Source organism: Trachemys scripta, chromosome 5 (assembly GCF_013100865.1).
Source record: "Trachemys scripta elegans isolate TJP31775 chromosome 5, CAS_Tse_1.0, whole genome shotgun sequence".
Taxonomy (NCBI): Eukaryota; Metazoa; Chordata; order Testudines; family Emydidae; genus Trachemys; species Trachemys scripta.
The window spans coordinates 59,779,304-59,851,392 of record NC_048302.1 but is presented as its reverse complement, the minus strand read 5'-3'; the positions used below and the strand labels follow the sequence as shown (position 1 = coordinate 59,851,392).

At 40.0% G+C, this 72,089-nt stretch overlaps 1 protein-coding gene across 2 annotated transcripts; it reads left to right on the top strand.

The window, feature by feature from the left end:
• Positions 1-43,413: 43,413 nt before the first annotated feature.
• Positions 43,414-69,360, top strand: MAP9 (microtubule associated protein 9). 2 transcript variants are annotated; one of them, XM_034772043.1, is made up of 14 exons: positions 43,414-43,530; positions 43,760-43,925; positions 45,760-45,844; positions 47,892-48,200; positions 50,529-50,761; positions 52,440-52,551; positions 55,735-55,994; positions 56,933-56,991; positions 58,760-58,925; positions 60,360-60,449; positions 61,329-61,496; positions 61,967-62,112; positions 63,247-63,379; positions 68,426-69,360. In XM_034772043.1, exons 1-14 carry the CDS (start codon positions 43,424-43,426, stop codon positions 68,546-68,548), a joined length of 2,157 nt encoding a protein of 718 aa, XP_034627934.1. In that variant the 5' UTR covers positions 43,414-43,423; the 3' UTR covers positions 68,549-69,360. The 2 variants fall into 2 exon arrangements, with proteins under 2 accessions (XP_034627934.1, XP_034627933.1); XM_034772042.1 differs by having other exon boundaries at positions 47,817-48,200.
• The last annotated feature ends 2,729 nt before the right edge of the window (positions 69,361-72,089 follow it).

Here is a 72,089-nt window from a genome sequence, read left to right as displayed (position 1 = left end):
ACACTGACCTTTATAAGGAGCTTAGAGCTGTGAGGAATAGTCTGACTCATTTTGTCTGTCATAAATCTAGAAGCATCCAAGAGAAAAGTCAAAAAGCCAGGGGATTCTGCTTCCATTCAAACTAAGCTAAAGCAAAGGAAAATAAAACATGCTCTTCTTGTGCAGAGAAATAAGGAAGGGGTGAATGTATATTATGCTAGCAAAGTAAAGAGCCTGGGCTGGTGTGAAGTGCCATAGCTCGACTGAAGTCAATATAGTAGAGACTCTCCTCAGATTAGCCAATAGCCTTGTGGTTAGGGCATTCACCCAGGATGCAGAAGACCCAGGGGAATCTTCTGACCACCTGGCTACAGGGGATTCTCATGTTTTTCATAAAAAAATGTCAAAAGGTCTCGTTTTCATTCCACATCAGAATGCAAATACATTTCAAAACCTTGACACTTTTTGCAAAACAGAAATGTTGTTTTCCAGTCAGGCCTAGTCACCAGGCTTGTCACTAGCAGCAAAGGTGAGGTGTTCACATACCACAAGTAAATTTTCACACTCATTAGCCGGTCACTACTTCAAAAAAATGTTATCTAAAAAAATTAAACAGAAAAGCCAGAAACACAAAGGGATAAACAGAATAGAAATAAATATGTTGTTGTTCCAGCATTATTGAAAATAGTGCCATTGCCCCATCTCCTTTCTTTGTGGGTAGTCTTCACCATGTTTTTCCAAGTGATTATGAATGGCAATCAGCAAGTGAGAAGAAAAGAGGAACAGTTCTTTGTTTTCAGTCACATTACTTGAGGTACATACAATCTCATGCAACTTTAAAAAAAAAATTGTCTTGCAAATAGTTGAAGAGTGTATTCTATTTAGATTTAGAAAAACAATCTAAGTCAAACATATTGCACCTAAGTTTTTTGTTTTGTTTTTAAGAACAGGGCACTCATTCAGGAAAGCAAACCTATTCAGGAAAGGCACTTGAAGTAAACCAGATTTAAGCAAATACTTAAAGTTAAATATGTGCTTAAACACCCTTCCTGAATGCAGATAGATTTAAGCACATATGTAATTGCTTTCTTGAATCAGAGCCCAGGACATAATGATATGTTTAGTGGCAGTATATTATTCATTTACTAGCTGTGTGCTATAAAAAGTCCCAGACAGGAGCTGGTGCCTAGCAAAAAGAAGACAGACAAAGCTGGAACTCAAGTTGTGTGGAAGCCTGATTGTTTATAGCTGTAGCTATTCTCTTTACTAAATGCCTTCTCTTTAAGACAGACTATGATTCCATATAGCATAACAGAAGGCAACAACAAGAAACCTTCAAAAAAACTAGAATTCCACTACGGAACTTAAAACTAGAACAGGGCAAAATTTTCATCCAAATTTTTTTCTGGTAAAAATGCAAATTTGGCAACACTGAACCATTTTGCGAATGCACGTCAGCTGTTCATGTCATGTGACTAAATTGTTTGTTGGGGGAATCAGAAAACAAAACAAAACATTTTGTTTCATTTTTTTAAAAAGTGAGATGTTTCAATTTTTTGTTCAAAAAAATTTTGTTTTGAAATTTCCTTCAATTTTATTTAAAAATTTCAGAACTTTAAAAAATACTCAAAACCAAAATGAAACTGTTAGTCTGACCTATTTTTTTCTACTTTTCCATTCACTGATTTTTTTTAATTGTATGCAGTTTGACACATTTTTTTTCCAATTTTTCATAATTGCCAATGAACCAACAAATCCATTATCCACCCAGCTGTATTTAGAACACTGCTGTCAAACCATCAGACTGATAAAGCTATATTATTACACTGTGCACAGTTAATAACCCAGCACTGAAATTCAGTCCACTTATTTTTAGGTTTACACAATGCAAAAGGAATCTGTTAAAAGGAAAACTATATATGGACTACAATTTGTCTTCTGTTGTAAGATTTACTCAGAAATGTTTTGTTGTAGTTCCGAGGTGTGCATTCTTAACCCATAAATCAATACTAAGCACCAAAGGGGATATTATTTGGAATGATAGTTTAAAGAAAAACTCTTGTTTTAATTTAAACTCTTCCTCCAAGTTAGTAATGTAAGCTGCATGTTTGGGTGATGGGGAGAACAAGCAAGCATGCACAAAGCAGTATGATGGGAGTGGTAGCACTCCCCTCATAGGGTCATCCTCTTTTCCCATCAAGAGTGTTCTAGCAAATCTTCCAGCACCATGCTGAGAGTTTTAACAAGAAAAGAAATCTATTATTTATCTTCAGAATCATTATGCTCCTTTCAGCGAGAAAGTGGAGAACCATCATTTTACATTAAACTTCCTAAAATAGCCCTGCTGGAAATACTTTTTCCTAATAATTTTTCACATAGCCAAGGGAGATTTTCAGATCTTGGTGCCAAGGGAGATGGGCTGCTGATTAAAATTGTTTGATCAACACTAACAGCCAGAAGACCTCCCACTACCTCCTTTTACTGTTTCCTCTCTCTTTCTGAAATGTCTTTTTATTTTGACTTCATCTGTGTCTTCATTTAATCAAAATGAAGTAATTTGTCTGGTATGTATTCTTATCATCATTATGATACCACTCCTGTTTTTACAAGCTGATTTTTAATGTGAAACTTTTATTGAATGTTGTCAGATCTCAAATCCAAAAGGCTATCCTCAGATAATTATGATGAGGTGCTCATACTATTATAGCTAGGATTGAAATCAAGTTCCTATTAGAAGGTCAGTTTTCAATATGTATTTAATTGCAGCTGATATTGCAGCAACGGTCTTTGGAAAAAATAACACAGCATATGTATTTGGTTGGCACTTTGGTAAAACCATACAGAATATCTGCCTGAAAGAAAAAGGGCAGAGAGAATTTATGTCAGAATAATTAACAATATGTGTCGTCATTCATTAGGATCAACACAAGACTCTATGGCTGCTGGCAACAGCAGTGTCATGCAAGAGTCAGCTAGTGGCAAAGACATGTCACTCCCTGAAATCACAGAAGGGGAAAAGGGATCTCTTTGCAGATCATAAAGTACTTTCCCAGTTTACATTGAGTACTCATGTTGATTAGAAGAGTTTCCACTTTAATCTTTCCTAATCAGATAGAATGAATTTGTAGCATGTACATCAGGCAATATCTGTATTTCATGACAAACTGCTATTAAACTGAATCAGCACAGACTACATTCCTTCCTTTTTTCTGCATGAGAAGAAAATGTGTGTAGCTGTATTGATACATAAGAAAAAAGCAGACAAGAAAAATAATGTGAACATGTTTTCATTAGATGACCAGACAGGTTGTTATAATTGGCTTTGAAGTACAAAAAGTCCCTTTCCACAGGAGTAAAATATAAATAGGAACAGAAAGGTCATAGGTGAAGTATGTGCAAGAGAGTATGGCCTATATTTTCAGAATCACATGTGCTAAAATGCATACACGTAATCACATTCACAATTCAGGGGAATACACAACCAGCTAAAAATCTAAATGATTATTTGTTCTCATAGTAACCATGATTGCATGGTTACAATAGTCACAGTTGTGGTGAATTCAAATTATGCACACACATTTTGTGCACGCTGTTCTGAAAATATGGGCACTGGTTTCCTGCTACAGAGGACTGAGACACTGTGACTCAGACATGGGACACTGGGACTGAGACTTGGTAACAATGAACCTTTCTAGCAAAACGAGGGGGAACAGTGGTGAAGACAATTGAAAGTTTATTAAAAAACATAGAGGCTCTTCAAGAAACAGTGATCATTGAAGCTCTTAAAGTAGTTAAAAGTGTACAACACACTGCACTTGATGAGGAGATCTTCTGGGTTCACCTGCAGAGCGCTCTGGAGATTCTAAAGCGAATTGCTTCTGCAATCACTGTATGTGAATCAGACAAAGCACTTTTTCAGATATTTCTCAACTTATAGCTAAGTCTGCGAGTCTGTCAAAAAGAGGTCATGGAAGTCATGGATTCCTGGACTTTCTGAGACCTCCGTGACTTCTGCAGCTGCAGCTGCCTGTGCGGCTGACCCCAGGTTCGGTTGGGCCAGTCCTGGGGCTAGTCGCACTGGCAACTGCTGTGGCAGTGGCCAGATACTGAGACAGCTACTGGGGTGGTGGACCCTGGTGCCAGCTGCACTGACTGCTGCTGGAGTGGCTCCAGGCAGTTGGCCCTGGGTCTGCCTGAACAGGAGGGCTGCCGGAGCAGCAGTGGTCCCGTAACAGGAGCAGCCCCAGGGGCTGCCCTGGAGGCCTTCGGAGCAGCTGTCCTTGGAGCAGCTGGTGGCTCGGGGCAATCAGCCCCTGCTGCCAGTGCAGGGGCTAGCCGTTGGCCCCCAGGACACCCCAAGGCAGCAGTGTCTCAGGCCTCAGGAGCTGCTAAGTTTTAGTCAGATGTATTTAGAGTAAAAATCACAGACAGGTTGTGGACCCGAATTTTGTTTATTGTCCGTGACATGTCCATGACTTTAACTAAAAATAACCATGACGAAATATTAGCTTTATTTATGGCCAAGAGAAAGGCAACTGTTTTTGAGAATCTAAGTGAATCTCTATTCACAAGTCAGGAAGAAGTAAAAGTGAAGGACTTTACTCCTACATGGGATGAATTTTCCTGCGCAAGGCATGTTACTGCAAACCTCTTAGATCCAAGATTCAAAGGTAGTAATGTTAGTGATGATAGCACTGTTACAGCATTTGACTGGATTACTAAACAAAAGCAACACATTTAGGACTAGATGTTGGAAAAGTACTTTCAAATTATGCAGAACCTCTTCAGAAATTTGGGCCAGGTGTGTAATCTCGGAATCTACCAAGCATATTGCTCTTGCAACATGGTGGGAAGGTCTTTTACAACACAGCCTCTGAATCCTCTTGCTTCTCCTCTGCTTCAGATTCTTCTGTCTTCTGCAGCATGTGAAAGAAACTGGTCAATATTTGTAAATATACCCACAAAATCAAGAAACAGGCTCACATGTGTAAGAATTGACAAGCTTGTTTCAATTCGTGTAAATCTTCAGTTTAATGGAGTACATGAGATCATCGTTGAAAGTTCAGAATCTAAAACTGTAGATCTTTCAGACACATTTTCTGATTAGAGATATCACAAAGAAAATCTTGAGCTATGCTAGCATTTCCAAGATTATATTGGTAACTAAACCTTTTAACTTCTATTATATGTGTTTATAGGATGGTTAGTTTTTCTACCATTATGACATCTACTCTACAAATGAGACAATGCATTTTTAAAATGTTTTGATTTATACCCAAATTTACTGCTGTGCTGCGTTAATTATATTATAATGAATATGTATAGGGAAGTTCATTTTCTGAGCATTTTTTTTTAGAAATATAAGTCTCTTCTGTATCTGTATTACAATATCAGGTCTCTATTTACATTTTATTTCTGAACCCTACAGATATAACTTTCCTTTCTCTTTACAAATCAACCTCTGAAAGTAAAGGATCATAAGTAACCTTACTTGCAAAATTGTCATACAAATTTTTATCCTGAGGAACATAATCCACTGTCTCACATTTATCATGATAATGAAAACAAACAAATAAAAATGTGCGAGAATAGAATTTTTGCAAGGCTGAAATTAATACTTCATGTTGTAGTATACATAAAAATAAAAATCCCTATATAATGAACTCTCTAGTCTGGAAAAATGGTTCAAATAAAGACATCCACTTATGACAGGTATATTTTATTTTAATTTTCTTTTGTTAAAACTGAAGTATCCTAGAAGAATAATTGCTTTCCCACCAACCCCGTATGGTATGGTAACTGTAGTTAGTAATGAAAACACAAAATAAATAAAGCTATTTATTTTGTGGTATATACATTAAAAATCTATTACTTTTTGGAATATCTTTCAGACAATAGATACTATATGTCTCATTAATACTTTTAATGGAGTGGACCAGTAATGGCTAAATTTGCATATTTTAAAGTAATAACAAAATACACATGCTTTTTCATATAGGCTACCATTCACCAGGATAATTGGATTTGTGGGTCAGGACCTGACTAGTTCTGTGCTTATGAGTTAACTCACACTATAAAAGTACAGGTAAACCTTGATCTGAACCTCATTAATGTGAAACTGTGTTGTCTAAAAGCCTTGGGAGTCCCCACCAGACACAACATTATCCACCACAGTCTCATTGAAGCAGTCACTAAATTGTGCCTTTGATCAGCTAGCAATACTGCTCCATTCAGTTTCTGCTCCACTGTACTCCCTGTCCTTCAGCTGCCTGACTCTGCCTCCTGATGAAATGATCTGTTGCCCAGCATCATGCTAATAGGTGCCACTCCTTGTGATGCAATGATTCACCACCTGATTTAACCTCTGATTTTACACAGATTTTGGATATCCACTGACTATCTCAGTCAAGGGGATGCGGCTATCGAAGGACCTTCCAGAGGACATTGGATAAATCTGGAGTCTATCCATCATTAGGAAATGCTGCAAAACTTTGTGTTCTGACAAAGTTCCTCCTCCATAACAAAAATAGTACTGTACTCACAACACTGACAGCCCCTTCAACATACTGCTTTCCCTCCCACTTAAAAACAAACAAACAAACAAAAACATAACCCAAACCCAAGCAGAAGTTTATATTACCCATAAAGAGACTCCATGAAGCTCACCAGGGACTTTGCTATTGTTAATTGATTTCACATTGAAGGTGCTCACATACAAAGGGGATGGGTTCACACTGATCCACTGAAACTTGGTAATACTCGGGATTACCTGTACTTGAGATCATACTTGATTTGCGTTTGATCTGTGTATCTATGTGAAGCAGCAGTGAAACAGCTTACAGATAGAAAAAATGTCCTATCATAGCTTTTGGTGAATATTTTGAGTAGATTTTCATCAGCTATAAAATCAGCCTACTGAATTCATCCTTCTGCATACTCATGCAAACAGATTCTGTCACAAAAAATTAACAAGCCTGTTTTGAACTTAAACAGCTCGAGGCCCATCTTTGAAAGTTCTGACAATCAAAAGTACATGCTCCACATTTTCCTTCCTGCCTCATGCATACACTTCATTTTGTCTTTCTTGTTAAGCATTATGCCTGACAGAGCTGGATGTTTTTGTTTCCTTTCAAAATTCTTCCTAATACCTCTGTGAAGGGCAAACTGTTTTTACCTGTTAGCTTTGTTATTTTTTTTTAATTGACAGATGTTACTTTATGATCCTTAATGCCCATATAATAATTCTGAAATCTTCGTTATGCATATTATTTTTAAATAATATATATTAAAATCCCTTAAACTGGGGTTCTTTTCAGCTCTTCACACATGAAACATTACCTGCATATATCCCCTCCCACCCCACCCAGCGAGTAAGCCCCTTTATTTTCTCTTGTGCTCCACACGATCTCCTTAGCTATGTTTCCTATAATGAAAATGACATCACAGGGTGGCTGTCTGCTTGCTTTCCACATTACTTTCAAATGAATTAATATCCTTAGTAGTTTAGAATGTTTGGAAGGATTTTAGATTTCAGCTGGTAATTGTAATTACATACATCATTTGTATCTTTTTCTCAGGGCCTATGTTTTTAGATCAGTGACCTTTTGAATATGTGATTCATGCTGTTTTAATTTTTCCAGCTGGTACATTTTCACGTAAGCAGACAGAAATACAATGAAACCAACACTTTTGCAATGAAACTAGTCCATTACACACCTGTGTGCTCAAAATTTTCAGATGGAAATAAAGACACTCTTTCTCTCTCTTTTTTTTCTCTCTCCAGAATGTCCGTAATTTCTTACCAGCTACAAAAATATTATCAATAAAAAAGCCTAGGCACCTGCCCATTCCTGCCTCCTGTCATATACCAAAAGCTTTTGCAAATCAAATAATTTAATTCAGCCCCTTGCTGTTGATAAAAACTATTTATTGTAGAAACATTAAAAAGCACACCTATTTGTTAAATGTATCAACTACATAGATGAAATATTTTATAAGGCCCTGATCATGCAATGAGCTCTGCAGAAATGGGGCTCAAATTGGAGCTGCTGCTATTGAAATCATACAAGTTTAAGGCTTTAACCCCACCCTCTTGGATATGGGCAGTTGGTGAATTAAACTACACTGAATTAAAGCCAATTTAATTCTGAATAAGAGACCCCACACAAGGGTTTAAAGTGGTTTAACTAATCCACTTTAAATTCAAACCTTTAGTTAATTCTGATTAATTTTCTTCAGTGTCCCGTGTAAATAAACCCTTAACATATGAAGAAGAGCTGACATTTTTTGCAGGATTTGTGAAACAACGCCTAACAGTTTCACAAATGCTTGAACAAGAGCTGGTTGTATAACACAAAAGTAATTAAGGGATATTCTGCATATAAAAGTAATGTGTTCAGATTGGCATTATTTGTTAGGGATTTATTATTCATTGTCCATTAGTATTTAGACAGGCTGGGTACTTGTGAACATGTTAATGAATCACAAAGGTTTCCTGGATTTTAGCACACTAATTTGTCATTTGAAAATGTATACTAGAAGCATGTTGTTTACTAGTCAACATCTGTTTTTAGCTATATCCTATTTAAGAAGTTTTAGTCATCCAATCAGGGACTAGAAACACCATGTCACATGCCATAAATAGAGAACAGGTGATGTGCATAGGGTGAAATTTGTCTGTATAAATTATTCAGCAAGTACTTATGAATAACAAATGTGTGTATAGAAACCAGAATTAGTCTCCATTTGTATACAGGAAAAAAGGGCTAAATTTTCAACAGTTTTTGGGCCAGATTCTGTCATCTGTATTCATGCTGAGTATAACCTTACTCCATGAATAGTTCTGCTGAAATCAGTTAGATTATGTTTTGAATAAGATACCAAGAGTAATGGTGGGAGAAACTTGCCATTATTTTTAATGAGTAATTCAGCCAGCTCTAGTGAACAGTGATTGATGCGTTAAGATGCCCTGTAACAGGGTGGCTTGCCCAGGGGCTGGAGAGCCTGGGTCTAAGCCATCCCTGATTACAAGATGAGCCACATCTGGGTTGAATCAAGTGATCCCAGGGTAAAAGGTAGCCAAAAGTTAGAGGGAAGGGTTCCTGCAATAAGGTTATTGCAGAGTGAAGCTGCAGGGAAAGAAAAGAGGGTCTCTTGTAGTGGTTCCTGAAGAAGGGACAGTATCTTAGGGAGGAGCAGCAGCTGTCCCCAGCTTAAGCCTGGGTGAAAGAATGTTCTTGTGTTTTTCAGAACTTTGTTAGTTGACTAAAAACCCAGCCCCTAAGAAGGGCTGTGACTGAAGGAGGGACTGTGGAGTTTGTTGAAGGAGCCCTGAAGAAGCGGAAAACAGGGACAAACAGCCCTGGCTATGAGGGGGTGTGCAGGTGGTGGCTGTCCCTTTTACATGCTTCCTTCTTTATTTGGAAGGGCCATATCTACAAACACCTTTTGTAATAAGGACAGAAGAAAGAGCAGAATGATTCCTTACTTCTGTAGCAATTCAGCCTGATTCTAGCCTCACACAACTGTAATTCTGACATAACTTTACTGCAGTCAATGGAGTGACGTTAGTGTAAAACTAGTATAGATAAGAGCAGAATCAGGTTCATGGTTTCAGAAAATGTCCCGCTCTGCAGCAGGATGAAACCAAAACCTTTTGAAGCTTTTCATGGAAAAAACTTACCTCAAAAAAGTCAACAGGTTGGTGATTGGGGCAATCCCCTGCATTGGGGAAGACCCAGGTTCACTTTGCTGGTCTGGATCATATATAGTAGAAACTTGAACCTAGATTTCCCATATCCCAATTGCGTGCTATATCCATAAGTATTGGTTATGCTAGGGTGGGTTTCTTTCTCTCCAGTTGTAACCAGGAATTCCATTTGGGGCCTGAGGAGCCTTTCCCGATGAATGTTTAATTGAAACTGGTACATTCCCTTGAAAAGCTTTGTGTTTTAAAAATCAGCATTTTCTGATGAAAATCCATTTAATCGAAAATCCCTAACTAGCTCTACTAATGACCAGAATCCTGATTTTTCTCTGGTGGCAAGTTATTTGTACAAGTTATGCAAATTAATAAACACTATTCCAAATGTTTGGGGGGTGAGTTGTGGGGTTTTTTTTAAACAGACACATTTCAAAAAGATATGAGTGATTGGTTTAGGTTTTGTAGCTTCACTGTGGCCCTGATTCTGTCACCCTTACTCATGCTCAGTAGTACTTGCTCTATGGGATTACTCAGAGAATAAGAGTGGGACTTTAAAAAGGACTTGTCAGGGTTATGGAGCTGATTGCAGCTCTGCCCCCTTTGTGCTCTCAATGAGTGCACTCTTCAGGTGTTAGGCCTCGTGACTTTACCTATGTCAGGTAGAATTCTTCCACTCTGGGTACAACCACCCATTTATGTCAAATGCTTATTCCCATGCAGGTCTGACTAAATACCTATGTTTCTTCCCTTCAGTAGCTGTGATAAGTGACACAGTTTCCAACAGCTTTATTAAAACAAGTATATTTATTATCAAATGGAACAATGTATTAGAGAAAATGATTTTAAAACAGTAAACTTAGATGCATGTTTAGTCTCATCCTCTCTTACACTTCATTATAAGCTAAGTTAGATGGACTTCCCACTTAAGTTCCAGGAAAAGAACTGACTCAACTTACACCCTTTTAGGACACCAAAGAGCTCTTGGTTCCAGTTTTCCTTCCAGACAGCGTTTTACTTTGTTTTCTTCCCCTTCTCAGGCCTGGTGTACACTAGAAAATTAGGTTGGTTTAACTATGTTGGTCAGGGGTATGAAAAATCCACACCCCTTGAGTGGTGGCATTAAGCCAAACTCAGTCCCTGTGTAGATAGCGCTAGGTCAATAGAAGAATTCTTCTATCAATCTAGCTGCTGCCTCTCAGGGAAGTGGATTATTTATGCCAATGGGAGAACCACTCTTGTCTGTGTAGATCGTGTCTACACTGAATCACTATAGGGGCTCAGCTGCATCGCTGTAGCATAGTAAGTGTAGATGAGCCCTCAGAAAATACCTCTTTTCTCAAAGCCCCACCCTCACTGTATATACCTGAGCTCAATTGCCATTTTGCTCAATAATTTTCATTACAGAACATAGGTATGGAGTCTTCCTTTTGTCTCAGATCGGTTTTACCCAGCCAGCCAGGCCATCTCAGAGAATGCCCCTAAGATAGTTTCAGCAGTCAGACCTATTCAACCTTAATGACCTCTGATCACAGTTCTTGTGACTGCATGGGAGTGTGCAGAAACTGTCTCCCCTCTCCCTCCCCCCCCCCCCCGATATTGCAACACAACATCTCAGAAATTCTATACATGAAACACATTGTTGGGTACAGATCAATATTCATAACCCCCACATTTGTCACTTAAGTAGTACTTAAGGGAATTAAGGACTCAGCTGTCATTGAAAGTCCCCTAGGCCCTTTTAAAAATCCGATCCTATAAGACTATCAGTGGGCCAAATAATAACCCACTTTGTGCACCCATGTAAGGGCATAAAGAGGATGTAAGACATCCCCTTATTCCCTTGCACCAGTGTGCCATACCACTGCTTCCTTCCTACAAGGAGAAGCAGGCTGTGCAGAGCTGCTGCATTCCTCTCCAATGCAGGTAGGTGAGAAGGGATGAGAGGGCTTGGAGAATAACTGGAGACATGACTCTGCCCCCGAACAGTCTAGGTGGCATAGTTATGCAGGCACATACACTACACTAGTTATAGATTTGTCACAATTTACTTCTTCCTGGAGCAGCTAAGAAACTGTAAGGAAGGTCACCATCTCCCTCCCATGGGTAGCACAACAAACTGCCTGCTAGATCACAAAGTGATGAATGATGATCTGGTCCAGCGTAAGTGGTAGAATTTGGTCCTTAGAAAATAGCTTTGGTTCAAATTGTGAACTCCCTTACTTAAACTGCGTTTAAACAAACTACCCATGTGAGGAACTGCTCCCCAATGTAAATAAGGAGCTCAGAGTCTGGTCCTGTGTCTCTTTATATCTTTCATCGTTAGAGTAAATTAAATGTCCGGCGATATCACACAGAAATATACAATAAAAGCAGATAGCTAGCAATGGATAAAATAAAATATCAACATGTGCCACCACTGATTTGCATCTGATCAGGTTAGCAATGTCTAGTGCGGATCTCACAACAATTAAAGCTTCATCTTCTTGCATTCTGTGTGAAATGGTTTAGAAGCTATTATTCTAGGATTAAAGGAATATAACAAAGGATAAAGCACAAACCAAGAAAAGAAAAAACAGTATTTTTGTACAGCTTGAGTAAATAGAAAGGATGTGGAATGTATGGCTTGGGAGCTAAAATAATGGGGTTAGAAGCTGCTTTTTCAAACCTAGCTGCAGTTCTCCACAACAATTTTTTTTCCCACATATAAAATAAAATTACTTTATGTGCTGGCATATGATTCATTTCAAATGAGCTTCACCGAGCTGATGATTTTCTTCTTACTTCCTTACTTAATCACACTCAAGTTCCATCAGGAGCATTCATTCACTGAGTAGTATATTGAAACTCAAGATTTTGGAAAATCTACTTACACTGACTTAGGCCATGTCTACACTACCACTTATGTTGGTAAAACTTATGTCGTTCAGGAGTGTAAGAATACACACCCTTGAGCAACATAAGTTTTGCCGACATAAGCACTCGTGTGCACAGTGCTATGTTGGCGGGAAAGCTTCTCCAGCCAACAGAGCTACCGTCATTCATTGAGGTGGTTTTATCATATCAACAGGAAAGCTCTCTCCCATCGGCATAGAGCGGCAACACAAGAAATCTTACAGTGTTGCAGCTGCGTCGGTACAGCTGTGCCACTGTAAGTTTGCTAGTGAAGACATGGCCTTAGGCTATGTTGGTGTCTGAACTCTCTATGTAATATAAAAGGTTTAGCTCCAATACTTCCATGAGTCAGTTATATTCATTGTGGTTAATGCCTGTCTATAGAGTTTTGAAGACATCTTACTTTCTTATAGCACTCAACTTAAAATTGTCTTTCAATCAGTTTTCCAAACTTCCACTGTAGCTTACAACATAATTAAACCTTTTAAAATAAGGCCACACACAGATAACCTCCCATATGTAAAACATTGCAAAGGCGTGGTTCTTGGCATACAGTTAGCTTGGCTCAGGAACTGTATTTTCATTGTGCATTTTTTTTCATTGTCTGTGTACTAGCACAATGGGGTCTTCTGCTAGTAGTCTCACTCGAAGGCTAAAGCATGTAAAATCCCAGCATAAGAAGAGAAGCAGGAAAAGGTACCACAAACTTACTTAACAAGAGATGTGCTCTCTATGCCAGAGGGCTATACTATCTCCAGAAGCAGAAGACACAACAAGGAGGAGTGGAGCAGGAAGTACCTGGCCTTCCTTAAGGTCATAAGACTCTCAAGAATGGAGAGGACTCTGAGGAAGGGAATTGCAATCACATGTTTGTTGTCTATTCTATAGCTCTGTAACTCTAGTGTGATTTTTAAAAGTGTGTGTGGGGGTGCTTCAGAAGGTGCTTTGTGAAGCTTGTGTTCTTTATTTTATTTAAATTATGATCTGGAGTGCCCATGAGGATGGACCTCTGGGAAGGGCTTGCATAAGTTACGAGGAAGGTTTAGGTGGGCCAGTACTAGTCTCAGGGCTGAGGGCAATTGGACTGGAAAGTCCCACGTCCTAAGGGAGGCGGCCAAACAGGAAGTCTAGACACCTGAGAGGCCAGAACTAGAGAAAATGTGGGATGCTGGATGCTGCTAAGAACCAGGTGGCTTGAAAACATGTGGGATCCAAAGTTTGGGTTCAATACAGCAGACTGGTAACTATCTGCTAAAGGGGACTTAGCAAGGCCTGTAACATCTATGCCCTAAGGTTGGCAGGAGGGTGCATTGGGACACTAATAGCACTGTAGGCAGACTTTGGCATCTCACTGTAAAGGTGGGAAGGGGATCAGGTTTGCAGGGCAGAAAGAGGGAGAAAAACAACAAGCAAAGCATAGACATTTTACGAAAGATGGCGTTTGTTTTCTGCCTTATTGTTTCAGAGTGTGAGCTCTCTGGGGCAAGGATTGTTGTTTTTATATATTTGGACAGTACCTAGCATATTTTGGGGGCTACCAAGCTACGAGTAAATAAGATTTGTATTTACAAGGAAATGTAGGATGCTTGGATCCCGATAAGTAAAGTCATTAAACCGTGGTAATTATTCCATGCCATTTCAACACATGTAGAACCAGGGCTGGCTCCAGGTACCAGCCAAGCAAGCTCATGCTTGGGGCGGCAGATTCTACGGGCCGGCATTCTGCCCAATCCTAGGGCAGCACAGCCGCTTTTGTTGTTGTTGTTGTTCGCCCATCTGACCCCCCTTTAGGGGGCGGCGTCGCGGAGGAGGGGAGCGCCCTGCTGGGAGGGGGCTGCACATTCCGTCTGCCCCAGCTGGTGCCAGGTCTGTAGCAAGCCCGGCAGGGCAGCCCGCATCCTTCCCTCCCCGCTGACTGGAGCAGTGCGGAGCCCTCTCGGCAGGCGGTGCGGCGGTCGGGGCTGCGTGGCAAGCACCCCGGTGAAGCCCTGGCTGCCCCCCTTCTCTCTCTGCCCCTGCTCCCTCCCCGCTAGCCGGGGCACGACTGCAGTGCAGGGAGTCCCCCTGCACCCTGGCTCCGGCCACCCCACAGGTTTTTTTTTTTTCCTGCTTTGCCGCTCCGGCCACGCCGCAGGTTTTTTTTTTTGCTTTGCCTTTCTGGCAGCCCCGATTTTTTTTTTTTTTTTGCTTGGGGCGGCAAAAAAGCCAGAGCTGGCCCTGCTTAGAACTACACCGCATTGACATTTCTCTCTGTATTCAAACCTGCACATTTCCCTCTCTTTTGGGCAATGTAGAATAAATAAGACACCATATTTATTTTAGAGTTAGCAGCTGAAGCCAGTTACTCTTCCCATATCAATGATTTATTGCAAAGTATTTTTTTTTGTAGCATGATGAAATGAGAAATGAGACATTTGCAGAAGTTTAAATTAATCAACAACTTCTGTTACAACTAAACAATGTATCTATTACAAATAATTTCTTCACTGGCACACTATTCAATGTTTTCATTGATAACAGAGTGGAAAATATGCTTATAAAATTTCCAGATGACACCAAGCTGGGAGAGATAGCTAGCACTTTGGAAGACAGGATTAGAATTCAAAATGACCTTGACAAATTGGAGAAAGGGTCTGAAATCAACAAGATGAAATTCAATAAAGACAAGTGCAATGTACTACAAGTAGGAAGAAAAAAATCAAAGGCACAACTACTACATGAGGAATAACTAGCTAGATGGTTGTATTGCTGAAAAGGATGTGTGTGGGAGGGGAGGGATGATAGTGGATCAGATATTGTATACGAGTCAACAGTGTGATGTAGTTGTTAAAAAAAGCGAATATCATTCTGGGATTTATTAACAGCCATGTTGTACGTAAGACACAGGAGGTAATTGTCCCACTCTATTCAGTGCTGGTGAAGCCTCAGCTGGAGTACCATGTTCAGTTATGAGCATCACACTTTAAGAAAGATATGGGCAAATTGGAGGGAGTCCAGAGGAGCTCAACAAAAATTAAAAAGATTTAGAAAACATGTTTAGTCTTGAGAAAAGAAGACCGAGGGAGGACTCAATAATAAATATATTAAGGGTACTGTAAAGAATATGGTGAATAACTATTCTCCCTGTCCACTGAGGGTAGGACAAGAAGTAATGGGCTTAATCTGCAGCAAGGGAGATTTAGGTTAGATATTAGAAAAAACTTTCTAACTATAAGGATAGTTAAACACTGGAATAGGCTTCGAAGGGAGGTTGTGGAATCCCCAACATTCGAGGCTTTTAAGAAAAGATTGAACAAACACTTGTTAGAGATGGTCTAGGTATACTTGGTCCTGCCTCAGTGCAGGGAACTGGATTAGAGGGCCTCTCTAAGGCCCTTCCAGCCATAGATGCCAACTCGGTGGGAACCCTGGGACTGCAGTACCCAAGGGAAAAAATGGTGGGTGCTGAGTAGGGAGACCAGACAGCAAGTGTGAAAAATCGGGACAGTGGGTGGGGGATAATAGGAGCCTATATAAGAAAAAGACCCAAAAATCAGGACTGTCCCTATAAAATCGGGACATCTGGTCACCCTAGTGCTGAACACCCACCGGCAGCCCCCCTAGCAGCACCTCCCGCCCACTGCGAAACACCTGTTTTGCGGTGTCAGGAGGTACTGGGGGGAGCAAAGAGGGTGCAGCATGCTCAGGAGAGGGGGCAGAATTGGGCAGGGCAGGGATGGGAAGAGGGAGGGAAGAGGCAGGGCAGGGGTGGAGCGGGGGGGGGAAGAAACGGGGGGGGGGTGGGCCGGGGCAGAGCCAGGACGGGGGAGGGAACCCTGCAGTTATCAATTCACTTCAGCATACACAGTCCACACAGTTTGAACATGAGACCTGCTTGGGATAAAAATATACCAAAAGTTTATTTAATAAAAGAAAACACAGATTGATGAAAAAACCACAGATGAAATAGTAAGGGAGAGCAAAGGTGTACAAGTTACATAGGATATAAATCTAAAGACACAACCTCAGGCTTTACATTCTACATTCTATATTAGATAAAAATCTCTTTTCTAATACTATTGCTTTTGAACAGTTGCCTACCGTTCCCTCTAGCTATAGGGGGAGATGCAGCATTCACAGACAGCTTCCTGCCCAGAGGCTGTCTCTCAGCTTCTGAAGGAAAACCTCAGTTTTTAAAGGTTTTAAAAGGTTTTTTTCTTTCTTTCCCTTCCGTCCCCCTCCTCCCCCCCACACACACACTTTCTTGCATGGTGACTCATGGTTATTCCCAGTGGGGGAAATTCCCTCTTAACCTGATAGCAGGGATGTCTTCCCATTAACTCTAATGGTCCATCATTCTCTTTTCCTGGGCTAGACAATTGGAGCTGCTTTTGTGTAAACACCTGACTTGGTAGATGCCCCGCCCTGCTGTGAGGTATAGTTGAACTAGTAGTAACAGGTTATGAACTCAGTTTTCTATATACATAAATATAGAGCTGCATAATCACAGTCTGTATACATTAATGTGTACAGGAGATCAGAATTTACAAGCTTTCATAAAACACCTTACTTGATATCCTTTTACAGTACAATAATACAATATGCAATCTGGTGGTTCAGCTGCTCATTCTGGGGGTTTAAACCTTCCGCTCTTCCCTTACAGTGTCTAGATTATCACAAAAGCGACAAAAAATAAATGGGAAAAAATGCAAAATCAAGATTTTTAAAATAAATTAAGGGCTAGATTTCTCCTAATCTTGCATAGGGTAGGCAAGAAAAGCAGAAAGCGGGTGCTTCCCCCACCAATCCCTTGTATCCCTGTAGAGTGGGGTAGACACACTCTTGTTTCTTCTGTTCCCAGTGCAGAAGGACTGTAGTGCCAGCAGCAGCACTATAAAGTCTAAAAGTGGTGGTGAGGTGTAGGGCAAGAATGGGGCAGTGTTCTGAGCACCTAAGGCCCTAGCCAAGAGAACTGAGTTGGACTAGGCTGTGAAGGAGACGTTTATGCTAGGCTCTGCAAGCACATACCAGTGCAATGTGCACTCCTCCAGCATTGTTAGTCACTAGGCCAAATCCTGGCTCCATTGAAGTCAGTGGCAAAACTCCCATTCATTTAAATGAGGCCAAGATTTCACTCATTAGGCCTACCTCAAACACAATGCCTTCAGGAACTATGCCCTGTGTGCAGCCCCTCCTCACTACCTCCACCATCCCCACCAACAGCAACTTGGGCAGTGCCTTAGATCAATCTCTAAAGATTAAAATATCAGAGGAATCAAGGGTCATTGGAGCACAACTGAGGTCTAGTGCGGCTCAGCTAGCACAAGGGAGCCCTCTATATAGAGTACAACTGGAAAGCAACTTCTGGTAAAATGTTCAGTTTTCATAATAAAATAATGGGAACTAAACAACAAAATTAATCATATAGTTAGAGAAAAGGAGCAAATTATTAATAATTATGTTTACTACAGTCATGCCTAAGGGCCAACCAAGAATGGGCTCCTGTTGTGCTAGGCACTGCACACACCCACAGGAGTAGACAGTCTCTATCTAAATAGACAAATGGTTTGACAAGACAAATGGTTTGAATTCTCCCACTTCCAATCCTTTCTTGGGCAGACGACACAGAAAGACAGTGGTTTATCTGTCAATACTTAATTAAAAGCTGACACATTTATTTCACTCCAGGCACAGCATGTATTTCTTGAAAGGGCATCCCAGAGGGAAACAAAGGTTACAAATATATTTAATGGTGACAAGGCAGACAGAAAAGTGCACATTAGCAAATTGATGACTACAACTGCACTTCATTGTGTGCAGCATGAACAGAAAGTGAATTTCCAAAGGTATTTACCTTTTAAGATTTCTAAGCTTGCTTTTTGTTGTTGCTTTTTTTTTGGTTTAATGGATAATATGTAAATGGCGTTGAAAGTATTGTTATTCAAAAATAAGTGGGAAAGTCACAGATTTTCTATTTGGAAAGAATATACTTGCAATATACTTGGAATAACATCTAGTCAAGTGGGGGAAAGAATTTGATGCATTCTAGGATGCTATGACTTCCTTAATCCCCCTCTGAAGTTCAGTTTCCAGAAGACAGACAAGAATTCTGGGAGAAGTCTTCAGAAAAGAAGATTCTTGGGAAGAACATGGCTGGATGGCAAACACATCCTTGTATGTAAAATAAATAAACAAATAAATACAACAATGCAAATTATTATTTATAATTGCAATTTCTCTGGTATCAGAATTTGACCTCAGCAACACTATCTAAAGTTGTAAATTCTGCAGTACTGCATTTTCAAGGACATATATCTTCTATTTACCCATACACAATAGGTTAGACCCCCAAAACTTTCAGAGTTAGTGAGATATCAGACGTCCAGACTTTCAACAATTAGTAAGGAAGACACATTCTGCTTTCAGCTATATACTCTAGATGTAGTCCCATTGACATCATCTGTGCTGCACACTCATGAATGAGAACAACTTTTATTTAAAACAAATATATTGTGTAGACATGACACGAGACGGCAACTGCTAACCAGCAGTAACATAACACAGTGATGTGTCAGCAGCATGGCAAATGTACCTGAAAGAGTATTCCAGTGTGATGTGCTACCTGGGAAATTAGGAGAAAGATGTTCTTTATTCTTGTCTTAAATGTATGCATCCTGAGAAAATGTTTTCTTGAAAGCATCTACTGAAGCTCAGATAAGAATGTCTGAACACTACTCAGAGCACAAAGTTTTCTTCCAGATACTGTCATCCTCATTTCCAGGGGAGAACCTAGCAAATACTGCACCTTTGTGTTAGGGTGACCAAACGTCCCGATAAAATCAGGACCGTCCCGATATTTCGGGGTTTGTCCTGCGTCCTGACTGATCGTCGGTCGGGACGTAATTTGTCCCGATGTCGGCAGCGCTGGGTTTTTTTTTTTTTGCTCCGCCAGCAGGACTCGGCTCTGCCGGCGAGCACCCCCCCTCCCGCCATGTGTCCGGATATTTTCTTTCCCTCATCTGGTCACCCTACTTTGTGTACACGTATGCCATCACAAATAACATTTGCTTCAAGAACAGGCCAAGGATTTAGGGCAGTTCTTATTTTACCCAGTTAGGTTTGGCTGGCTCCAGTACAAACAGAGTGATGTGGCTTGCTGTAGTGACAGCACTTTTTTCTGATCTGTGGAAGGCCTGGGTTTGTATCTCTTGCTCCCACAGTTCTTGCTAACATCCTTGAGACAGGGACTGTGACCCTTCAAATATTATAGTACAATTAAATTATGAAGAGGGTAAGGTTAGTCTTGTGGTTAAGGCACTGGATTAGGAGTAAGAAGACCTGGGTGAGTTTCCAAATTCTGCCCCAGAGTTCCCATGCATCCTTGAGTAGGTCACTTAATCTCTCTGTGCCTCAGTTCCCCACCTATAAAGTGGGGATAATAATACTTCTTCTTTCTGTCTAGTCTAATTAGAATGATAGATCTTCAGGGCAGGCACAGTCTCTTACTAGGTATTTGGATAGTACCTAATATGTCCACCCAGCAATTAAATACCCACAGCTAACCTGATTCAGCTGACTCAGGCTCATGGGGCTCGGGCTGCAGGGCTAAAAATTGGGGGAGAGTTCCACAGCTCAGGATCCAGCCTGAGCCCAAATGTCTACATAACAATTTTTAGCCCTGAGGCTGAAGCCTTGGAAGCCCAAGTCAGCTGACTCAGGCCATCTGCATCCATGCTGCCAGTCTTTTATTCCAGTGTAGATTCAACCTAAGTACATCTACACTGCAATAAAATACCCACAGCTGGTCCAAGTCAGCTGACTCGGGTTCACAGGGCTTGGGATGTGGGGTTATTAGATGTTCGGGCACAGCCACACTGCGATTTTATAGCCCACAGCCTAAGCCCCCAAACCCAAGTCAGCTGACATGGGCCAGCCACAGGTTTTTTTATTGCAGTGTAGACGTACCCTAAGGGCTACCATAATACAAACCAATAATAATAATAAATAATGTAATTCCAACCTTAATGGCAAATAAAACTTATATTCTTGCTAGCTGCCATGCTATGAATCCCCAATATCTGTTCTCCTGGACATGACTGCCGCTGTCAGCATCATCACAAAAGTATTTACTTATTGGCTGGAAAGAGATGAATTCTAAGAAATCTGATTCATTATTTATTTGGTCATATCTGCTTTTGTCTGTCATCATTAATAAATTAATTAGTTAATGTTTGTGCAGAATTTTGACATTTTACAGCTGAAAACTGTTAGTGTTAACTATTGCAGAATGTTTGTGTAGCACCAGGTGGTCTCTTTTGTGTGCAGTGAGATGGACCAAGAGAAATAAAATTTGATTTCCTTCTTAATCTGAATCAGTGTCCTTAATCTAGAGTAGGAGTAGAAGATATATTTTTAAAAGGAAAGACTTCATCAATCCAACCGAGTTTTACCTAGACGTCTGCCTCTTGAAGTCAATTGCCATAAACTTAAATATAGTGGAATTCATGTAATGTGAACTTGCTTCCCCTTGCATATAGCAGCATTTAATGCTGCCAAAAAGTTGGCACTAACAAAGTATGTATACTGTATAAAACCTCCATAATAGCATTGTACATACACTGTACCCTGGGTCTAATATAACTTTGGAGTATGTAAGCAGTGCAAGAATCGTTAGCACATCATTACATCTTTTCTTACCCTATAAAAAGAAAAAAAGAAAGGAAACTGGATATTTGACATCTTTGTGTCTAAGTAGAACTATGTACCCCTCAAAAATATATCCTATCATAGCTAATCTTTTTAAGCAGGAGGAAGTTATAAAGCAATGAAAAGAAGAATATACAAAAATGAAATTAAAAGGGATTTAAGCACTACATCTGAGTTGGACACACTGGAATGATTCACAGCAGAAAAAGTTATGGGTTTTTGCGCCATATGAAAAGTAGCGGAAACTAATTATGGTACATAGAACTAAGCAAACAAATAAATCAAGCTTTATACTGCTAAATTCTCATATCTGCATTGCAAATTAACATTGAGAATTCAATTATAAAGATCGTACTAATAGTAAATACAGCAGTTCTGCTAGAATAAGAAGAGACAATCCAAAAATACATGTTAGGTCCACAAGAGTCCACAGCCTTAGGCCTTGTCTACACTACCAAGTTTTGTCAACAAAAGTGATGTCGGCATAACTGGCATAATAAAAATTGAAATGTCATATTCACACTTGCTCCCTCTGTCAGCAGACACATCCACAGTTGGGGCACTATCATCGACCGTCTGAGCAATGCACTCTGGGTATCTATCCCATAGTCCAGCTTGACACCTTCTGTCACTAAGTGTTGTGGGAAGGTGGAGCAGATCATGCTGCATCTTGGGACTGGGCTTAATGTCCCATGATGCATTGCTTTCCGTCCCAGCACTCCATGGCTTTTTTTTGCGGCATTTTTCAATGGCTCTTTTTTGCTGTGCACCACAGCATCTTTGTGAGAAGGGATGGATCTCACACTGCTTTCCTATGCTCTGTTAACTGTCATGAAGACATCATGGATGGCAGTGTAGTTAACTGCAAAGTTCCTAACTGAAGAAGACTCCCAGTTGGCTGGCATGCTGTGTGATATGGATAGGAGCAACTTTAGATTGCTTTTGGCATTCACAGAAAAGCTGCAAAGGATAGACCGTCGCTTTTGGGCTCAGGAAACAAGCACTGAATGGTGGGATTGTATCATCATGCAGGTGTGGGATGACGAGCAGTGGCTACAGAATCTTCAGATGTGGAAAGTCACCTTCCTGGAACTGTGTGCAGAGCTCGCCACAGCACTGTAGAGCAAGGACACAAGAATGAGAGCTGCCCTATCGGTAGAGAAGCATGTGGCAATCGCTGTGTGGAAGCTAGCGACTCCAGACTGCTACTGGGGGTCAGTCGTGAATCAATTTCGAGTTGGGAAGTCAACCGTTGGGGCTGCATTAATGCAAGTGTGCAGGGCGATTAATCACATCCTTCTACGAAGGACCGTGACTCTGGGAAAAGTGCGTGAAATAGTGGATGGCTTTGCAGAAATGGGTTTCCCTAACTATGGATGGGCAATAGATGGCACGCATATTCCAATTTTGTCACCAGACCGCCTTGCAGCGGAGTACATCAATAGGAAGGGGTACCTCTCCATGGTGTTGCAGGTGCTTGTGGATCACCGTGGGCATTTCACTGACATCAACGTGGAGTCCAGGAAGGTGCATGATGCCCGCATCTTTAGGAACACAAGCCTGCATAGAAAGCTACAAGTGGGAACTTTCTTTCCAAACCAGAAGATTACAGTGGGTGATGTTGAAATGCCCATAGTGATCCTGGAAGACCCAGCGTACCCCTTACAGCCATGGCTCATGAAACCTTACATGGGAAACCTGGACAGCAGTAAGGAGCGGATCAACAACAGGCTGAGTAGGTGCTGGATGACAGCGGAATGTGCCTTTGGCAGATTAAAGGTGCACTGGCAATGTCATTATGGCAGGTTAGACCTTAATGAGGATAATATTCCCATGGTCATATCTGCGTGTTGTACTTTGCATAATATTTGTGAAGCTAAGGATGAAAGGTTTGCTCAGGGGTAGAGTGTTGAGGCAGACTGCTTGGCTGCTGATTTTGAGCAGCCAGATATCAGGGCTATCAGAGGAGCCCAGAGGGAGGCAGTTCAAATCAGGGAGGCTTTGAGGCAGCACTCTGAAAATGAGAACCAGTAATGTATATCTCTGTGATTGGTGCTGCAATGTTACATTACATGTCATTTTTCTAGGAAGTAATGATGACATGTGGGGCCTTACATTCCAGCAAGCACATGAATAAACTGCCTGTGTATGTATTGGTAGTGCCTGCTATCTCAATTTGTAGAAAACAAATAAAGATGAATTACCATTCAAAAACTTTGCTTTTATTGCACAAGAAACAAAGATGCTTGGCGGGAAAGGAGGAATCAGGGAAGGGCAGACTTTCACAACTGTGTAGATCCAGCTATCATTATGAAAGTTGTCTGAGGGGGTGGAGTGATGGGGGAACCGAGAAGTCCCAGAAATTGGAAAGGACTGTGTGGGCAGAGTTTGGGGAGAGCATGGAAAAGAGTTCTGAATGTGCTGCAGGGGAGGGCGGGCATAGATTTGCTCAGTCTGCAGCTTTATTAAGGACTTTAGCATCTGCATTTGCTCCTCCATTACTTTAATCATCTGCTCAGTAGCGCCCTTAACAAACTCCTGTGTTTTCTGTTCTGCCTTTCGGCTTCCCACCACTCCTTGTGTTCCCCTTTTCTCTGCATTGGAGGAGTGCAGTACCTCACAGAACATGTCTTTCTTATTTGGTGGAGACACTCGGACGGTGTGCATGGGGTGTTCCTAAAGGCCACATCTGCTGAAGCACAGGGAAAAATGCACAGAAGCATGATTATTAAATTCATGCACAGCATTGAAACATTTCAGTAAATACACCTTTTGAAACATAGCAATCACTTTCTCACTGATCCTTGGCAAGCACACATCTCTGCGAACCCCAAAGCATGGTGAGTGTTGGCAAGGGGTGGCCGCTCCATATGGGGTAAAGAGCACTCACTCTGCAAAGATTGTGGTGCAGCTGACTAGGGAAAAAATTCTAAAATTCACCTACACTTTTCCACAGGCGGGGCTAATTCTAGCAGACATCTCACTGCTAAAGGTAAGCAGAGAAACGAGAGTACATCTACTACATGTGGCTTCCACCTTGCTCCCTATGCTGCTCGCCTGTGTGCCACAAGATGCTCTCTTTCAAACAGGAATTGCTGGGTGACATTCGTTGGCTTGTGTTATGGAGGTCAGAATGGATGATCATAATGGTCCCTTTTGGTTTTAAAAATCTATAAATCTATGTGCCAGTTTGGTGGCTGGACCACTAACTGTCCAATATATGTGCAAATCCCATGTGTTGGGGTATCAAAACATGGATTTATACTTAAAAACGGGTGTTTGTAAATTTAAAGACCAAAACTGATCTCTAGTGTGACCTGAAATCATTATTTTCAGATTCTTTCCACGTTCAAGTGAATCTGCCTTTGAAGTACCTGTGGCAGAAGTTTACTATTTAAAATTAGACATTTAAAGTTTACTTGCAGCCTGATGTTTAGAGGCAGCAGCCACTCGATTGTAAGTAGATGTAATATTTGGTTTTTTAAAGTCACTGGCCTCTTTTTGCTGAGACCAGCTCCTATGACTACTTCAAGGGTAGGAATGAGCATGGCCTTTCCCATTGCATCTTCTGCCTTTGAATTATCCATAGTATAGCAGCTTCTCTCAACACAGATGATATTTTTGAGAGCTTTACAGAACTATGAAATTGTCAGGGTTTAGATGCTAAAATTACTGCACAGGATAAGCAAAACACCATGCATTTATCCAGCCACTGAGATTCTATTTCTGCTAGTAGAGCAGGGAGTTCTCAGCAAAATATAGCTGGGAAATATTTTGGCTTGTATAAAAAACATTCTTTGCTTTGTAAAATAAAAATAATGGAAAGCAGATCGAGATGAGGTAGTAAGAACATGTTAATCAATTTTGGACCACATTTCAATGTTTCCTAAGAAATCTTTTTGCTAATTGTATGAGGGACTCATAATTGCTAAATGGATTATGCACTGTATGTTTTAGATAAAATTACTGGCCCTCTTTCTCCTCAGTTCTTTTGTTACTATTTTCTTCTTTGCATAAATCTATTTACTGCATTATTTTAAGCTAATGTTCTGTTTTTCGCTTGTCTGTCTTCTCAGTCATCTGGTGCAAAATTGTGCCTGTTAAGCACAGCCAGTACTAAGCAGAGCCATCCCATACTGTCCTATGGGGCACACTGGGAGGCACTGAGTCTGTGGAACTTTGCTGATTTATACCAGTTGAGGATTATTAAAACTAATGTAGTTTTCTCTAATAATCTCTGCAAATTTCACTAATTTGGCTCCTCCAAGTTACAGAGAATCCACCATTTACACTAGTTTAAACCTGTAAGTGATCCGTGCCCCATGCTGCAGAGGAAGGCATAACAACACCCCCCCACCCCACCCCCACATCTCTGCCAATCTGACCCAGGGGAAAATTGCTTCTCAAAGCCAAATATGGCAGTCAGTTGGACCTTGAGCATTTTGGCAAGACCCACCAGCCAGACACATTGGAAAAAATTCTCTGTAGTAACTCAGAGCCCTCCCCATCTAGTATCCCATCACTGGCCATTGGGGGGTAGCCTGAGATGTGGAATTTGGAGTGGAATTGAATGACTGTGCAGGAGAGAGGACTGGAGCTGGAGCCAGCACTGGAGTGACAGAAGCTTGCTGACCAGGACAAATGCCACCAGGTCAAACAGGAGAAGAGGGTCAAGTCACATCCATGGGACCCAGGAGGAGGAACACAAGGGGATCAATATTCTTCCTCCTTCCCCTGAGAAGCTGAGATTATGCTGTGCCCCGACTTCCAAGGATGTGGGACAGAAAAAGGAACTGGGCTTTGGGGAAGAATGTTTTTGTTATGTGAATTATTGTAATTTAAAATTATAGAAGGTATTGGCTGCCACACCACCCAGCATAGATGACTTGTGCCTCCCCATACTGCAGGGGCACAATCTAAAGGAGGACACGTGACCACCCCATGTGTTTCCTTTGGCCAGCGACTCCCCCCAATGCTGCGCCAGCTCAGGGCCGCTGCGCTTTCCCTGCCCCATATTGCCTGCAGGGGGACTCTGTCCTTCTCCCGCTGCGCCTCCCCCCCAGCATGCTTGGCTGCTCTCCCCGGCAGCTGGGCTTGGGTGGGGAGCAGAAGTTGTGGAACAGAGCCACTTCTCACGCAACTCAAGTTGGCTGCTCTGGGATGCTACTCTAGGCAGTAAAGCAGCTGCCTGACAGAGCCTGGCAGGAGCGTCAGCAGCAAGCCACCCTCCCCACCCCCACCCCTGCCTGGGCCTGGCTGCCACAGACAGGAGCCAAGCAAGCTGGAATCATGCTGTGGGGGTGAAGGGACCCTAGCTTCTTTACCGCATGCAGTAACTTCTGGGACCACTGTATTAAATTTATGAATGGTATATGTATGATTGTGTTCTACTCCATGGGAAAATTTGGTCCAGAGACAATGAGGCAGATTGTTCTCTGTTACTCTGGATTGACACTAGTGTAACTCCAGTGGCTTCAGCAGATTTACTCGTGATGTACTCCACTATAAATGAGAGCATCATCTGGTCCTCATGTGGCATCAAAAGATTAAGAATATGCAGGCTGCAAAACTATAGAAGTTTTGAGAATTAAGACCTGAATCTCAAAGAAGCTATGCACGTCTCATAAGCACACTCAGAACCTCATAGGATCAGGCCCTTATTATCTGTTGAACATACTACTTTAGCATATTGGACTGCGGTTAGTTGAAAATGTCACACTGTTTTGTTTATTGACTAGAGTTCAATTTGGCCACTACAATCAGCATTATCTTTCCATGAGAGTTAAATAAACAAACACTGCAAATCATTAAGCATTGCCATTTGGGCATTTTTATGATTAATGAAGAAGATGGAATTTTGCCTCTAAAACCTGGTCATGCAGTTTTATAGATTATATTTTGATTTTTTTCTTCCTATAATATACATCTTTATTCAAGTCTTATACAGACTGTAGAGAACTGATGTAAAGACAACCTCTGGTAATCTCAAAACAAATCATCTAGAAAGAACCAGCAGGCGAAATGAAAGATTCAGTTAAACAAGGGCAGGATAACATTTTCAGCTTAATCTAAACTGAAGTTGATCCAACTAGACAGCTGCAAAACTTCAGATCAGTCAGTGGGGCTATAAGCTTAGTTACAAGATGGAAGAAAGGAATCACATTAAAACATGGAAGACCAGGAATGATGAACTCCTAAGCTTCTTTTGCAAATACTGAATTGGACTTAATGTTTAAGATTCTTTACTTGGATTATTTACTTTCAAAGTGCTTGGGGATAATTGCTTTTTTATAATGAATCCGATTGGAAACTTGTTTCCATGACCTTTTAAGCAGTGATGACAACACAGTGGTGGTGATGATGATGATGATGATAATAATAATAATAATGGAGGAAGTCAACATACTTCTCAATCTGAGAAAAATATCATCATGTGGGATGATCCTCATAAAAAATTACACAAAATCCAGGCCATGGAAGCCTCTCAAGTGTTACCATTTTAGGGCACCATCCTGCAATCCTTAGAAAGAGTGAGTTATGTTGCCCTTTAGTAGCTAGCCCACAAAAAAGAGAAGGATCTGCAAATACCATCAATTAAAATGGTTCTTTAGAACCAGGCTTGTAAAGCTCTCTCCCCATCTGTATGATTTGTTATAATTATATGTGGTGTTTGAGACTTATGCAGCAAAAGTCCCATTGACTTTAATAGAAGCATTGCCTGAATAAGCACTATATGCTTGGGCCTTTAGTAGGTCCTTGCCTCCCCAATAGGTTATTGAGATGTCTTGAGATATTATTTTTGTTGTTGTGTGAGTGGTAGCCTTACCAGCCACTGGGCCAAGGGCTACAATGCCTCTAAATTCAGCTTTTCTAGTTTCTCTATTGTATAGGGAGAGGCATCGAAAGTGATTTTTAGTCACTGAAAAATGCTACTGTTTGAAATAGCAAAAAAAGTCAAAAGGCTGCATGTATTGCTTTTCAAAAAACAGTAATAGTTAATAATACTAATGTCTACAATAGTATTCTAGGAACCTCACACATACAAAACAATTCATATTCCTAGAATACAATACATGTAAAATTCAATCATATCAGTGCATCAAAACTAATAGCTGGCATCAGGAACATGGGCAGTTGGCCATTCACAATCTGCCTTCCAGATGTTACAGAGTTGCCACGCTACGAGTCTCCATAACAGAAGCTGAAAGGGTTATTTGGTGTGATAAGAAATGATTGTACAGGGCATGTGAAAGGGATGCTGTGTGTGGCTGCTCATAGCTTCATGATCCAACTCCTATCAAAGTACATGTGATTGCAATGGGAGCTGGATCAGGCACCAAACAGAATGTTGTAGTGTATTAATAAATAAGGGGGCAGTGTGGCCTAGTCAATAGCATACTGCACAGGGACTAAGAAAATCTGGGTTCTATTCCCAGATCTGCAACTGGTTTCAATATTCTCTTGCTCTGAAGGACTAATCCATGTGTGCACACACACACATGCATAAACAAAAATGTGTGGTCAAATTCTAACATTTTTGTGTGCGTGTGCACGTGCATAGGTCTAGTCCTTCACAGCAAGAAAATATTGAGGTACAATTGCTCAACAGAAATATTGGTGAATGGGAATACTATGAGAACTTTAATTTGAACCCCTAAGATCCATTTAGGCATTTATTATGCTCCTTATACTGGTCTATCTGAGCATTTCCAACTTCATTTTAATCAGTAGCAGCAGCCTCAGACTCCTGGTAATGAATATGAATAATATTTGTCTAGCATTGTAAAAGTGCAGATATACTGACAAGGAATACATTTCGCCTGTTCGTTTTTCTCCTTGGCTTTAAATTTTGTCATGCAGGTTTGTGTCAAGCGCAGACAACAGTGATATGATGCATGGTAGTAGGAGCTAAGAAAGGTAATTAAGAATGAGAAACCCATGTTGTGAAGTGTTTCCATAAAACAAGATTCATAGTGGGAAATGTTTTTGCTCTTGCCCTTGAAATGGAACTCAAAAGTATCAAACACTCAGAGATCCATGTAGTTCTACTCAGATATCTTTACAGTTTTCAGCAAGATTTCTTTCTAATTTGAATCTACTCTTTTTTTTTCTTAGATACAAATCAAGCAAAAGAAAATAAGTGCATCTGCTTGGTCAGGGTTGGATATTTTGCCATTTCTACAGCAGACAAAATCCTATTGACATTTGCAACTGGGATTCGAGCTTCAAGAATCTGCATGCATCATTTCTGGCTTATTTAGTCATTGTACGAACATCCGTCACCTCATTCATAGTAGCATCATGATAATGGAAAACAGAAACACAAAATGATTTAGCTAAAGAACAACAAAAAAGCTCTGTTAAAAATCTAAAAGGAACATCAGTAGGTACAGTATTTAAAATGAAGTTACCTTTTGTATTTAAGAATATTTTACAGTAATCATAATTCAAGGTAATAAAAATATTTTACAGAAGACTCTTAATTTTCAAATTATTTTAATTAAATTGACCACGTAATGCCGTGACACAAATACTTATCAGACCATCTAGATAGAGAGAAGGATGGCACAGTGGCTAAGCTGTTGGCCTATGACTTGAGAGGTCTGGTGTCAGGTCTCTGCTCTACTACACATTTCTTGTGTGACGTTGGGCAAGTTACTTACCCCTTCTGTACTTTAATTCCCAACTGTAAAACAGGGATAATGGCACTTCCCTTTTTCACAGGAGTGTGGTGAGGATAAATACATTAAAAATTAGGTGGTGCTCAATAATATATTCTCCCCCCCCCCACCCGTATCATGATCAGTTACTTCAACAAACAAGTGGTGTTTATGATCAATACTTGATTTATCCATTATGGGCCCAATTGTGCCACCCTTACTCAAGTTGAGTAGTTAGTCTCACTGAGTAAGGTACTATCTGCAATGTAAAGTACTACTCAATATGAGTAAGGGTGGCAAAAATCATATCCTGCATTCAAATCTAATTTTAAATCTTCTAGTGTAGCCATAATAGTAAGGAAGATTTAGAAGAGAAATAAGGACTGATTATATGACAAGCAGAGGCAAACATCACTATCATCAGGGAGCATTAGTCAGTCACCTTTTTGACCATAAATCCATTTAATTTGGCTTAGTTTGTCATATACTTTGTTTAATATACTGGATTAATTTTAATGGTGACAGCATGGCTCTCTCCTTAGAGCTAGAAGGTTGTGGAATACTGTCCATGTCTTTATCTGAGGTCCCGTTTATGCCTCTCTGGTGATTCTGCAGGTGAAAGTTTGTGGTATCACAGCACTTCTGAAAGTGTAGGTGATAATCTGACTGACATTCTCCCTCTGAGTGAAACACACTGTAATGTTAAGATTTATTGCTCAGCATTTAATGGCTGATGTTTCCCCAGTAGTATTTAGCTCATTATTTTACAGTGCACTTAGAGATGCTTTGAGTATGCAAGATGTTTATGAAATGGTTAGGCTTGTCTGTGGTTTCCATGCTGGCCAAAAAGTATTGGGCCATCTTAAGTCCTGTTCTGCAACCCTTTACTCATGGGAGGAAACTCTGTATATTCACGAGACACTTGTCTATAAAGGGACTCCATAGATGAGCAAGGGTTTGCAGGACTGGACACTTCAGCTACACTTACAGAAAGTCTTTTCTGCTGTCACAAACTGTCTAGTTTAAAAGTGCCTATTACTGTGACTGATGGAAGTCATTTCTTATAAATTGCATTACTTAAATCACATCATGTACTCTTAAGAAAAAAACTGCAGCCTAAAGAAATATAGCCTTAAAGTATGGGGGAGGGGACCTAAATTAGACAAACATGAAAAACTTCCAGTTCTTTCCTTCAATATATCTAACTGCTGACCTTGAAAGCAGCATATACAATTCTAGTTTAATGATCTGATTCATAAAAACTTACATTTCTCAAAATCCTTACTTGGATTTTCTATACCTGTTTACAAGTGAGGATAAATATGTAGGATAGGAAGAACACCATGATGCTAGCACAGCTATTATATTTGATGCATGTAGACCCTTCTCCACAGATCCCCATGATACCACATTATCATGCTGATATCATGGTTAATTAATCTGTACATACATTCACTGATTTTGCTGCTCTGCACTAGAAACATGGTGATGAAAACCCCGAAAATAGTGTCTGTCACATAGAAAAGTCAGGAATTATGTTTTTCCACCAAGAGACTCACTATAGGAACGACTGAAGATAAAGATAAATTTAAAGTTGTTGGTTTTGAATTTGACATCTTTCCTTAGTTTTGTTTTCAGATATGCCTGAAAAATTTTATTTGTGCCCTACTGAAACACAAGCATTTTTCTACACAAGGTGGGGACTCAGCTGAGGTGTTACTCATCAGATGATGACACTTTCTTTTAATGAAAAATAAAAAGGAGCTATGTGTTTGGTCTTAAAGTTGTTTTGTTCTGCAGTTTTGCAATATACAAATTTTAATTTAGTTTATCATATAATGAGACTAGATCGCAATGAATATGCACAAGGTGACAGAGGCAAAGTTGTTTTGGCGACCTTTCAGTTGGCATTTCCTAACTTTTGTACACTTTGTGCAACATTCACATTTCTTAACATCATTTTTTGTTTAGAATAATTTAGGTGTCCAAAGAAGACAGATAAGTCTGTCTTTCTAGAACCAAGTTCGGAGGAGCCAAAATTGATGTTTAGAAGGGTTGGCCCCTAAGTCTTTCTGCCTTTGCCAATGTAGTTACAGATTTGGTCAAGGTATTCACATAGAAGCCTATTAGTATAGTTATCTAGGTCAGTCATTAAATACTGCTCATAGTCTGGATAAACCTTTCTTTGAGAATGAATGACTTTTACTCAAAATAACTGTGAAGAATAAAAGGATACAGTATTATTGCTTCTGGAATTCTGTGATAGAAAAAGGAAAAGATTATAATTCACTCAAAATGCCATTTTATAATTCAACTAAATTTTGACATGGATCTCACCTCAGAAAATGATTATTAAGGAAACTATGACAGAGTGCAGGGAATTAGCACCTATTGGGAAGCTGGGGATGGGTGGACACAAGCCTGCCCACAGCTAACGTCTCCCTGACCCAGATCCCAAACAATTCTAGGGGACAATTCTAATGAGACAACAGAGATGGGTGTGAGGGTCACAGGGTGAAAATCAGGGATCCATAGGGGTTCATCGATCAGAGAACCCCAGAGAAGGGAGTTAACACCTAGGTATCGCTGAAGGGACTTCATTACTGGTTCAAATGGAGACTGGATCCCGTTTCATACTCAAGACCCTCCTGTTATTTCTTCACACCTAAATTCCCACTCAGGTAAATAGATGCCTAAAGAATCAGAATCAAGCCCTTAGACACTTTTGTTGTGGGTTTTTTTTTCTAGTGAAAAGAACCCATTACAAGTTTTGTACAGGCTGCAAAGACATTAACAGAGCAATACTTTCCCTGCAGTTGTTCTTGAAAGAGATCATGCTGCTGAAATGTTAGGAAGTGCTCACTCCTTTAAATACTGAAATAAATAGGTAGAATCCCAATTAATAAGGTCTAGTGACAGATAGAACATCTGAGTTATATTCCTATCTTTGCCACTGATTCATATGTATCTCCTCACGCTAGTAACTTAACCTCTATATGCTTCAATTTATCCATCTACAAATTAGATATGATAATAGGGCTTGATCCAAAGACTTTGAACTCAATGGGAATCTTTCCATTGAGTTAAATGGGTTTTGGATCAAGCCCATAATGCTTAGCTACCTCATGAAAATTATAAAGCTTAAAACATACTAAGACACAAGTTTCAATACAAACACAAAGTATTATAACAACACAGACATGAGATTATGTGCAGTTCTATTTATTATAGTACACAAATATTTGTCTTCAGGAAGGATGCTGCAATGTTTTTATACACCAAATGAAAAGGAAGGTAACTAAGTGTAATATATCAAGGTTATATATATTCTGCAAGAATGGATTTCCAAAATCTGATGTGTTATAGAGGAAGGGTTATTTTATATGATGCAGGAAGTGGTGGGAGAGAGAGAGTGTAATGTTGTATATTTGATTGTCATGAAAAAAGTTACTGAGAGATTGAGTAGGATTTAGGGATTTTAAATTTATTTATATTTGAAAAAAATAGTTGGACAATTGGGTATGGAATTACAAAGTTAAATCGAACAGGAGTACTTGTATATCTTTAAGATTCAAGTCATGCAACAACAAAAATCACTTTATACAGTTAGAAATATGCAGCTACTTAAACAGTTTATGTATCTTAAATCTCATTTCAGGTTAACTTTCACCATAAGGAAATAATATATCAAAGCAAATTAAACACTGCTCTGTCCAACACAGATATATATTGTTTGACTTATGATATAAGAAGTGAAAAGTTATAATCTGTGTATCATTGTTCTGACAAAATACTGGATCTGATCTTGCAATTCTTACTCACATAAGTAACTCTTTCACAAGTAGATGTATTTAATTACACAAGCGAGAGTGGTAGGATCAGAGTCTTTAAGTAATCAATACACATCTAAAAATAATCATCACAGCAGATTGCATTCTGGTTGTAACACTCCTTTGCAGATTTGAATTATATTGTATTTATGATGCATCACTGTATTATTTTTTCTGGCCTTAAAAGGTTCTCTTTTTCTGCTATCAGACATCAATGGTGATTCACAAACGTTTGAGCAACAGAATTCCTAAATACTTCAGGTCTGTTTATTTTGGTTTCATCAGTGTAGTTTCTGGAATCACTTGGAACCGTTTTTTGTCAATGCTCCATGTAAAAACACCTGATTAACTTGGGAGAGAAGAATCCCTAATACTTTGGTATAGTGTCAGAAGTCTCAGGACTCAGACCATTGTTAAACTCCTAATTTTAAAGTATTCACTATCCAGTAATGAAGCTCATATGCCTCCATTATGCTTCTGCATTTAGTTTCCATTATGTTTCCATAATTTAAAAATAAGCAAGACCTTTAAAATACATTTACATTTGTGTTTGGATCCTGCAGTCTTTAGGCAAAAATCCCATTCGTCTCAATGTAATTTACATATATCGATGGGAGTTTTGCCTGAGTAAGGAATGCAGTTCTGGAACTAACAACTACTACTTTATGCTTTGACAGACACATTTTCAATCCCTCAGTCCTGGGAATTCTGAACTTTTTATTCAAATATCTTCTACATAAATTATATAGATTATTTTTAAAAAATACTTCTGATTTCAGACCTCTTTGTGTGACTAGTCTTCTCTCTTCTTTTTAGAATATGAAAACACCAAGAACAGATATTAACATGCATTTCAGGTAAAGCTTAGACAGCGGTGATAATGTAAAAGAAACATGAACAATATAGACAACTGGCAAGCAAGGCAATGATTTTGTCCCTTTCAAATCTTTTGCTGCCACCTTCTGGAGTTTAAGAACAGTGTCATTGTTGGGTTTTGTGTGGGGGTTGTATTTTATTTCATTTTTTAGCACTATGACATATTTTTGTTTTCAGTAACAATTGCTGGCATTAGTACAGACAAACAATACATACATTCTCTACTTCAAAATTTTTGCCATTTTAAACATGCATGCACAGATTTTATGTTCCACTGAGAGATGGAATAGTGCAAATCCAGGATTTTAGGTTATGCTTATAAAATAATGAAATAAGATGTAGAGATTTATCTTTATCAATTAAAACAGACTGAGTACATGAGGCATCAGAACTCTCTCATCATCACTGCTGTACAGTGTTGACTGCTGTCAATTTAGAGCCTTGTACTAATACCATCCATTTTGAAGGGTAAACTATTCCAGTGTATTACTAATCTTTATCAATATAATTTATTTCTTCTATATAAAGGTATCAGTAGAAACTGAAGATTGTCAGCTCACACAATTGAAAAACAAAAGCAATATTATCTCTGAGAAGGTTTGGAACTATGGGCTTTTAAGTATTCTGTCAACATTTGAATAACAAATGAAATACACCTCTACCTCGATATAAAGCTACCCGATATATCCAAATTTGTGTTATAACGCAGTAAAGCAGTGCTCGGAAGGGGGGGGGGGGCTGCGCACTCCGGTGGATCAAAGCAAGTTCAATATAACATGGTTTCACCTATAACACGGTAAGATATTTTGGCTCCTGAGGACAGCGTTATATCGAGGTAGAGGTGTATTACTCATCACCACACTGAAGATTCAGATGGAGATGAAATGTACTAATATTTTATTACAGTATAAACCCAATCCTGCAGTCCCAGTTCAGGCAGGCCTCCCATTGACTTCAAAAAGTTTAATACTGGAATTAAAAAGATTAGTGCAAGATAACTTTTTATTAGATATTAATGACATCACTGATTTTGCATCTTAAAATTGAAGTGCACAGTGCCCCAACTTCATTCCTTATGACCCCTTCTGTTTTCTCTCTGCCTCAATGCCCATTACTTTTAAGAGGTTCTAGGTGGTTAGTAAATGCTGCACTGGCCTCAAAATGTTTCTCATTAAAGCTTTTTTTCTAATCAAGTTTGTGCTATGTTAAAAAAGTCACTTTCTCAGGTACTTTTGCTCCAGTACAGTATCTGTTTGCAACCAGATAATATGGCCTACCCTTAATTCAAATAACTGGATATGAATGTCTGTTATTGTGCTAAATAGATTTGAGAAATTAAATGACTAAATGCAGCACTGTGAAAAACCATTTTCCCAGAAGTTAAAATAAGAGCTTTATCAACTCAACAGAAGTACATTTAGGGGCAAGAGCCTGGCATATGCCCTGGACCTTTTGTGCCACTCTGGGTATGCCAAGGGGCTGAAAAACTGTCCTAATAGGGCAGTTGAGGATTCCTTAAGCACAGCTAATTTAGAGCTCTTATAGTCAACAGGCAACTCAGCCTGACAAAGAAAACTGCTGCAGATAAAGAAACAAGCCAGTAGATTTTCTCCCTCAGACCCAAATAAAATTGAACAAAGAACTGGAATCCAGATTGATGGAAGGAATGCTCATCTTTGCTTTAGAGAAGCCTGTCTTCCACGGCCTCAGACTTGTAAATTGAATAGGGGCTTTTTACTACAGCAGCTCAGCAACATGAGTGAGTTGCAGCACACACTGTTTCATAGGGTTACCATATTTTAATTTAAAAAAAGGAGGACACTCCATTGGGCCTCGGCCCCGCCCCAACTCCGCCCCTTCCCCAAAGTCCCCGCCCCAACTCTGCCCCCTCTCCTGAACACTCCACCCCCCTGCTCCTCACCCTCCCCTGCTTCCCGCGAATCAAATGTTCGCGGGAAGCCTGAAACAGGGAGGCAGCAGGTAAGCTGGGGCTGGGGCGGGGCGCGGCCCAGTCCGGCCCCCCCAGCCGAGTGGCTCCCTCCGGCGGCCAGCCGGCCGGCCGGCCCAGACCAAGAGGCTCTGGCCCCGGTGTCTCCCGCTCGGCTCGGGCCCTGGGGCGCCGGCCCTGGTTCCGGCCAAGGGGCTCCTGGCCCCGGCTGAGCACCGCCGGCCCCAGCGGCTCCGGGCCCCGGCCGAGCACCGCCGGCCCCAGCGGCTCCGGCCCGGACCCAAGCCCCACGACTCCTCCCTCCCTATTTTCCCGGACATGTCCGGCTTTTGAGGATTTCCTCACGGACGGGGATTTGAGGCCCAAAAAGCTGGACATGTCCGGGAAAATCTGGATGTATGGTAACCCTATGTTTCATTAAAATTGTACTTCAAGCCCGGACAGATGCTCTACAGTGAAGCAGAGGGAGACAGAGGGAAAGGAGATATAGAGATAATATCTTTTTCTTATTCTAAAAAAAAAAAAAAAAAAATTCTTGTTCACTACTACAGGAAAGCAATCCTTTCTGAAATGCTTTACCATTCACACATGACAGAGATTGTCCTGGAATTGTTCCATTTCTCCCAGGGGGGTCTAAATAATGAAGTCATTCCAGACAGCTCTGCGGCCTAGGGAGGTGAGCAAACTGTCAAAAGAATCAGTCTTTTTGGAGCACAGGCACTAGGAAGCTCATTTACATAAGTTTTTCTCTCCCCGGTAACTCCATAACTGCTTGCCACACAGCTGGAGGGTTTGTTTTATGTTTGCTTCCGCTGCACAATAGCCAATCTACTGCATAGATAAGCCTGCTGTGAAGCTAGCATCTGTGACTTTCTATGGCTATGCAGTAGCACAGGTTGAGTATAGTTTCTACAGGATTGCCTTTTGAAATGATTCTGAATTTGTAAGACTCCATCCAAGTTAAAAAGTAAACCAGGAAGCTTCTGATCTCCAAGTGCTAGCTTTGCTTATTAAAGAAGAGCTAAGCCAGATTTCATATAAACAACTAAAATAAAATGTGACCATTCCAGATTTGGATAAGCAATCACAAATTCAGGGAGAAAAAACTGCTAATCTGCCCATATTGGAATGCCCATTAAGGATTAATATTCAGGATTTGGATATACCTGAAATTTGGATAAGAAAACAAACCAGCCTATAGCAAGTAGAGTGCCAGGTGTCTGGTTGATAAGGGGACCTGACAGTGTCTGATCAGATCTACTGACACCCAAAGTCTGGCTACTACAGGTGGGGGAGGCAGGGAAGTGCTGGGTCATCACTCGCGCCAACCCCTACTCAGCTGGGCCCGCCTCCTACCTGTGTCAGGCAGCTACAGCCCAGCCCCACCTTGGCAGGCAAGCCCCTCCCAAGCCGGGCAAAGAGAATGCAGGGGATGAGGGAGAAAGCAGCAAGTGTTGGGGGAGGGGAGGAGGAAACAGGGGGTGGAGCTTTGGGGGTGGGAGCTCAGGGATGGGGCGGGGCTTGGGGGAAGAGGCAGGGCAAGGCCTGGGGGGAAGAAGTGGGTCAGGTCAGGGCCCCAAGGAGCAAGAGGCCGAGCAGGGGAAATTCCAGCACTGCTGCTGGAGTGTCTGGTTTTAAATATTACAAAGTTGTCAACCCTAATTCCCACCTATTCTCAACAGAATGTACAGACAATGCATATGGTCCAAATTTACCCCCTTCCTAGTGACATGACTTCATGGGTACCTGAAATAACACAAAGTGAATTCTTGTTGGTTGTTATAACCTTAATACATCTTCATCACAACTCAGAGATAGATGTAGGTTTCATTTTTAGGAGGTACACACTATACATTTTTAAGTGATTTATTTTGAAAACTTTTCAGATTAGTTTTACAGCTATATCAGAAAATGAATGATTGTTTGATAATTTCATTTATCAAAGCTAATTGAAGCAGATATTTATGAAGTCATTAGGAGGTGAACTATCTCCAATTCAACAGGTTAATCATTAATATTTGGAGCATTTTCTTGCCATGCTGTATTGGGAAGAGAACATCACCAGACAGACATTTAAATTGTTTTATTTAACTAAAATAACAACATTAAGTATTCTGGATTTTTTTCTTGAACAGAAAACATATAATATTTTAACAAAACAAGCATATGAATTTTTGAATTTAGTTAAACATTCAAGTTTTTTAAAATCAGGTTTCTTTTTGTTAAAATTGTTTTAACTAAAATAGTTAAATATTTGGATTTTTTGTAAAATATTTCAAATCGACTATGTCAGCCAGGTCAACATGAGAAACTTAAAATATTGGCTTCTGCAGCTAACTCAGTTGTCTTCACCTTCATTTTCCTGTTTGTTCATAATCTGGAAAAGAAAAACAAGTGTTCCTGCTTTTTCAGGTCCCAAATGATTTCTCAATTTGGAATGAATTAATCCAAAGGAAAAAAATATTCTTTCTACACTGGCAGAAGAAGCTACTGCTGTTAAAAGTGAGATTATCACTTCAACAGTCTCTGAATCCAAGTGCTTAAGTGACTTCCACCAGTTCACTGGTGTGATTTTCTTTAAAACATCATCAGCAAATGTATATTTCTTGAATGGTTCACCCTTAGCTCTGAAGTTTATTATAGTTGGTATTATGGAAGGATGATTGCTGGATGTCCATGTCATAGCCAACTCCTCTTCTTCAGCATTTAAGGTTTGACCCTGGTACCGAGTATTGACAATATTTTCAAGAAAATGAGCTGAAGATAATGCTTGTCCCTTTCATTTTTTTTTTTAATGCTTGTAATTTAACTGTCATTGCATATGTCTCTTTTTAAGATCTCACTCAGTTCCTTTCAAATTTCAACAGCGTCAGCAATAGAACAGCTATTTCCCTGCATTTTGTTCAAGGCTACAGAAATAGGCTTCAGGATACGTTCAACATTTCTCTTAAACTCAATATTGAGAACTTTGGCTGTGACAGTGCCATCTATTTTTTCATGATTTTGTTCACAAACTGTCATCAGATTAGGCCAGTTCTTGATATAGTGCTCAAAACAGTCCACTACTGAGTTCCATCGCACGTCTTGTGGGAGAGTTAGCTTGGTTCTTCCCACTTTTTTTCAGAGCAGCTGCTGCAAAGTTGTTGTCACAGAAGTATTTTGCAATTTTAACAACATTAGCCTTTATTTCTGGAACAATGAAGTCTTTGGCTAGGAGGTGCATCAAAGGAGCACTGCAACTGTATGTTACTAGCCTGGGACTCGCTTCACTCTCTTCTAAATAATTTCTTCTCATCTTGGATACATTTGCAGCATTGTCTGTGACCAAGCTGCGTACTAGACATTTGAATTTTTTTTTTCATAGTTTGTTATAGCTTTTACTGCTACTTCTTTAAGCATTCTGCTGTGTGTGCATTTCCTGATGTATCAATTGTTTCTGTAAGGAAGACATTCCCTTCTTCTGTTGTCACACAAGCACATACAACAGGATCATTGTGGACATTGCTCCGCCCATCAAGACTCAGGTTAGCAATTTCACCCTCTAGACCTTTTGCACACTGCTCAATTTCTCTTTTATACACTTTATCCAGCAATTTGCCTGCGACATCTGCTCTATTGGGTGGACTGTATCCTGGTCTTAATGACTGAACCATGTTAATGAAGTGTGGGTTCTCAATCATATGGAAAGTAGAGTTTTGCATAAACAAACTGGGTAATTTTTTTTTTATCAATTACCTCTTTTTGTAATCTGCTTGTTCTTCTCACAAATTTATCTATGGTTGTTTAGGGATGATAGATATTTTTTTTTCTTTTTGCTACAGGTGATATACTGTGGCTATGTGACATACATGATGTGACTGAAACACTATCATTGGCAGATAACTCTCAAACTATAGAAAAACTATACATAACTCTGAAACTTGAAGATGGATAGTCTTCTACCCCCTGATACTAGACTGAGTACTGAGTCCCATTGGGTAGGTAGATAGATTAACCTAAATAATCTAAGCAGAAACCCATGGAGCCCCATAAGATTGGATCCCTAATCCATGAACTATTGGAACTCATTTACAAAACCTTTCTTAAACATTACATGAATATATTGTCTCATACTACAGAATTAGATTTTATAATCCCTATTCCATGATGAGATCTCTTTGAGTTATAATGTATCTTAATTAAAACTATCTTTAGATAGGTTTTTTCCTCAAAAAAGCATTTTATCAAAAAATCCAATTTAAATTAAAGAAATGTGATTTGATTTTTATTCACCCTCGTGTGCATTGGAATTAGCCCTGATTTCACATGTCAACTTAAGTACATTGATGTAAACCTCTAATGTAGACAAGCAAAGCAACAGTTTGCACCAGTAGAATTTACCCCTACTTCTACTGGTGTAAAAAGCAGCTTTCCTTCTTTATACTATGGGTTTATGCTCATTCAGCTATATCAAAGACTAAAATTGGGACTAATTCCAAAAAAGACAGGGCATAAGATACAGAGATCTGCATGTTATCATATGATATTAAGTAAAGCAGTGAAAATTCTTCAAAATTACCTGAAAATATTTATTTGAATTAAAGATGGAAGTTGCTTAGACTTTGTTGAGCCCCTTGTTGTTCACTTCCTGTGAATATTCTAGCAAATTAGTTTACTGAGAGGAATGTTTGCAGAAGAATTACATTTTAAGTGAATATAGAAGTACATTGGCAAAACCAAATGTTGAACTGGTATATACGATTGTTTTCACTAGAAACCTCATTCCAATTGTTATTCTAATTCAAGGAAAAGAAACAATCAAAATTTAACAACAGAGTTTTGAGTATCAAGTATTATTGCCTACACATTGTTTATGAGTAATCTACAACCAAAAATTATTCTATGATTTCAAATAACTAAACTTGGCAACTTTGTAAACTGCTCAGACAATTCACAAATATAGATTAAATTACTCACAATGTATTATACGTTCAAATCTAATATTAATCTTTAGAGTTCCATTTCAGCTCCAAACCTTTTCCTTGGCAATCACGCACTAGCACAAGAGTTGCTTTCAAAACTTCACTCTGTATTAATAAACAAGAAAAAAAAACTAAAGCTGTGGATTCTGTCCAATTCATTATTTAATCACATTTTCTTCCTACAAAATATGTATATGCAGTTTGTTGGGAAGATTAATATATGCAAATATAATACAAATGTCTTTTAACAATATTAAAAATATCAGGTTCTTTGTTATTAAGATGACTGAAGCTCTGGGATGATTAAAGACAGGCTTATTCTAGAGAAAGAAGAAATAACAAACATTTAATCTGGAGGGAGAAAAAGTGAGTATAATAGATTTAATAAAAAGAGAATGACCAGTATCCATGTGTTTGTGAAGTTTTAAATTAAATGGTTTAAAGTGAAGTGCAAAGTTTTCTTCAAATATAGATGACTTAAGTATTGCTGCAGTGTTCCGAGGATTTGCCTGCTTGCAATCATAAACCTGATCATTCAGTAGATTAGCTACGCTCACAACAGACTGCCCTAGAAGAATTAATACTCCTTTGCAAATTGACCACTTATTCAGGCATGAATTGTTTTTAGCAAAGGTTGCACTGTCACCGTTTTAGAGAAAATGGAAGCTGAATACTTAGGGGTTTGAGTCCCAAATAATTCAATGACATGTACCCAGGGCCAACCAGAGGATTCAGGGGGCCTGGGGCAAAGCAATTTTGGGGATCCCCTTCCATAAAAAAAAGTTGCAATACTATAGAATACTATATTCTCATGGGGGCCCTGCAGGGCCTGGGGCAAATTGCCCCACTTGCCTTCCCACCCCCAAGCAACCCTGCATGTACCCATGCTTTCTGTCAGCCCTAAGAAAGGGAGGAGTTAGGTTCTGCCTTACAGTCAATCCTGACAAATCCCATTGACTCCCCCACTTGTATAAAGCATCAATTAGGGTGAAGTTTGGTACAAGCAAGGCCTGTGCCCATTAGACCATACAACTTAAGAACCAAATGTTCAAAAACAGAGGTCCAAGTTTCATAGGCAAAAATGTATTTGCAACTACATGTTGGCTGTTGCGTGAACAATTATGGAATTCACATATGTGAATAGCTAGGTGTTTAAATGGCACTTGCATGCATAAACACCCACTTTGCCTCTACACTGGTTATAATTTCCAGTGCAAACAGAGATACAACTGTTTGTGCATTTTTCCATAGAAGCGTTGGGTCTCCGGCTGGAAATTTGGGTTTTGAGATATAAGCAGTTTGCTGTAATTAACAGAGTTGCAGTGCAGTTGCAATTTAGTTTAATGAAGTTGCACGGGCAGTAGGAGCACACAGGCCTTGCAGAACGTGTGAGGTGTCAGGACTCGCTTAGAGAAGAGGAAAGGCATTCGGTAAGCGTTAATGGTTAAGACTTAACAGGGATGCAAAATGGAGCGTGTGAAAGGCGCAGCCAGTCATTCTGCTCAGCTACATTCTAGGCCAGCATCTGAACAACTCAGCCCAGGGCCGGACATGTCTGGATCGCCTCCGTTCTCTGCAGCTCTGAAGACACTGACTATTAAACAAACCCGGCGAATCTGCTGCAGAGGCGGGGCCCCACTCCCCGCACCAGCCCTCGCCCGCCCGGCTCTAGTTCGGTTCTAAGCTGCAGGGGGGAAGCTCCTGGACTCTAGGAAACGGAGCCAGACACATGGCCGTAGCCCCTTCCCGACTGGCAAGGGAGGGGGCGGGGCTTTGTCCCCTAGTAGCAGGGGCTCGGTCTATGCGGTCACTTCCGGTGTTGGTGAGTTGCTAGGTAACGTGTATGGCCGCGCGGGTCAGCTGGGGCTCAGTCTCCGCCTCTCTGGTCAATGCAGCTGCGACGGCGAGGGCAGGAGCGGAGCGGCCGCTGCGCAGCGCCTAGAGCGAGCCCCCCTCGGACGGGCCCGCGCGGGCACGGGACAGGCAGCCACGGGAGGTGGGAGCCGTCTGTGGAGGGGCGGCCCCGGGGCTGGGTTTCAGTGGGTCAGAGCTCGAGTGCGCCCTGCAGCGCAGACCTGCCCGGGGCGGCGTGTCCCCCACGCCAGCCCGGAGCGGGCGCAGCCCGCCGCACGCCGGTGTCCTGCAGCGCCCCGGGGCAGCCCGAGCGGAGGGACAGACAGACAGACCTTGCTTTAATCACTCTGATCCATTGTTTAAACCCTCAGGAGAGATTTGAGTTCACTGCATCAGAGAGCTGAGGGTGTGAAAACGAGGAGAACCTGCATAAGAGTCATTTCTCCAGACCTTTTCCCCACCATGTCTGATGAAGATATTGGCACCACTTTAGCGTATACCAAGAGCCCCAAGGTCTCCAGAAGAACCACTTTTCAGGTAAACTGTTTTATCCCACCTTATCTGATAAAAAATCAGCCAACTCTACGCTCGCTAAACTGGCAAACCTCCTAGCGTAGGTACAGCTTATCCTAGTAAAACAAACCATGCTTTTACCAGGATAATCTATACCAGTTTGGCAAGTGAAGTAAAAGCACTTTTATGCAGATACAGTACAGTAGAGTTTTTGCCAGTGTAGAAATGTCACCAAAAATCACACCCCTAAACAATATTGTTATACTGGCTAAAGTTTCTACTGTAGACCTGGCCTTTGTGTTACTAAGATTAGCAACAAAAACAACTCTGCTGTCAATATGCCAGAAAAGCAAAAACTTAGACACATACACTTTCCTATCTTAAAAGTGGAATTGACATTCTCATTTAGTTTCTGTGTGCTTCTTTAGAAAAATCATACTGAGGTTTTCTTGATCTCTTAAATGTACACAATAATTGTCCTCAATTAAAGTAAAACATCTATTTTAAACTAATAAAAGCAAGGAACTTCAGACTACAAATCCTCGGTGGGTAACTTTTGCATGCAGCCAGTTTGATACAATAGCTTTGGTATTGGTCATGAAAAGATTTTAGCACATGCTTAACTTCTAAATCAATGGGATTTGTTATATGCTTGAAGATCAGCACATGCATAAATCTTTGCACAATCAGGGTTTAAGTTTTGAAGGTTGGAGGTGATGTTTACAGAAGATGAGTCCTGTACACAAAGTACACAGCAGGTGACTGAGGTTTAGGAGATATACACACACCTAACAGGTTTCAGAGTAGCAGCCGTGTTAGTCTGTATCCGCAAAAAGAACAGGAGTACTTGTGGCAAATTTGTTAGTCTCTAAGGTGCCACATGTACTCCTGTTCTTTTTACACACCTAACAGGAGATCTTAAAACCACCACAAAATATCTTCAAGACAAAGTTTTTCTTTTCCTCAGTCATCTGCTGTGTAGTTCGTGTAGTGTATATTTATTTGTTCCTTACTTACCCATCATCAGATCCTTTATTTTTGGCGGTAGATGATGTAGGTATTTTCTAGCTAGATTTTATAGGACCTGAAAAGATCTATGTGGCCTCTTTGTGAAAGCACATGAATGAAGATTATATGCACTTTATTGGAGGGTCTAACTGCTTCCAAGTTGCTAGTGGCTGGTAATTTTTGAGCAAGAAAACACTCTCTCTACTATTGACTAGCTTAGGAGGGGAGCTGCCTAATATGCTTGCTTTTGTGGATCCCATTCTTAAATGCTTATCTCTCCCCATTCATTGTATAGGGAGTCTAGGTACCTAACTCAGGCTTTGTGTATTCCAGTGTTTTCCAAGGCACCTAAAAGTAAGGCCTTGTGACAGCAATGTAGCTCCTAAGTCCCTTTGGATCTGGGCTGAAGTGACTTACCCAATGTCACACAGCAGGCAATATCAGAAACAGGCCATGTCTTCTGACTCCCAGTCAAGCGACTTGTTAACTAGGCAAGTATTTTCCAAAGAGTCCACTCGGGAAGAGGGAGCACAAAGTTCAAAGAGGCTGGAGGTGTTACTCAAAAGATATATAAACTAAGATGCATAGACTTTTATCAGTAGATGGCAAGGATATGAAGTGGGGCAAGAGAGGGTGTCCAATTGGTGGTGTTTTCCTGAAAGGTGCATCAGCTTTCAAAATGTTGGGAGACACTATACTACACCAGTTTGCTCACCCACTCCCCCTCACTCCCAAAGATTCAGATCTGTTACTGTCCCAAAACATTTTTTGTTAGTGGGAAGAATGAGAGTTGAACTTGAAATAATGGATCTTAACTTTTATTCAAAAGGAATCTATTAAAATATTTCAGAATGAGCTACAAGAAGCAATTTCTGCTCGTGCAGCAAGACAGCAAACTGCTGAATACTCAGATGACTTTGACAGTGATGAAGATGGTATGTTAAATAGCAGCGGTTTTGTTTATGTTCTTCCCCCTCTCACCCTTTGCTGATAGATCACTAAAAATTCTTTGGAGCTAATACGGTTTAATGTACCAAGATTCTACATTACAACTACTCCTAAATTATAAAGTTAGGACCAGAATTCCCATTGACATCAGAATGTGCAAGATTGGACCTTTGTTTTTCCTCAGTTTAGGGTCTATATAATTAAGGATTTTTTTACCTTTTTCTACAGACAAAGCCCTAATGAATCAGTTGCCTCCCTGCTTAGGGTCCTATCTCTTTAAAGGAAGTTTGGCCTTTTAAATGTCATAAATTACATTACATTACATTACAGTGTAATTTTAAGACACTGCATACATGCGATACCTGGTTTTTACTCACTATATCTGCCAGATATTTTAGATTACACTGATGTGCAAAGGCCCAGACTTTCCTTTACAGACAGATTTCACAGCAAGTCCCTTTCTGCATTTGACACGTTACTTTGATACTTCTGTGTTCTTTAGTGCCCCCCCCCTTTTTTTTTTATCTGAAACAACTCAGATCAAATAGTAATAACAGGCAAGGTTCTATAAAACAGGTTTCTTAATCAAAACTATACTTCCGGGCAGGGTCGGCCTTAGGGAAAATGGCGCTCCTGGCAAACTTGTATTTTGGTGTCCCTGGCACCCATGGGCACAGTGACCCCCCATTACCTCTGGCCCCTGTTAGTGCCCCCCATTGCCCTGGGCCCTGTGGGCTCCCCGTGCTCCCCACCCCCCTGTGCAACTCTAACCCCTGCACTGTGCACCTTAGCCCTAATCCCTGCACCCCCCTCCTGTGCCCCTAATCCCTGCACCCCCCTCCTGCGCCCCTAAGCCCTGCACTCCCCTCCTAGACCCATGTGGAGAAACTGAGCTGGATGTGTGGAGCAGCTGCCATTGCTCCTTGCTCCCCCAAATGCTGCTCCTCCATGTACTCCTAGGGGGCTGTGAGGTGGGGACCAAGGAGCGATGTCAGGGTTCGTGCATCCAGGTCAAACTTTCCCCACCTGGGCTGAGTAAGGAGAGAGCAGGAGAGTAGCAGCTCCTGATGCTCGCTTCACAGCACAGCCCAGGTGGGGAAAGTGACCTGGATGCACGGAGCGCTTAGTATTGCTCCTCGCTCCCCTCCTCACAGCCCCTTAGGGGGACGTGGAGGAACATGTGTTGGGGGGGGGCAAGCAGTATCTGTTCATCATCACTTCCTCACCCACCCAGGTTCCTACGCCAGGAGTAAGCAGGGAGAAATCTGGGAGCCCCTGCCAGGCATTGCTCCGCTGCCAGCCTGGAGCAGTTTCTGACTTTACGCCAGCAGCACGCACCTCTGTGCTGCTATGCGCACCCCCCTGGACCATGGCGCCTCTTGGCGGTTGCCCGGGTGGTCCACCCCAAGGCCATCCTGGCTTAGGGGTGTTGTACAGAAGAGGGCAGAGACCATGTCTTATTTACGAAGTTTACAATGTAAATTTCTAGTGGACACAACTAGTGAGTGTAACATAGAGAGGCATGAGAAATCACAAAAGTTCCAGTAATAAGATCCCATGCTTGCTCATTTTATAGTATGTGTCCATCTTTATTCTTCTGCTTGAAATATTTTTTTTAACTTAACTCACTTCTTGTAGCAGTGGAGAAGTGGGTTTTTAGAAGGAACTTGAATCTGGTGATGTCAGGAATTAACTAATGAAGATGAGAGGACATTCTGTGCATAGGGTTCAGAATAGAAAAAGGCAGGCGACAGGACTGGGAAAAATAAGCAAAGTAAATCAAGATTGGTGAAATTGGGGCAAGATAATAGGAGTTAAGGTCAGAGATGTTGGCCAGAGCAGAACTGGACAAAGAATTTTCTTATGGTATAAAATATGAGATTGCTGTATCCCTTTTATACATCAAATACAAATCTAATATAGAAATTGATGAAAATACATTGTTTTTGGGTATTCTAGAAGAACTTCCTGAAAATAATTCAGCTGTTGAAAACACAAATAAGAAATCAGTTGCCTTTGATATTACCCTCTCAGATGATGAGACTACTCAGAAAAAGGCCCTTTTGAAAAGTGAAATTGCTGATGACTTGACTTCACTATTAGATGAAGAGAAACATCAACAGATGACAATTTTGAAAAGCCAAAACTTGAGTGGTGACAGAGAAGATGAAACAGAATGTTCATTCATTGAAAAATTAACTTGTCATGGTAATGAAGGTGACTACTGTAATGAATCACATATGGCTGTACTGCAACATGAAAGAGAAGAAATTACTCAACATGAATTTGAAAACAAACCAGTACCAAAGCTAAGGGAGCACAGAATCAAAAATATATCATCAGGTAAAAAAAGGCACTTGAATATTGTTGCTGCTATTTGTGTATTCGTATTATAATATTTTTAAATGAATCTAATGTTGGAAATGAAAATAATGTTAGAATTATTTAGACTTCAGTATAGGTTGTGGTTTCAATATCTTTGATATTAAAGAGGATCAAGGTTTTAACTAATTTTTTAAGTGCTCCTTTTAATATTCTGCAACTGCCTGCCATAAGTAACTAGATAAACTGACAAATTCTAGGCAAATAGAAGATTGCTGAAATCATATGATAGACTATATCAGAAAGAGAGAACAGAGAGTAGTACACCTCTACCCTCATATAACACGACCCGATATAACACGAATTCAGATATAACTCGGTAAAGCAGTGCTCTGGTGGGGCGGGGCCGCGCACTCCGGCGGATCAAACAAGTTTGATGTAACGCGATTTCACCTATAACGCGGTAAGATTTTTTGGCTCCCAAGGACAGGTTATATAGGGGTAGAGGTTTATATGGTAAGCCGCACTCTGGGATTTTATGCTGTAGCAGTGTCCACAAGTGACATTACTGCGTGGCAAGCTTGTGCGCTGTTGATTCAGACCCTGGTTTGCCATGCACTAACTTGCCATATATCAATGATATTTTATCTTGAGATAAATCCATGGCCCATTTACTATTAATGATGGGAAAATGCAAACAGCAATGAGTGGTGTGTGATAAACAGTAGCAAACGCTTTGTAATTCCCCACTTCCACACACACATGGTGGCAGCAAAGCTTCAGGTACTTTAATCTGAAAATCTTTCTTTGGACAGACAAAAGTTCAGACATCCTTTATCTAAAAAACGAGTACACAGACACCTGCTTCTCTTTTCCAATAGGCAACCAATTTTAAATTATCTCATGTTTAGGCAATTTGATCTAATCTCTGGTCAGTGACTTCCTCTAATGAAGGATAAACTTGGCCTCTTTCTTTGATATTCTAATGGCTTGAGGACAAATTCACTTTATTTGCAAGTCTTTCCTCCCACTAAGAGTTTAATTAGTGTTTAAACAGTGTGGATGGCCTTGATGAGCCCTGTGCACTGAGATGAATTTCACCCTTGGTTTATGAAATGATGTTTTAGAAAATGGCACTAAGCACACCCATTGTACTTAGGGTGACCAGATGTCTCAATTTTATAGGGACAGTCCCAATTTTTGGGTCTTTTTCTTATATAGGCTCCTATTACTCCCTGCCCCCATCCCGATTTTTCACACTTGCTGTCTGGTCACCCTAATTGTACTGTTACTTCCTAATGCTCAGACACCAATATTTCCATGGCTAGCTCTGGGTTTAGAAGCCCATTTTGGATATGGGTTAGCATGCAGAGAAGCACACCAAGCAACACATTTCAGTGTTCTCTCTCTTCTGAATGAATCTAGTCCTTGTGAAAGATGTTAGGCAGGATAGCTGTACTGCCACTGGCTGCCTGGGGACAGCTGTGGATTGGGGAAAATTAGTTTTTGCTTGAAAAAAGGCATTAATTGAGCACTGCTTTGAAGGCTCTGCAACTTGTCTGGGAAAATGCTGACTGTAGTGGCTGTTCCCAGGTTCCTTCACCCTGTTCCTTGACAGCACACTTTATTTCTTTGTGACTGCCGAGCCCTGAACTTTTTACAAAAGGACCAGTGATTGATGCATAGAAGGGGGCAAATATCCCAGTAATCACCTGGCCCCTCCCACCACCCTTCTCACTGCATTTATTTTTTCCCCCACACATTTGATCTATTCTGCCCTGACTAGAGGGAAGCACATGGGTTTATGTAATGAGTCTAGTAGACTTATAAAAAGAATAGAGAAGGATCACAATGGAAGGTCTTCCCACAGCAGTGCTGCATTAGACTGATGCTGTTTTTGCTGCCTTTATTAGGTTTATCCAGTCTATTAGGTTTGTCTTCTGGGCCCCAGATAAACACCCAAGTATAATACTCAAAGTGTATATCTAAATATGTACAGAGAACATAATAAATTCAAAGATGAACTTCTGGCCTGTGTCTTTACATTGCATTCAAAGCTTCAAAACTTGGTTAACATTTCTGAAGACATGTTTTTTAACTCTCTCTCTCATATACTTGGCTGCATTTGTTCTGGTTTTGTTTTCATCTTCATTGTAGTAAGAGCCTCAGGACACTTCATTTTTTTAAAGTAATATATCATGGTCATTGACCTGCTGTGACTGCTGCTTATTTACTGAAGATAGGGATTCACCTGAAAATGTTACTCAAACCTAAACTGACAAAATAATATTCCAGACTGAATAAAATATCTTTAGTGGATAATATTGAAATAACAATATTTATTGTCAGCTGAGAATGTCAGTATTTCTGCACTGGATGATCATTATAAACCATCACCTCAACCAAGAAGTGTCTTAAGAAAGAGCAGCCATGTAGAAGACAAAGATGTTGCCAGGGCAGAAGATAAGGCTTCTTCTAGTTACAGATTATCTTCATTTTCTGCACCATCCTCCCTTACTAGACTGAGTGACAAAATAACAACATCTGAGAAAAGGGCACTTGCTGAAAGCCCTAGTCCTGAGGTAAGAGAATTATTGTAGTATCTATTATATTTGTGCATAGTTATCTATTATTTTTCTTCTATGTATGTTTTGCCTATTCTAGACTGTGGAATAACATAATTTACATTAGAGGCTTTTTTCCAAACACCCTTTTTTATTCACCTGTGATTGTGATACCATTTTCCATAACAAAAAAAATAGGGGGTGGGGAGAGGGTGAAAGAGGTACATTTAATCAAGTTTTCAAGCAGCATTGCTCCTTGGATTGAAAAAGTGGAGCTTCTGTGTTAAATAGTCTCCTACATCTGCAACTTTGAGCATTCTGTTGCCTTGCTGTATCTCTTTATTGATCTACAAGAAAGTAGTTCTCAACTATAGGTCATTAGTATTGGCAGAATTTGATCTTTATTTTTTATAATTTCAATGAATAATATCATTGTTTATTTTAAAGCATTTTTCCAATTTTTATTGATTTAGTTTTTCATAGTTTGCAAAATTATGGGTTTTAAGCAATTTTTTGTATTTACCTATTTAAATTTTCACTGTTGCAGGAAATTATGGATGGAGTCAAACAATGTGGTGGGGGGGGGGTCAGACAGTAATTATCGGATCACAGTAGACCTTAAGGTTCAGAACGTTAAAGCTTTATAGCCATTAAAACATAAATTGTCAACATCATATGTCTAAATATACAAAACAAACAACAGCATTTTTTTTTTACTTTACCTATCTGTAAATTTTTATTATTGATGGAAATATTTGTAGTGGATCTGTGTGTGCACAGTGAAATTGACATTTACCAGTAAAAATCTAATCCTTCCAAGCCTAGAGGTATGTTGTTATAAAAAAGTTCTATCCCTTTTCATGCACGTTTTTCTTCACCAATGTAACATGACTAATAAGTTGTATGTAAAGATTTCTTTATGCTGTGAACAGAGACCTAAAGATGACTGCATTAATTTTGTTTTCTCAAAATTGGTGGATGATAGTGTGGAAAGAAGGTCATGGGGACAGAATCCTTCCTCCATAAGATAGAAAAATGCTCTAGGCAGTACACCTAGTTACCATGTCAGCATGCAGAACCTTTCCACAGAGGAAGGGTAGTGGCCTATGTTGAGTCTCAAACTGACTAGTATATATGCTACTTATCAGCAGTATTCAGAGGAACAGCAGCAGGTTGAACACTACTTCTTGTTGCTATGTCCTGCCATAGGGAAAGTGCCTAATTGTGCCTGCAGGATTCTTATAGCAGACGGTACAGCTGACATCATCTTTGCTCTTCTTTGGCCATATCTACTGCTCCACATTTGGGACTAAGGGGGCGTTACTAGCAATGCCCACCAAAGTCCTATGCTGTATCTCCCCTGTGTGGTTGTTGCAGGCACAAACTAAAAGGTTCCTAGTTTGCATTAACATCACGTTTTTTCACGCCCCTATAGTCCAAACTGTGGGGCAGTATAGACAAGCCATCTGTTTCATTATTAAGGGCAGGATTTGACCTTAACGTGTGGTGAGTTTACCCCCTTTTTAAAATCTGTTTGTTTACCTTTACATCTCCTTTAATTTAAACAGTAGCCATATTTTTCTTAAGGAACTTTAAATAAATATTGCATAGAAAACTATGTTTTAGAAGCAAGTTAACTGATCTTGATTTGGTGTGAATTGTTCATGTTGCTTATGCTGTCACTTTCTGCTTTAAGGGTCTATGGCTAACAAGCTCTCCACCACCGTTCCCTATTCATTTTCATTCAGCTGATGAAACATCTGGAGACTCCAATTTGTTAATGTGTGGCGAAGGCTCTCCTTCAAAAGGTAGAAATCAATATACTTCATATAGAAGCATTATACTTGAATATGTGCAACCAGTGAAATAATATAATTGCTTAGTATAAGCAACTTTTAAGGGCCTGATACTACTGTCCGTGATGTCAGTGTAGTCTGTTTCCATTGATAGAGGTGGATCCAAACCCAAGTTTATTTTAGAAATCTGAGACTAGCTACAATATGCATCTCCCCTGCATTATTATGTATTATTGGTCTCAGTTTGTTGCAGAGGAGTAATCAATAAGGTTACATCTACACTACACACCGCTCTTGGTGGCCTATAGCATACATACCCATGTAGCCCCCCTAAAATAAATAGTAGTGTAGCCAGTGGGGCATGACTTAGGCGAGTAAAGACATACCGAAAGGATGTGGATAGGTATGTGAATACATACCCTACACATTTTCTACTTGCCCAAGCTGAGCCTTCGTATCTACATTGCTATTTTTAGCAGCATAGTGTCCTGCTGCCTTCCTGCTTTGGAGCCTCTCTCCTCCATGGAAAGATTCCCCCAGTGGGGGGAAGGTTCTGGCAGCGGAGAGGCATCAGCTGCCTCCCTCTTGCCAAAGCCTTTCACTGACATGTGTAGCTACACACCTCAGTGTGGACACAGCCTACTTTTCCCTGGGGTGTGTAACTACATGTACACTTCACACTGCTGAAAGTGGTGTGTAGTGTTGATATAACCTAAGGTGGCTTCTGGAAGTTTACTGTAGTTACATTAACAAATTGAAATCATAACTAATGTTGTTTGCAGGTTCTTTGTTACAAGCAGTTCTGAATAGTGTCAGAAAGCATGATACATAAGAACTAGATAAACATTCTTTTTAGGGAGACAGACTAAAGTTTGAGAAATGAGCTCCTACCTTTGCTCATATTCTGTGTACTTAACACTGTCTAAACATCTTTGAGACTTGCTTAAACTACTGCTCCTGAATTTTCCTCTCCATTCCAGCCTAGTTACTTCCTTTAATTAATAATCTCCATCTGCCTTCAAATGTCCCTCATCCTCCTTCACCCCTTCCAGGCACAGATCTATCTTACCAACTGACTAGATAAACTGTTGGTCACCATTTCATGTATAATGGGAGGATGGTCTTGTGGAAATTACAATGTCTGCATTCTGTTCCTGGTTTTGTGAACTTGCTCAAGTTACTTATCCTCTCTGTATTTCTGTTTACTATTGCTTAAATGGGGATGATAAATATTTCTTTGTTTCTGCATTGTACAAGACACAGACATACCGAGAATCCACGCCCCAAAGAGTTTACGATCTGTAAGACTGACACAGATAGATAAGATGCACAGGCGGACTCATAGAAGAAATTAATAGAGTTTAAATGGGGCCCTGCTGTGCTGTGTGTTATAGAATATGTATAAAAGGTAGTTGTCCTTGCCCTGAAAAGTTTACAATGTAGACAAGATGGACAAAGGGTTGAAAAAAGGATATAACATATAAACTGAGGGATGACTGGAAAGTGTCATGTAATATCTATATTTAATTTGTACTCTTGGGTTGAAGAATACATTTGATGTGGGTTAATGCTTGTGGGCATTATGGTGAAGCAAGACTTTTGGACAGCTTTGAACATGGAGAGGATGGTGAGCCCTGTTGTACTTGATTGGAGAGTTTTTCCATGCATGGAAGGAAGAGATGAAATAGTGAAGATGAGGACATTTGTGGAGCAAAGGAAGAAGGACAAATATGACAGACAAACAATACTGAGATGTAGTCTGGGGCAGATTTGTTCAGGGCATTGAAAGAGAAAATGAGAAATGTAAACTTGATACTGTAGTCTGTAGATGGGGGAACAAGTGGAATGGTTCTAAGAGGGAGTGCTATAGTCTGATCTGGCAAGGAAGATATCACAATAATCATGGTTGTCTTATAGCATTTTTCAACTAGAGATCTCAAAGCACTATGGGAAGATGGTACTGTAATCTCCATCTTCCAAATTGAGGCACAGAAGTAAAGTGATTTGTCCAAAGTCACACAGTAAATCAGTGGCAGAGCTAGCAATAGAACCAGGTGTCCCAGCTTGCAGTCCAGTGCCCTGTCCACTAACTCCATAGGACAATGGCAAGTGTTGCAGTTTAATTAATTTTTGTAAAACTCCTCTAATATCTATAATTGGAAAGTGATATGCAAATAAAATATGCAAACTTTACTTAACCACAGGAGACAGAAACTTGTTTATATAATAATGCAGAAATTGTGCACAATTAGTTCTCATTAGTACGCTGGACTTTCCAGTGATTTAGCTTTCACACCTTCAAATTAGAACTTGTCCAAATGTTACCTTATAGAAGCCTTATAGGATACAGAGATCTCCAATTCATTGTCGTTAGATCACACTCTCCAAATTGTAGGCCCAGCTGCATAGCTGCAGTGATCTTGTAGCTAATTCCCTGTCACTTCCTCCTTTCAGAATTCCACCAAAAATGTGCAAAGGAATGTAACTTGAGAGTTACTATGGCTTCTCTTGATATTTGTCTTTATGTTCTACAGGTATAGAAATCCTATATTTATCACAGTGTAAATTACATTAGGAATACCTGTTTAAAGCCTTTTAAAAATGAATGCTAATTAATGATTATTCCAGTGAGGCATACATTTAGTCTTTGATTTGTATTTTTTAAGTCCTGCATAAAAAACCGCCATCAGCTACTTAGCAAAATTTTCCTGTTCCAAAGGGGAAAATGTGTATCTGAGTCAGAAATAGCATATAAAGTGTTTTCTGCCGCTGTTTTGCAAAAACCTCTGTAATACTTCAGTGAACGCCAGAGTAGCTCTTGATGTGATCCAAATGTTTCTTGCTGTTATTTCATGTGTTAGAAACTTGTCTGGATCTGATCAGGTGACTAAAGTTTACAGTTTTGCTGAACTGTTTTATCTCAAAACTGCTGCAACTTGCCTTAAAATAAAAAAATACATTTGTTGCAGCAGTAATATTAACTTGTAATATGATTTTATGTATACTTTTGTAAGTCATTAAAGTATACAGAAGATAATTTGTCTTGTATCCAGCTTAATGAGCTTTTTCATACATGAATATTTTAAGTACTGTATAGAAATATCTCAATTAATGAACCACAAACTTTTTCTTAAAAATTACATCTCTTGATGTCTCATTTCTCATCTCCCATATTGGTTTTTTGACTTGCTTTAGCCCAGGATCAAACAGTAGATGATGACTGCAGGGATTTGAAATTGGAGAATAATGGCAGAAAATCCCCATCTGTGATAGAACTAATGATGACTACAGTGTATGAGAAAACTAAAAAACTACAAAAATCAATTGATGACCAGCTTGAAGAAAATTTGCAAACATTGGAAGAGAAATTCATTGCTGATGGCATAAAGGAAATGTCACTGAATGATAAATCTGAAGACATGGCGGAAGTGAGCACTTCAGAGGACTCGGACAAGGTATCTTTTAAACATATAATTTTGTATCATAATTTATAATAAAGACCTGGAAGCCTCAATGAAAAGTTATCATATGAAACTTGTTGGTTCCATCTTGTATATGTACAGATTTTATTTTATAATAGACTCAATATTAGAAGCCACCCATTACTGCCTGGTTTCTGATATTGATTCTGTTATAAAATAGCATCAATTTTGAGAAGATGAGGGGAACATACATTCAATGAATATTTAAAAACAAATAAAAGGTACAAAACTTTGGGCTTGTTGGCCTTATTTAAATCCACGTCTAGAATTTAAAATAAACCGGGTCAGATCTTTAGGAGGTATAAACTGGCTTAGATCAGTTGAGGTGAATATGCCAGCGGAAGGTTTAATTTATGATGTTTTAAGTGCTGTTCACACCAGTGATTTGTATAATGCATATGGTAAGTGTTAGCTATAGTACAAGGCAAAAAGAGAATATACTTATACTTAGATTGAAAGCTTTTTAAGGCTGGGACTGTCTTTTTGTTCTATTTGAGCCCAGCATGCTGGGGTCCTGGTCCATAACTAGGACTGTTCAGTGCTCTGGTAGTATACAGTTACTATTAATTACTTGTATTATCTACTTTCTCTTTCTATATTAAGACACTTTTAAAATGTAATCCCGACTAAATAGTGATGTTTCTGTGTAAAGTACTATAATGGAGATTATGGTATACTTTATTTTGGTTTTTATTTATAAGATCATGCTGGACTTCATCTTGGCTACATTTTGTTGATTATAATAAGCACAAAGAATGGCAGAAAATACTTGTTCACCTTCCTTGCATTCATATTTTGCACTCCTGTATTTTATGAAGCCTCTGATACTCTGGAAATGTTGTATATGCTGCAGAACTCGTTTTGTTGTTTGACAGGTATAATATTTTTATTTTTCCTTTTCGGTTTGTTAGAAACAATTTGAATATAAGGAGACACTTGCACAAAAAGTGAGACCTTCTTCATCAAACAGGTAAGTAAACAATACCAATATGTCAATGTTTACAATCTGATCCCATCTGATATGATCTCTTCAGAAAGGTAAGATACGCATGATCGACACACACTGGCCACTTATTCATCACACCCATCATCACCCTGTTACCAACATTTGGCCTTCTGTGGAAGGGTGCTGGAGGAGGGGAGGTGCAGCTTTTTTGCAGGGTGACAACCCTCCACATCTCCACTGGCAGATCAGACCCACCAAGGGCCTTTGTCAAAATCTTCATCTGTTTGTGCCACGAGACCCACAAGTGACTCTAGCCCACGGTTTTACTCCTTGGAGATTTCTGCGCCACTGCACATGTGCAGAATTTATGTCCCCCACAGATTTCTTTGCTTCCCTGCAGAAAAATTACTTTCTGATGGGGAAGCAAAGGGAAGCCACAAGAACGGTCACGTGACCCTCCCCAGCAGTATGTTTCGGGTGCCCAGGGAAACCAGCGGAGAGGAAATCACTGTGGGGCAAGAGGCAGGACTTGGCAAGGGTGGGGGAGACTTGGTTGGAGGGATTGGATATGAGGGGGTCTGGATGCACAGGGGTTGAGCGGATGGGACCAGCTCCCTGTACAAGGATCCCTCCCCCAGCTGCAGGAATCTCTGCAAACTCTTCACCCCCTCTGCTTCCTGCACCCATCGCTCCTCAGCTGCAGGGGGAGGGATCCTTGTACAGGGAGCTGGTCCCATCCACTCAACCCCTGTGCATCCAGACCCCCTCATACCCAATCCCTCCAACCGAGTCTCCCCCATCCTTGCTCCTGGACCACCCTGATGAGCCACCTGGATCCCCACCCCACCGAGCCCCAACCAGCTGCTCCTGGATCCCCACCCCACTGAGCCCCACTCCTCCAGCATGTAAATCCCCCACTGACCCCCCAAACCCAGATCCTCCCTGCCGAGCTCTATCCCCCCCCCCCCTAGACACAGACCCCGGCTGAGCCCCAACCACTTCACCTGGACAGACTCCCATTACTATGGCACCCAGAACCCCCAAACAAGCCCCTGTGCATCCAGATTCTCCCCTGCCCCCCCACTGAGCCACCCACACTCAGATTGCCCTACACAGAACCCTCTTAACCCACACCTGGATCCCGCCACACTTGGATCCTACTTTGCTGAGCCTGTCTGCCCACACTTGGTGCATCCGGCACGGAGGGGCAAGGCCCTGGTGTGTTTCTGGGGCAGGTCCGGTCCTTGCTCTGTGTCAGGGTTGGGTGCAGCCTCTCTGCTGAGTCCATGTTCCGGGTGGAGATGCACAGTGATCTTCCACCTCTGTGCAGCCAGTGGCCTGTGCTTCCCAATGCCATGCTGGAGCCTCCACATTTATTTGATAAATAAAATTTGCAGAATTTTTAATTTTTGGCGCAGAATGCCCTCAGGAGTAACAGTTTGTACCTGTCTCAACATGTTCTTGTTAGATTAAAGCATATAGGGCTTCTAATACTTTTGAACTGAAATTATTATGTTTGTGGAGTTCACATTCTCTATTGGGTTGGCTAGCAGAATTTTTGTAGGTCCTGCAGGTTGTTTTAGTAGTGATAAAATCCATGTAAAAGCAGAAATGGACAATTCAGGCTGTCTCCTCCTCTTTCTCCCCCCACCCCGCCAAAAGATATAAACTTGTGAAAACATGATTATAAGCAATATCTTGAAGTAACTTCAATGAGAAGGCGCTCTACCTGGCATCCACTATAAGAAACTGAAAGCTTATTTTGATATATTTATGAATTGATGCTTCACAGGTCTCTGTCCTCTACATACTTGAAGAAAGCTGGGAAAACCATCCCTTCATCTACAACTACATCTTCTCAATACTTGGGAACATTAAAGGTCTTGGACAATAAACACTTACAAAAATATAGTGCTGAGCTTGACAAAGCAGATAGTCTACGAGCAGCTGTTTATCAGGTAAATTTTGGCATATCAAAAGCCTGCATGAAAAGATCCTACCAATAAGAATAAAAGCCTGTTAATTATACTCAATATGTGTATGCACCTTTCTTAAATCAAGACTTTTTTTTATTCTTAAAAAATTATGCTTCACTACAAAGGGTGGATTCAGATGAGAAAGAAACAAACTTATCTCTATTTTACTGTTGTGGCAAAATGTTTTTAAACACAATAGATGATCTCCATTATTATATTTGTTGTTTTTTATTTTTAATATGTATCCTATACATTCTTTTCTCTGTATTTTCTGTTCCAAAGGCACATTTAATGGGAAAGGTAAAAAGAACTTGATGTCAGATCTTACATTTTTCCCTGGAGCAGCATAATCTATCTGAATTCTGCTGCCCTCTGTAGTAAAAATGAGCATAAATCTCAACTGTGGTCATAGCCGTCTATTGATCATAAGTTATTTCTGCATAAGGAAAATCATATTCACTTAACTAAACAGTTTAAGGGTTCTAAATGTCATGTTGTTTCAAGTATTTTGTGTTCATTGACTCATAGCCACTTTCTAAAGTCAAATAGTCTTCATTAAGATATTTTAGCTTCTCAGTACAACATACTAAACACATGAACAAATGTACAAAATTTGACCCTGATCCTGAAAACTCACCCACTTCTAAAACTTTGTGGATGTCTATAGCCCTTGAAGCCAATGGGTTGAGGACTTTTCATTGCAGATACTTTTGAATTAGACATATAATAGGTTAGAGTTTTTTACTAAATTTTGGGATCCTGTAGATCCTAAATGGCTAAAATGTATTCTGTACTTTTAAAACAAAAATCACCCAGGGGAAACTTAAAATAGTGGTTGTAGATATTTTGTATTAAAAGGTTTATTAGCTGCAGCTCATTCTTGTACATGTATACATGGGGATGCTTCCTTCGCTCCCCAACAACTATTTTTCTGACACCCTATTGAAGATTTTGAGATGTAGTGTTATATTGCTCTGCTCTCCCATCCCTCCACCCCCCCAGGATTTTAACATTGGAGGTAAATCAACCAGTTAGCTTCTCCTTCTTTCCTGCCCTTCCATGCTCACATTCTTTCTTTTATTTCCATACTGAAATCTTTTTGTTAAAATAGAGTTATTAATTTCTTAAGTTTTATTCTTAAAAGTTGAAACCTTTGATCAGAATATTTTTTGTGCTGCAGATTCTCAGAATGTGGTTTAAATGACACCTCACGCATCCAAATGGGCTTATTGCTATAGTAATAGTTTGCATATATAAAATGATGATGATTTTTATATATGAAAACAGAAATACTGTCAGCATTTCCTATGGTCATTACATCAGATGTTGCTTTATCAATAACACTCAGTTACTTTGGTACAAGATCTAGTTACTGCTTAAAACTCTTCAGCTACAGCTTTTTCCTTAATCTTATAGGATTGGTTGGAAAAGAAAAGAGTCTTTCTACTGGAACTGCAGAGAATTAAAAGGAACAAAGCAGAAAATTTAAAGAACGCAAATGAAAAGGTTTGTTTAAATTTAAATATTTGATTAAATAGGAGCTAGCCAACTGCTACTCTCTAAAGTAGTGTCATTACAGTATTTGTTGTGGTGTATTTAAAAAAGGAAAGAAACACAGAAATGAAATAGTAGAAATCCCCTTCATTGGGACCACTTTGCAACCCCTCAACCATCAACAAGCATCTCTAAATCCATCATAGCGAACCACAAGAAGATTGCTCCAGTTTATGTGGAATGGAGCTGATGTAATAGCTCTTATATGTCCTAATCCTTGTGGCTGCCACAGGGAGTGTGGCTAGGGAAAAGAGGGGTGTAGCTGGTGCTTCCCTGCACCCTTAGAATCCTTGGATGCCATATAAATTAAAGCTATCTTTGCAGCTCCCTTCATGTTTCACTTTATGCTTCTTGACTGCAGCCAGCAGTCTGGGTCCATCTTTGTATTTTTATTATGATGATTATGGGATAGTCTGTATTTCAGCAATGAAATGTAAAGAAGTCATGTGTCTGAAGATTTTCATGCTCTGTCTTGGCTCTTCTGTATTCAACTGTACGTAAGCATCTAGATTTAAAGCAACATGTATGCAATTATATTCATCTTCCTTAGGAAAAATGAAGAGAATTTATTATTTAAGAACTGTTTTTTATACACAGTCTTCAGAAGTGAATCATAGTAGTTTTTATATCTATCAATCTTGTAGAAAACAGTCTCATATTATAGGTCACAAAAATTTGTCATGCTTGAGCAGTAGTTGAAATCACAACTGAACCACTGATTTAGAATGTCTTCTGCAAGTCAGTTTTCTTTCATTTGTTTCTTTGGCTAACACTACATTTGAGAGTTTAGGAAATGCAACATTTTCTGAAGTATAAACTTTTCTTATGTAGAAAGAAGCTATTAAGAAAGAAGAAGCAATTGCATCTTTTGAAGCCTGGAAGGCAATGAAAGAAAGAGAAGCAAAAAAGAAACTAGCTGAAAAAAAGAAGCTTGAGGAGTTGAAGAAACGAAGAGCAGCAGAACAGAATGAAGAGAAAAAAGAAGAAGCTCAAAAGGCAGTGAGAAATCTATACCTGACATACTTAACTCAAGAGAGTCCTTAGTAAAAATGTAGTTAACAACAAGAGATGGACCCAAACCATACCCCTAGAGCTGAATACCCCGATCTTTGGGAGAATTCATGTCTAGACTGTCTTCTTTGTAACAGGGGCTACTCTCTCATCCTATGCACATACACACATTTTTTCTATTGACATTTAGGTTTTTTTTAATGTGAAATACTTTGTTCCATATACATAAAGTAGTTAATCAACGGAGTAACGTGTTGGCATCAGAAAGGTTTTTCTAAGGAGCTGGGAGTAGTAAATTCTTCTTGCTCCTTGTAGCAGTATCATTTGTGGAGCTAAAACCCTGTGAATGAGCAATACAAAGGGGGATGGGTAGGAAAGAAAAAATATCTATAATGTAAGGGAAGTTTTGGAACAAAGATGATATGCAACTTTGCTAATGAACTTGAGGTCTTCTTTAGGCATTTGAAAAATGGAAAGAAAAGAAAGCAGAATATCTAAGAGAGCAAAGTAGAAAGGAAAAACGAGCTGAAAGAATCAAGAAGAAGAAAGAAGAGGAAGCTATTGCAGAAAAGAAACGAGACAGCATGTCTGCCGTTGATAAATGGTACTGCTACAGAAGATTTAGTTACATAACTGTGTATGGGCCAGCACCTATGTCTAATCATTTTGCAGAGAATATTTGGCCTGAGGACCTGAACCTGCAAGGGGCTGAGGATCCTCAATTCTCACGGAAATCAGTGGGAGGGAAGGGTGCTTAGTTCCTCACCGGGTCAGGCCTATTGTTCCCAAATGTGAGTGTGGTAGCTTCATTTTCGTTCTCATTTGTCCACCTTATAAAATTTGGCATACAGCTTCTATTCAGTCTGCTAAATTGAAAGTCTCTTCTCGAGAAAAGCCAATGATTTGAAAAGTATGAATGTTGCAAATCAAAAGTGAGGTATATTAGATAGCATGGAACCTTGTACTACCAATCCCATGCTTATTTAGTAACACTGGATTTAAAAAGCAGGCACTACAATTGGGGGTTTTATATAATCTATTGTGTTTCTTGGAAATCTAACAAATGTCTGGACAACCCAGGTATATTCACCAGTACCAGTAGGAAAAACTATTTCACTAGGAGGGTGGTGAAACACTGGAATGCGTTACCTAGGGAGGTGGTGGAGTCTCCTTCCTTGGAGGTTTTTAAGTCCCGGCTTGACAAAGCCCTGGCTGGGATGATTTAGTTGGGAATTGGTCCTGCTTTGAGCAGGGGGTTGGACTAGATGACCTCTTGAGGTCCCTTCCAACCCTGATATTCTATGATTCTATGATTCTACATGAGATACATGTCTGCTGGATAGATTTTTTTCTAATGTCACCAAGAAGTGTGCTTTATGCTTTACAGAACAAGTGAGACTGATTTCTACCCTGGAGAGGTGATAGTCTAATTTTAGAGATGACACAAAATGTGAGGAAAGAGAGAAGGAAAAACAAGGATTACAATAACACTAAGGGGCAATGCAGCTTATACATGTGCATATCTCAATGGTTCAGAGGGTTTGTGCATATGTGGGTGGCCTTTGAAGATTTTTTTTAAGTTTTTTGTCTGTAGTTTATTCTTAAACCATGTTATCAAATTTGTCAGTAGACATAAATGTCAATTCCTGGTGCTGTTCACGATGTTTGATTAACCAATCACATTTGCAGCATTTTTTTAATTAAGTGAATAGTATCTTATATTTCTCTCCATATTTAGGAATGAGAAAAAGGAAGAATTTGTAAAACAAAAGAAGACAGAAAAAATCCAAGAGAAAAGACAGCAAGAAATAGAACAGGTTGAAAGGGAAGAAAAAGATAAAAGGGCTCTGGAGGAATATGAAAGATGGCTGGTAAACCTATTTTTTCACACTTTACTACATTTATCCTTGTGTTTTTTAACAAATAATGCGTGTGAATAACTTTCGAATTATAATCGTCAATGCTTTTCATCATGTTATGAAAGTGGCCAGGTGATGGCAGTAGTATACCTTTTTATGCAGTTCCTCTGAGGGTTATTTTAGCAAGTCTCTTAAAAGTGCAGTGTATACAACATCTGGCATACATGGGATATAGTCTCCCTATAGAGTGTGTGCCATAGAGTTCTTTGCATTTTACAGTTAGTGAAAGTACAGTCTTCTCTTCTCCCATTCAATGTCAGGAAGAGCCACCTCTGAAGGGCCAACTCAGCACAGCACAGAACCAGCAAAGGCTAGAAGCAGCACCAGCTGCAAAAGTGAGTGCATTTAGATTCAAGGAAACAGTTTTAAATTTGGGGAGTTGTATAAATCAAAATAAATAAGAACAGTTACATTGAGGATTGAGATTACCTCCATTTGATAGGAAGGGGTGACCTCTGATGTGCTATTGTGGGAAGAAGTCATTAGGAGCCTTTCCAGTCCCACAAAAACCAACAAGTCAAGATTTCTTTACTACCGCTCAGGGGAACCCTAGGAGACAGATAGCTAATGCACAGGAACATATACTGTGCTCTCAAGGGTTTGATTTGCTGATTAGGAGAATGTCTAGCTTCTTCTGCCCCATCCCCACCACCACCTGTGGTGATGCTGTCGGCAGCACACTGAGACATCAATCCTGCAAACAGATAGTCCCACTAAAGTGAAGAACCTACTTACATGCTTAAAGCTGAGTATGTGCAAGTGTTTGCAGGATCAGGGCCTAACTGGCATGCTTGTTGCTGCTCTTCTGAACGGGAGCAGATTGTACCCCACCTCACATCTCCTCTGTCCATTTTCTGAAATCTTGCCCTTGGCTGTGGCTCAAGTCTCTGTATTTTGGAGGTCACATCAGCCAATGTTTCTGTTCATCCTTGCTCTGCTGGCTAGAGCAGTATTTAGGCTTATATAAAAACAATGAGAATGTAAAAATTTCACTTTTTATAAATTTAGGGAAAACACTTGTATGACTCAAGTTGTCAATTTATTATCTAGGCAACTAAGGATTTTTGTATGTACCCAGATTATTGGTGTCAGTAGTTGTAAGAAGGTAAATAAGTAAAAAAGTGTTCTATTAGAAGACAAGTAACGTAATGAAAATCTATTAATTCTTCCCACTAGCAATCAGTAGGGAAAAATAGTTTTGAGAATTAATTAAATCTTTCAGCTCATGGAGCAAATGGCAGCTTTTATAGATAGCACAAAACAGGAATTTAAAAATCCTCTCTAAATACTTCGAAAACATAAAAATACAATAGAACAGGGAATTCTCTTGTTACTGAAGTGTCATACTGTGGCATAGAGTTCACTGATTGTGTGCATGCTTATCTCAAGGGAAGGTTATGGACAGGACCTTTTCCATCCTGGAATGTAAAACTCTAGAAATGGAGACGCTGAGTTTTTGTTGTTAACACTTCTAAAACTCTAACATGAAAAAGATAACTTTGTTTCCCCTACAGTTAGTCCAATAATTAAAATTCTGTTTTTGTGATATTATTTACCTCTTAGCTACTCAATTTAATAGCAATAGTGGTTCGATTTCCATTTTGTTATACCATGGAGTCATATCAATACCTGAAATAGATTAACAGATGCATGTAGGCATATTAAAATATTTGCAAGCATATATACTGACACCACACCTGGTTCTAGCTGGTGAGTAGTGACATTTCAAGTAAGCACTCTTTCCAAACTACAGATCTTGGAGATTTGTATAGTATAGCAAGTTTATGTATCCTCTAAGAAGCTTGGCCCTTATTCTGAAGGTTAGCACTGCTCAACACCCGTTTTTTTAACATTATTCATCTAATGATGCACCTTATATGTTTATATGCTGTAGGAGTTGTGGTAAATTGAATTAGATGAGTTTTACAGATTTGTTATTTTTTTGTGTTAGAAATAATTCGAATAATTTTACAGATTTTAAGACTCGTTTTGAAAGATTTTATATATTGGAAATCTAGCCTAGTAGTGGTGTAGTAGTGCTCAGCAGTGTTGAAACATGGGCTTTACTACTATTCCTTTTATCTTCCTCCCTAATGCTTCATTAACTGCATAAAACAAAATCGTTATGTTGCAACCACACTGCTGTGGGGTATGGTCTTGTCAGATGTTGTAAATGAAGAAAAGTTGCACTGACTCAGTTCTGTTGAAGCAAGTGTGCAAAAACAGCAGTGTGAACATTGAGCCTCAGCCAGCAGCACAGGTTCTCAAGTCCAGTCAGCCCCCGGGGCTGGAGCTTGTGTGGCTAGGCCAAGTCTCCTCTGGACATGCAGTATTTCTGCTGCTATTTTTAGCATGCTAGCTCGAGCCCTGCTAACGCAAGTCTGTCTGCCAGGCTCGGAGTCTCGCTCACAGCTGCAGTTTAAACCTACTCTGAAACAGGGTCCCTGAAACAAACATTATTTAATGTATGACTGACTGCTGCTGCTGCTATTTTGTTTCTTACTGTATCTCTTCCATAATTCTGATTATGCTTCCCACAACACCTGTGTGCACACAACACTCTTATTTATTATTTGGGGAGGAGGAAGGTTTTTGGTAAGTTATTTCTCATGGGGTTGTGAGTAGTGGTGAGGATTACTTGTGCAACTAGCCATGTTCGAGGGGTGGGAGAGATGATAGCAGAAGGGCTCTCTTGGCAGGACTTGCTTATCAAATTCTCTCTTTAAAAACCAGCCAAACAAAAACACTCAAACTGTAAAAAAAATGTCATTAATGCAAATTAAGGTTAGGAACTGAAACCTTAAGAAATGCTTAATTAAGCTGCCGAGACTAGCTTTAATGCTCATCCTGGAGTATATGCTGTGCAATTGGGTTTTTCCTTAAACAAACATACTATGCAGCATGTACTCAGTAATACCGTGTTACATATAGCAAGGTGCAATTCCTTAGTAAGATATTATTTGTTAAGTACTGGCCACCAGTGATACGATAAATTAGGGTTACCATATTTTAATTTAAAAAAAGGAGGACACTTCACGGGGCCCCGGCCCCGCCTCTTCCCTACCCCTTCCCCAAAGTCCCAGCCCCAACTCTGCCCCCTCCCCTGAACGCTCCGCCCCCCTGCTCCTCCCCCTCCCCTGCTTCCCGCGAATCAAATGTTCGCGGGAAGCCTGAAACAGGGAGGCGGCAGGTAAGCTGGAGCTGGGGTTGGGGTGGGGCACGGCACGGCCCAGTCCAGTCCCCCCCAGCCGAGCAGCTCCCTCCGGCAGCTGGCCGGCCCAAGCCAAGAGGCTCCGACCCGGCGTCTTCCGCCCGGCTCGGCTTGGGCCCTGGGGTGCCGGCCCCGGCCGAGCACCGCCAGCCCCGGCCTCCCTATTTTCCCAGACATGTCCGGCTTTTTGGGATTTCCTCCTGGATGGGGATTTGAGGCCCAAAAAGCCGGACATGTCCGGGAAAATCCGGATGTATGGTAACCCTACGATAAATCCTTTTTTTTTTTTTTTTTTTTTTTATCATTAGATATCAAATACCAGTCCTAAAATTTATTTCTGTACTCAATACAGATTCCAGAGTGATTGCAATTAAGTTAATTCTGAAATACATCTGCAGTATGTGTGAATATATTCCAAACAGTGTGCACTAATCATATATTTATTCCATTTTAGAGTATGTTCCCATCCTAAACTCATATGCAGCTCAGTATTTCAACAAGAATATAAAATTTTGCCTTGAGAGTACAAACTCTTTGCTCCTCAAACCACTACAGTGTTCCCTTAGAAAATCCTAAAGAAGTAACTTGCAGCTTGACTGAAGGTCAAAAAGCTTAGGCTTTGTCAGTCAAATGAAGGTTTGCGTTGGAGTGGGGAGAAGAGAGCAGCAGCAGCTGGTAGAGGCAAAAGTTAAGTCAACTAGTCTGGAACCTCAAAGCTTATATTATCAGTTGGGCCCAAGATATTCCTTGCATCTCTCCATTGATTTCAGTGGAATAATTAGATGTGAATCTGGCCAAACCAGACTGCCCATCCCTAATTCAAAAAGCATTTTAGAAGGAGTCAGAGTTTGGGAATTCATTGACTGCCCATTTTGAAATTTCTGTTGAAAACCACGGTTCTCTGAAGAATGAATTATAAATATTTTACAAAGGAACAAACTAAAAATTTCACATAACGTGAAATTATTTTTGCAAACATGCTGCTCAACATCATTGTTCTAATTTCCCAATGCTGTGTTTGGAACTATAAAAAAAGTCATTAGAATCTTATGACACTGTTAGCATGACATTAAAACGACAGAGATTTGTTATAGCTAAACTGTTAAAAACCTGTTTTGTTACAGCATAGTGCCCGAGTAATTTAGAAAGCACTGAAAGGTACAGACATCAAACGCCATCCTTTTTTATTGAAAACCGTATTTAATATTGGAATTCAAGAGTCTTATATTTGAGGCATTAAGATGCGAATAGTCAATTGAAGATAAATACAGAAATTAGCTTGCTATGCCTTGTATGTTGTGCTCTGCGTTTGGGTAATGCACAGCATAGCTCAGCTCCAAGCATCCACCTGAATCTGGGAGAAATGTAAGTCTGTAGCATGGATGTTGCACTGCTCATGCTGTGCAGCTGTATTTCTATAAGGGATGCTAGGAAGAGCTTCCAAGCACAGCTCCCTATTGCACATTAACATTACCTCTATATCTTCTGTATAATAAGACTCCAGGATTGTCACTCAGACTTTGTGTCACTATGAAGTGTAGACAGTCTGAGTCAAGGTGAAGAGAGCACTTTTTGTTTAAAATATCTCCAGGTTCAATCATCGCTGGGATTTGTAGTCTGTTACGATCCAGTGTTTAAGTTCTCAGCCATTTTCATCTTTTTTTTACATTTTATGAATTGCACCCATGAAACATCATGGACTTTCAACTAATATCTTTTGTAAAATAGTAATAATTTAATTTTCCTTTGACACAGTACTTCTCTGACACAACTGCCTCTAATTTCAGGAAAAGAAAGAGAGGAGAGACCAGATTGAGAAAAAACAAAAGAAGCTCCAGGTTATCCTTGAGGATGAAACCCCTCCTCCATGGAGTCCACCTGGCAAAGCTGTGTCCTCAAGGAACTACTGAGATGTCCATTGTCCTTTGTGAGGAAAATTCATGTCCAAAGTTCTGACATTGTCTAATCATCAATATTTCACAACTGACTTTAAAGTGAATTGATACTGGCTCTTGCATCCTTTCTTTTGTAGGGTGATTATTTTTAGACTCCTCAGTTGGAACAACTGGTGTATGTGCTAAATAGGTCAATTGTTCTTTTCCATTACATTTCACCAAAAGATTAATTTGTGTAATTTTTTTGCATTTAATTTCTTGGTTAAACTTTGTCAGTTTGCCCCTTTTGGTGAAAATTCATGTTCAGGACATGCAGGGCCAGACTCTAACACACCCTTCTTCATATGAGTAGCACTTTACCCCACAAATGGTGCCATTGAAGTCAGTGGGCCTGCCTGTGGATTCAGCCTGAGTAAGGATGCCAGAATCTGGCCCAAAATGAGTGGTCAAGCAAATGCTAGGTATGTTCCTATACGAAGTGCAGGGTGAAGTAGTAGAAAATATTTTAAACCATCATTCAAACATAGCTTCAGAGCCAAATTATTTACAAACTGGTAAACAATCCCTGAAGATTGGCAGGGGGAATAAATGCACTAAGCAAAAGGAAAAGAAAAAAAAAAAACAATCCTGAGGCTTTTACTGTATGATGAGACTTGCAATGTGCAGTTGTACAGAATGCATGGATAACTTAGACTTTTGTAACAGCACAAATATCTGAGGTTTTTTTTCAGTTCGAGTTTAGAGGACTAATAATGCTAGCCCCAGAAAAGGATCATTCAGAATTGTCCTGACTGTATTTAACTGAAGTAAACTTTGTCCTTGTTGAATCAATGGTGCCAGGTCCATTCTGTGAAGAGGGCCAAAGTATATTTTTATGATCCATGGGCCTAGCCTATAATATTAGGACTATATGCTACCTTGAGCTGCAGTAGAGCTTCTACTGATGTGCAAAGATTGATGCTAAGATATGAGCCTTTTGTAGTAACTAAACTTTTTAAGGCTAAATTCCATTCTCAGATACACTCAAGTATGTGCACAGTAATTTCATTAACTGTCAGTATAACTGGATTTATTCCAGAGAATATGAGAACAGAATTTGCAGCCTCTCATAGCTGTTTTAGATTGTCACAAACTCAGAGTGACAACTTGGTAATGGTAATACCCCCTCCTGCACCCCAAACCCCTGCCCCAGCCCAGAGACCCCTCCCAGAGCCAACCCCCAATACCCTCTCTGGCACGCAAGCCCCAGCCTTGAGCCCCCTCCCAGAGCCAGCGCCCAATACCCCCTCCTGCTCCCCAAGCTCTAAAGCCAGCCCCCCCATACTCCCTCCTGGAGACAGCACCTCATACCCCCTCCTGCACCTGAACACTCTGCCTGGAGTCCCCTCCTGCACCCAAACTCCCTCCCAGAGCTTTCACCCTTCACCCCCTCCTGCACCCCCAGCCCTGAGCCTCCTCCCAGAGCCAGCCCCCAATACCCCCTCGTGCACTCCAAGCAATATTACCATATCAACCAACAAAGAACTCAGAGTGTTCAACCGGCTGTGTCGGGTTGATGTGATACAGAAAGATTTAAGAGTTTAAAATTCTTCCCTCCTGCTGATTTTCCCCTCCCTGCTGAATTGTCTCTTTTCTTTGTTCCCCTTTGCAAGAAATCTAAAATACTCTGGGCTATGCCCTTTGGCTACATTGTTGCTCCTCATATGCTGATTCTAGAATACATACATAGGCTGTATTTGAGAAAGACACATACACTGTTGATAATGCACTTTAGCACTCCGTAAAACTTTTTCTTCCATCTCCCACAGATACCGAAAAGTAATGCATACCCCAGCTTCATTAGACTTCTACCCTAATACAAAATCTTAACAGTGATCCTAGGAGTGTTAAGGTAGAATAACTTCATAAATGTGTGGAATATATAATGATCAGATGTGCTGATCTGTTTATGTAAAAGCATAGGAGGTCACTGTTAAGAGTTTATATTAGAAGGTGTGTACGTCTTGCTTTTGGGTATCTGCTGGAGATGGAAGTGAAAGCCTCATGGAACATTGGAGTGCATTATCAATAGCTTTGGAGGCAATATGAAATTTGAAAGGACTATCTCGTTAACTTTTTATTTCCTTGCTCATGTTTTGGTTGGCTGGAATGTGTCCTGTTACATCCTTAATTGTCACTAAATATAGTTTTGTTTGCTAATTTTTATATTGGAGGACAGTTTTAAAATACAGCATACTATGGAAAGGAAGGATAGGTATCTTTGATATTAGATCGTACGCTGTGTCTATTTTTCTCTTCCTCTACATATTTTGTGTGAGTTACAGTTTCCTAAATGTATTAGAAGATTATGTTTTGCAGTCCATAGATTCAAAATCCATGTGTGGTTTCCTCCTCGGGAATTTGGCAAATAAATCTCTGGCTACAGTTAGTTGTGATTACATATGGAAATATGGGGAGATGTTTAACCATAATGCCCATTTTTTATTTTATTTTTAACTGAGTAATTAGGGAAGTAAAACACGGAAAAATCCTATAATATGCAATTTATATAAGATGCAGTGCTCTCTGGGAGAATATACTCAGGTGAATTTTATGTATGTATAACGCCCTATTGATTCCCTCAAGAACAAGATTTGCTGATCTCGGGAATAAACTTCACAGTGAGCAACATTTAGGAAAATGAAAAATATACAGGGAGCAGGGTTGATACATGACCACATCAAGATCAGAAGAATTTGAAGTAAATAATGCACAACCTAGACTAGCACATGACACTTAGGATGCTGGCTTATCTAAATAGTTTTGTAGTGTTCAGAAGCATGCTAGGCACTTAACAAAGTAAGAAAGACAGCTCCCTGCCCCATATATCTTAATTTTTTTATTATAGACATGACCGTACAACTGAGGATAATAACAAAAGGAGCAGAAACATGAAAAATTTATGGTAGTATCACATGGTATTCAGTTTAGGCAGGAGCACATCTTTATTTCTGTTTTGTTCTTTTAATAAGTCTTGTAGGTGATGTGATGGTGGAGAGTTTGTAGGGGGGATTTAAGTAGGAAGGTATAATGGCTGATCGCTCAAGAATAACAAAACATACTTGCATATGTTCTCAGCACTTCAAAAACCAAAGGATAACAATGTGAGGTAAAAAAACCCATAGCATCATAGCTATGTTACCCCAAAAATAGGCTTTGGGGGTGCCCATCGCCCCCTTAATCTGTCCTTTTCGAGGTATGGGTCTCCAGGATAATTAAGGAAACCGCTTGGAGGACATGGGTATAACCTTCTGATAAAGTGCTTGACACAGGCAGTATTCTTTCCAAATCAAAGTATCTTTTTATTTAATATAACTAATCATCTCTACTACAGTGTAATCTAAAAACATGAATTAGACACAAATCCCTTGTTGCAAGTTAGAGCACTCAAACTGCAATAGCAAACACCGTAAACGATTCTAAGCGGTGCGCTCTGCTACCGATGGTCAGTCTGTAACAGATTGCTAACAACAGTTCTTAAATTGTACTGTAGGTTTTACATAGGAAAATTACAATT

Excerpts from the sequence above, each read along its gene's own strand:
- MAP9 (XM_034772042.1), top strand. The coding sequence starts at position 43,424 with ATGCAGCTGCGACGGCGAGGGCAGGAGCGGAGCGGCCGCTGCGCAGCG. Across the intron at positions 61,497-61,966 it reads AAGAAGAAGCTCAAAAGGCA|GCATTTGAAAAATGGAAAGA; the intron begins GTGAGAAATCTA and ends GGTCTTCTTTAG. Across the intron at positions 63,380-68,425 it reads AGGAATATGAAAGATGGCTG|GAAAAGAAAGAGAGGAGAGA; the intron begins GTAAACCTATTT and ends CTCTAATTTCAG.